Source organism: Pollicipes pollicipes, unplaced genomic scaffold, assembly GCF_011947565.3.
Source record: "Pollicipes pollicipes isolate AB1234 unplaced genomic scaffold, Ppol_2.1 Scaffold_3087;HRSCAF=3621_pilon_pilon_pilon, whole genome shotgun sequence".
NCBI classification, from domain to species: Eukaryota; Metazoa; Arthropoda; class Thecostraca; order Pollicipedomorpha; family Pollicipedidae; genus Pollicipes; species Pollicipes pollicipes.
In genome coordinates, this window is record NW_023596225.1 from 8,053,155 (window position 1) to 8,125,243 (window position 72,089).

The 72,089-nt window shown below is 49.2% G+C and overlaps 1 long non-coding RNA gene across 1 annotated transcript; it reads right to left on the minus strand.

Moving 5' to 3' along the window:
- Window positions 1-18,101: 18,101 nt before the first annotated feature.
- Window positions 18,102-42,127, minus strand: LOC119114771 (uncharacterized). The gene is made up of 3 exons (XR_005096069.1): window positions 42,089-42,127; window positions 40,547-40,693; window positions 18,102-18,135 (listed from the first exon to the last, which is right to left on the minus strand). It is a non-coding gene; the product is annotated as an uncharacterized LOC119114771 (long non-coding RNA).
- Window positions 42,128-72,089: the final 29,962 nt, after the last annotated feature.

Sequence of the window (72,089 nt, forward strand, 5' to 3'; positions counted from 1 at the left end):
CGGCTCAAACCTCAACCAGTGTCCTTCTCGGTAACAGGATCTCGCCGTCTGCTGGGCCAATCGCGAACTTTTTTATTCGCACCATCAGAGGTGCCACGGCAATTGTCATGACGACGGCGGTCGTGACTGCAAAGAAGAGGCGTAATGCTGTTACAAAACATTAACGGGGTAATTTGGACTAAAAAAGTTAAAACTGATATACTTATCATGGATTGATGGTGCTTTACTGGCACTACCCAGTGGTATTAATAGACGTAACTGATCCTGTGTTTCACTGGAGTATGTTTTTGAATTGTCACAAATATGGAACACACCCTTTAAAGGGCTGCACCAAAAATGACATTTGACACGGGTAACATCTAACCCCTAACGATGCATGAGTGTGTTGACCACTTGCGACAGCATGGCTCTTAGAGATCACATAATGTTCTTTTACTGGTACTACCTTCTTATGACGTGTGTTTATGACTTGCATCTGAAAACAAGACTTAACGCGCAAAATACGCCCAGTAATTGCCGAGATACGGGAGGCGCTGAAATGACAAGGAAATTAAAAAAGAGTCGCCCCTCTTGGGATCAGACTAAATTTGTACAAATGTGCCTTTGGAGTATATTTCAAAACATTAGTATGTTGCAGACAACAAATCAGTTTGGCATACAATTTGAAAATGATAACTGGAGTCGTTTCCTGCTGGCTGTACGACAGTGTGTGTGTGGCGTGTGCGTACGGGTCGGATGAGGGAGGGATGGGGGCCGTGCGGCGACCGTCCGCGTTGGGCCGGCGCAATCGTGGGCGCCCGGCGCCGGCGCGTAATGACACGACTGCTGTCCGATCCATCATACCTGTCCCGGTCATCAGTGCTCGTAACGCGCGTGGCACGGTCACACGTAAATCGCCAAATCACAGGCTGCCTGGCCGGAAGGTCGCCGGTGCCGGGCGGCGGCCGGGCGCCGCCGAGAGCGGGTCATCGCTCATGGCCCGGCCGGAGCGGCCGGCACGCGTGGGCCTGCTGACGGAAGCCGCGCAGCCGGCGGCGGCCACCGCAGGGACCATCAGCGGCCGCTAAAATAAGGCCGAACGGTTCGCTGGGAGTGGCCCCGCCATTTTTGGAGTCCGAGGCACGCAGAGGCCATTGCTGGAGCATTTGCGACGCGCTATTTTCGGACTGATGGCTTTTGTGATGTGGCTTTGAACGGCAACCTTTATCGTTCGAGACATGGCACACACCATTGTAGTTACAGGGCCCACAAACGGTCAGATCAGTGATCGTGAAATATGGTATGAGTGTGTGCTATTGCGAAGTCAGCTTACTCGTGCTTCATGTTAGAGCATCATCGGCAGTGTCCCTTCCTTAAAAACGCGGGCGTTACGCCGTTCCTGTCTTGCCAGTTCCGGCCTGAGGTGGGTCATCATCCCACCGAATTGGGTCATCATCCCACGGAGTTGAGTTATCTTCCCATCGGCTTTGGTTGTCCTCCCATCTTCCCATGTATTGCTTTCCCATCCGCGTTCCCAAGTAATGCTCAGACGCCTGTGTGACGTCGTTATTGCGGGGTGGCGTGGCGGTTGGCGTCAGCTCGCAAGGCAACCGGAATTGTCAGCAATACCGATAACCTGCGCTTGAACTCCACTGCGACGAGATGAACAAACCTGGACAATCGACCATTCGTACGCTCACCGGGGTATGGATTGGCAGCTCGAGCTCTTCTTGAAGATCAGCGGATGCGCTTTGACAGGGGTGTAGTTTCCTATTCAGTTGGGGAGGGAGGCGGAGGGGCTTCAGCCCTCCAACTTTAAGATGAGAGCAGGCCAGATTCATAACCCCATTGTTTGGCAAAGCAGATCAGGTCAAGGCAGATACAGGACAAACAGAAGCAAAGCCACCCCCGCCGAAGATGGTTCGATGTTTTTTGATAGAATAAGTATGCTAGTGTCCAAATCACAGGTATTTGTCCGCGGAAAGGTAGAAAATGTTTCCCAGATACAGCCTGCAAAGCTTCAAGAAGTTCCGAGATGTGCACGCAATGTGAACGTACTGATACCAAGACTGTTAAACGAGCCCGAACGGGACTGAACTGTCACTGACTGGTTTTGGGTTACATGAAGTATTGACTACGTCAACCTGGCAGAGGCGAGCGGAAAGTGTTACATGCCAGCACTTTATAGTCATGAAGCTGTAAAACGGCTGTGGAAGGATTTGAGCCGGGCATATTTTACGGTGGGAGGTGTCATGTTAACCATTTTGTGAAACAATATTTGAGGGGTCGCTGTTTTATCATCCACATTCACTGTTGATCCAGAGGTAAGTTGTGTCTGCAGTGCAGATTGACAGTCACCAATCGCGTTGATAGGCAACCGTGATAAAACACATAAATTTCGCATCAGACTCGGACGAAACCGGGCGAACACACGCCCAATTCGTGTGACTTGCTTCTGTCCGCTATTTGCATGATGGACAAGTGACAACCTTGCTCGTGCCAATTCTTCTTGTAAGCTAATCCAACATCCTGTCATCATCATCATCAAGTCTAAAGCTCCTAACTGTCTTTATCTCCCTCTCACCAACACCAACTCCCCACCACAACATACGCACGTGCAACCAGTAACCCCAGCAACAGCTATCAAATATTCCAAGTCCTATAAGTCTCGTGAATGTTCTGAGTATAATGGAGCTACCAGGCAGCAGACCAGTCGCTTTATATCCCGACATAATACGGGAATGACGGAGACCACGTGATACGGGAATCATGCGGCCTTTAACCAATGAAAAATGTACACGACATCGTACGAGGGGCGAGATTATTGGGCTAAACCAATCGAACGGAACGGGTCCCCTTTGCCATCTCCGGAACTGAGTGATGTGAATACTGCTTCGATGGGCGATGAGAGTAACTTCTAAGGGCCGCATCGAATCACGCCGATCGACCTGCGTCCTACGGGAGTTTTTTCATCTTCACCCTGCAGGGTGTTGGGTTCCCCTCCCCCCCCCCCCCCACCACACTAGCATTTCCAGTGCTAAAACAAGCTAAAGCCACGCCGTAAACGAAATCAAAAAGTTTGTTTTCAAACTGTGTGGAATGGAAATGGGCGAGGAAATGGCGAATGTGACCTTTTTGACCAGACATGTCTGGTCATTGGGGTCAAACTAGGCTCCTACAAATCGTCCTCTGTATTTCAAGGGATATGCATGCTACAATACTACAGCCTAAAGGTAGGACCCCATATGTTTCTGTTTGGCCATTGGCGTTTTTTGGTGTGATTTGATTAATCTTCTCAAGCTGAATCCGGTTATTCAAACCATTTCTTGAAATTTTCACAAACTTTTAGCCAAAGAAAGGCCTAATAACTTGTGCCAATTTCAAGAAATGGTTTAGATAACTGAATTCAGCTTGAAAAGAAGAATCAGGTGACATCAAAAACGCAAAATGGCCAAACATGAGCACATCGGGTTTTGCCTTGGGACGGCAGAACAGTGTGGTAAACGAAATCAAAACTCTCTTGGGAAAGCCATCGCAGACTGGCACCAGTGAAAAAGTGACAGATTTGACCGTGGTATGTACATTTAGGTCAAAGGGGATGATGCCATTGTTAAATGACCCCATCCGTTTATATCATAACATAACAAACATTATTAATTAGGTAAGCAGCGTTAGACAAAGCTTTTAAACCTCTCGTGACATACACAACTTCACCAATTGTGACCTTGACCCAATTGTGTGATTTAATGGTATTGCAAACACTGCGCTACCATCGAATATTCTGCGTAGTTTTAAGAGAAGTAACGTTCAGAATAATATAGCTGATGTAAGCATCACATCATCCCATATAACATTGTACCGCACTCATTCTCCTTTCAAGTGTAATCGGTGTTTGTTCTTTTGTTCTTCTTTAGAGACACTAAGATGGTGTCAGGGCTCCAATAAGGAAATGTCACGCGTTTTCAACATGTAGCCATCTTTAGAATATCTCACCTTTCACGTTCAGGTTGCTTTCCGTTAACACGCGCCCGGGTGGCCGGCTGAATACCCTTCGCTCGTGTGTGTGTGTGGGGGGGGGGGGGGGATCAATTTAACCTCCTGAGATCTCAGGAACTCAGAAAGCTAGACTCCGTAAGTCCACAGAGTGTATTAACCTATACGTGAAGTCATTTAGGTCAAAGTTTGAGATTTCTGGGTCATGGCCTTCGGGTTAAATAAGGTGAAACAAGGTCAAGTTCCAGGTTGGTCTCCAAAGAATCCCTACGACCTAGAGAACTGTTCTAAGCAAAAATGCACATGCTCATCTAAGGTCATTTAACTTTTTTTGACCTTTTGAAGGTCATGGTGACCAAAATCATACCAGACTGTTTTGAGTCCTGCATTTGGATAAGCGACAAAATTTACGCTAGGCAGTATGTTCCTAAAAGAAAGCAGGGTGTTGATCTGAGTCATTATAGGTCAGTGACCTATTCTGACCTTTAAACAGTTCATGGATGGTGTGTGATGCGGTTCCTGTTATCAATAAATTGTAAATCAGCACCAGAGCACAGCTCATGCAGCAAGCCCTAGAGTAATAAAATAGATTGGTTTTGACCTTGGTCTGACTTTCATATCTGATCTAAGGCCAATGCAATTTGTTCATTCAATTGTTTTGTTGCCTAATAAAGTATCTCAGAGATGTATGGCTTCGTCTAACACTCTGTTGTTGGATCAGATTAAACGATTCCCTAGAAATTGCCTTCGCTGAAACCATGGCCTGAATTTGACCTGCCATAGGCCAGCGAGATTACCAGGTACATATAAACTGGTAACATCAGACGATCTGCTATTCAATTGTCTCCAGCCATGCAAAATTTGGCGCGGCCACGCCACGCCGTTCGCAAACTATTTCTGAAAAAAACATTTGGAGGGGGTCAATTTGAATCCCCACCCGAGCGCGGGTTAACAAGTGAACTGTCTTACTCATGCCATCTAAAAATGTCGCCTTCCGTTTCTTAGAATTGTTACCTCTCCCCATACTATTTTGAGAAGAGGTCAGACGCTACCGGAGGGGTCATAATTGGTACATGATTGGATATACCTGAAGAGATCGTGAGGCCGATCCTCTACGGATGATTGGTCTATGATTATTGATGTAACTGTATCGAAAGTATTGTGTCAATTTATTCTCCTCAAAATTGCAGGGCGTGTTTTAATGTATGAGTTAAAACGCAGTACACTGACCCTTACGCCTTTACAGTAAAACTGCCCTGCACGCAGACGGACCCACGCTTAGTCGACCGACCAGCCGTGGGGTACACTTTTACGAAAACGCTTACAAAACCAGTGATTTAATAACATTTTAACCCAGCTCGAATGGTTTTGAAACTGGTTATCAGAATTTGTGTTATGTTATTCCGCAACAACAAATACATAATTGGCTTGTTGCTTGTCCTGGAAAGCTTGCGCATGCACAACCAAGTATAGGTAGCCAAAACGCGTGTGAGACGTCAAAAGGAATGCTCCTTAGGGACATATTCGAAAAACACTCTGGCGAAACTCAGGACCGTTTAGTTCATAATAATATCAAGTATGCTACTAGTGCACCATCAATATGATGAAGAGAATATTCTGAACTTTTTCGAGTACAAATTACGTCGCCAATGCTTTGTACGACACTACAAACTCTCCCCTCTCTCTCTCTCCCCCTGACCTCTCTCTCTCTCTCTCTCTCTATCTCTCTCTCTCTCTCTTCTCTCTCTCCTCTCTCTCTCTCTCTCTCTCTCTCTCTCTCTCGGTCTCTCTCTCTCTCTCTCTCTCTCCTCTCTCTCTACTCTCTCTCTCTTTTCTCTCTCTCTCTCTTATCCTCTCTATCTCTCTTCCCTCTATCTCTCTCTCTCTCTCTCTCTCCCCTCTCTCTCTCTTTCCTCTCTCTTGTAGCCCCTCGGTAGCTCTCTTGGAAGAGTGTACCTTAGTCCACTACAACTGCAGCTGTCGCCGCTGCCGTCGTCATGACGAAGGCAGAGTCTGTTAAAGACCGTCTTCAACTGTTAGGAGCTAGAGGTGTGTATCACTTTGAGCTGTTTTAACACGCACATTGCGAGCCTGCAGGCTTACAAGTAGCACCCCTACTGGCATAAGTGACATCAGTGCAAATGAACGTTTGTTACTGACACAACAGGCGGCGAAGGACATGTACCGAAAAACAGGATACTCTTTTTCCCAAAGCCAAAGTGCGCTTAAAAAAGGCCACTGGGCGCCACTGGAGTAAGCGTTAAAGATATGCAATCAGTTATTGGCATAGCATCTTGTTGAATTCGTGTCAATATAGCCTCATGCCTGTTTGTCTTCTTCCCAAATGATGTGTTTCAAGGTTACGTAGCATTCGTTACACGAGAGTTATGACGAGTTTATTGCTAAGCTGCAGAACACAAACGTTGGAAAAGGCAATACAAAAGACAAGTAATATTTTCATGCGAGCAAGAAGTTCAATGATATCTCTTTCGCCGAAGCGACTCCTTTAAATCGAAACTCCGAATTGTTCCAGAGAATTAAGGCAAACCTGGTATTACTGGTCAAATCGGACGCATCTGACCTATGAGAGGTGAAAGTACAAACAGGTGACATATTCTATTTAATATATGTGCGACTAAAGTTTTAAGTGAATGACCTGCAAAACGCAAAAGCTGGTCACATATACCGAAGTTTGACATAGCTTAAATTTGGACATCGGACTCTGAAAAAGCAGCCTGCATGAAACCAACACACTTCAGTGTGATGTGTGTAAGTATAACAGTCTATAAAATTTGCTTGAATGGCATGTCCTGCGGGAAATAAGCGTAAATAATCCACGTCATGAATTATTTACTCCTGAGAAAAATGTTGCCGACGTAAATTTGCGAAAGAGGTCATATATCAAGAACCGTTAAGGTCGGAAACTTTGCTTCCTTTAAATATACAGCATGTATAAAGTTGACGTAAACTCAGCTACCCAAAATGCTGCCGATTAACCGAACCGTTCCGAGGCTGTTCTGGATAAGATAGGTGGGCCTCTGACCCTCGTGGGGCGAGGGTTAAAAGTCTATTAGTAAAGGTTGGAGGTCAAACTAAATGGCTCGGCTTGAATAACTGGATCCCAAGAATTATTAGATATTTCGAACGCTATTTTAGTCCGAAAGTATTGCTATGTTTTTACGGCTATATGTGTTAGTATAGTCGAATACTTTCAAAAGCTGTCTGGAGATTGTATTATGATGAAGCGAACTTTTCAACTCTCCACCTATCGTTTTGAGTTCCTAAATGGGCCTGAGTGTGGTCTGACAGGAAATAATTTCAGCCCTCAGATGAATGTTTTGCCAAAAAAGCACCGCCTTTGTTGGGCTTTGTATTTCACCAAAATGTCTGACTGACGTGGATTGGTTTTTCTCTCGTAGTTCGTTTTTAGGCATAAGTTCCGGAGTGATGTCTTTCACGGTGGGAAAAGTCGTCATGCCGGTCCTTTAGAACAGCCCATGGCTGCAAGCAAACCGAGCCGAAACGCTCCAATATTATGAATAGCTGCTAACTTAAAGAGCTTTTAGATACAATGTATATACATGGACACAATTATATGACAGATGCCATAGCTTTACTTGTAGCTCTAGTCCCTTCGTCCCTTCTATGTTACATTTGTGAGAATTCAGCACCAACATTACCATAGTTCCATGAATTAAACCGAAAGCAGCATGGACAAACTCCAGTGAAAATAAGTCATGAAAGTACCAGGTATGTACCTAGCACTGCGGATTGTAAACGCTCCATGCATTAGTAAGCTTTTTAGCAGGAAGTTCATGGCATTTACTAGTTCCAATACGTACAGCATTCGCCATGCTGCACGCAGTCATAATGTATATATTCCTTTTAATCTGGACGCTAAGTTACTCCCAAACATACCCAATAGTCATTACAAGACATTCGAATTAGAGCAGACGCGCTATGGGCTAGGCCGACTGTCACATGTCGCTATCTGTTTCGTCGACATCGGTTTTTAAAACTGTCATGTGTCTGAAAATAAATCGAAAAAGCACTCCAAATCATGAACTGTGTCAACATCTCGATGCTGCGATATAAAGAAGCTGAGTTTTCAACATATTTCCACGGTTTGTGAAAATTCGAGACCGTTCCCTTCACAGCTCACGGTTGATTTCCTCTATTTAAATTTTCGGTTCATTTCGTCGCCAGGCAACCGACTGATGTGCGCTTATCGTAAAATGCATAAATTTAACCTTGTTTACTTGCCTTATTCCATTGCGGCACACTATGCTGCCATTATAAATGTATATATATATATATATATATATATATATATACATATATATATATATAATTACGGCAGCGTACAATTACAACGGCGTGATCAAACAATGTTAATGGCTCCAAGCTGATGTATTTACAAGTAATTGCAAGCCGTTCATGACCCAGTGAAGTGTATCTTAGTCATGCTGTAGCGGCACGAGGCGTACACTGCGACTAGAGGGTCGCCGATAGCTGGCTCCGGCATGCGGGGTTGTGTGTGGTGTATATGTATGGTGTGTGGTTATAGCTATGTGTGTTTAAGGTTTTTTTAATGTGTATATGGTGGATCGTGTTGTCAGCGTCAAAACTATAAATACGCGAGCGTTACCGGTACCACTGCCTGTCCACTGATGGTAGATAAACCAACAGGCCTCAGAATGGCAGGCACCGCTCTCCGCTCATATGTTTGCGGAGAGCTGCCTCGACCACACATTGTCGGCCCACTTGCTGACTACGCCCGATTGGCAAGGCAATTTTTGATAGAAGCGGTTGCTTCTGTTGTGACTTTCTGCCAAGGAGTCCTTTTTCTCATCACCGTTCTCGTTGCTTTTTTGTTCGCACCTATTCCAAAACACACAGCTTTTGCTTAAGTTTAGTTGTTCTCTTCCCGCTGGCTCACTATGGGGAAGCGTGGAAAGCGCAAGAAGGACAACGACACAGGTTCGAACCCGGCCTCCGACATTGATACACCCTTGGACACAGATGACGGAAGTGCTGCCGGCCCCGCTTTGGCCGCAGCATCGCCTGATGACTTGAGCGCCCCAGGCCATGACCGTTGGTACGCACACTTTCACCACGGTGGCTGGACAGCAGACGTCTCCGTCCAACGCCCCCGGTTCTGACCCTCGTTCGTATTTGACCACTCCGGTGCCTGCTCACCCTGATGATGGCCCCCGCTCGACAATAACCAGTATTTGTCTGCCCTCGGAGGCTGTCCATGTCTAAGCACACTGAGCATGTCCGCACCAAATACATGACACGATTTAATTTATTTAGGTGCATCTCGGGATCAATGTACAGTGCTGACCGGCATATGCTACTGTTATTATATCAATCTTTTTTTCTTCCTATTATTCAATATGGATGCGTGGTGTATGCGGGCGGCACGGAGGCAGTCTAAAGTCACTAACTGTTACACAACATATGTTCTTACGGCTGGCAAAAGAAGCACTGCGCACATCCCCAACTGCGGCGCTTGAAGAAACTGCCTTCATTATGCCTCTAGCCCTCCGACGTATTGAGCGCACAAGAGTATGTCGCAAAGATAAGACAAAATCCCAGTCAGCCTACATTTGCGTCCACACATGTATTTCCACGAATTAACCATACACACTTACGACCAGCAGAACGTCGCTCGGGCTTTATGACTGCGTCTCGTGTCACCTTTTTTGTCATAGTTTAAATTACGTCCTTCCGGGAGTCTTCGTGCCACTTGACTTAGTATTGCTGTTCTGGCAACTACGCTTTGAAAACTTTCGTTTCTTTTCACTGACTTTAAACATACTGTCACAACAGCTTATGTACAACGAAAGTTCAACCGCATGATCACAAAATATCCACACTGTCGCTCCATATACAGCGATGGCTCCATGGCTGAAAACCAACCCGGATGCACGATACACCATGATGTCCATTGCCCATAAAAAGGTAGGTTACCCGCTGGAAACACTCGTTTATGTTGCAGAGCTGCTTGCCTTATGTCTTTCTTTGCAGGGTGATCGAACGACGAAATCATAGGACCAAACCCATAGCGGGTTGTTTTGATTCTAGGGCGGACCTCTTGTCACTTATTAACCCTGATTTCGCTCGCCACCGCCTTGTTCGTACTACGCACATATGTCATTCTTTATGCACACAAGATATCGACGTTAATTTTTTGTGGGTGCCAGGCCATCGGGGTATCACAGGAAATGAGCGGGCCGACCAATTGACTAAGGAAGCATTGGCATCCCCTCACATCACACTCATCCCTGTTGACTATGCTACTAAAAAATGACCATCCACAATTTGACAAAACAACTTTGGCAACGACATGGACTCAGAACGCTAGAACTTCTCGAATTGGACATACAAATATCACACTTAGTTAGATACATTTGAAACTTCCGCGTCCCCTATGTCATCAGTGTGATTTTCCCCTTTCAATCAAGCATATTTTGCTGGAATGTGACAAATTTCAACAGAAGTGGAACACCCTGGAAGTATATTGTCGTCACCACAACGTTGGGTTATCGTTGAAAGTCCTCCTATATAATGACCATCCACATCTTCTTGACCTTTTATTTAAGTTCCTAAGACGTACCGAAATGCTTCAATTATTGTGAAGCGGCAAAAATTAAGTAGCGCGATTTCTTTCTTCAAATACGTATTCAAGTTTGAGTTGAAGTAAAGTAAAGTAAAGCCTCGACCGGCATTCATCTGTCCCTGTTATTCTCTTCCTTGCCTCATCCTGCATCCTCACGACACCCCGCTTGCTGGCTGCATGCGTCAGCTAGAGTGGGCAGAGAGTCCCGTGGGAAGGGGGACCCCGACCGGGTACCCAGCGCACATGCGCGGGTTACAGCCCGGCGGTTGTCCCCCCAGGCGCATACAAGTCTGCCCCACCGCTAATCATTTTTCATCCCATGGCCCTGAAATGATCAGTTCTGGTCCAAAGGGCTCTCATAAAAAAACAACCTCGAACAGATATAAGATATACTGTGCGACTGAGAACGACTGAGAACGGAGTGTTCCTCGCTCTTCGTGATCCGTCCCTCTCTGGACGCTCTTCCTTGTCTGCCAGTGCGGGCCGGCATCATCTTGATGCCGGCACCGATGCTTTACGCCGGACCAGCACAACCAACGCGGCAGTGCTAGTCCTGGCCACTCGACCGCAAACAGCCGGTTGGCAGCCCGAGTCCTGAGGTGCAGGTGATAACGCTTGTGTCGCACTGCATGGGGGTTCGAGTTGTCAACTGATGAAAACAACAGGGCAACTATTGGCACCTTTTTCGATCGACACGTGCGATTGTCTCCTGTGCGACAATGTTAACCGACTTTTGTTGCCGTTTGTCAAACGCAAGTCAGCGCTGTTCGTTTCGCCGTCGCAACCTGCCCTGCACGCGATTTTACTGCATGAGGCCTATGCGGACAATGCCCACGATGTGCGACCTGACTCGACATGTCACAGGTCACATCCACTGATGGATTATTTTCGGTGTATGACTGAGTATGCCGGGAAAAATGCAATGCCGCCTCTCGCTGCCATCATATACAATTTTCTGAATAGGGTGAGCCGTGGCTGAACTAACGTTACAACCTTGACCTGGTTTCACCCATCAAAGGCCACTTGCTAAGATCTTCAATGATCTTAGTCCGATGTAGTTCTCAGCGGACTAACTAATCCCGTTTTCAGTTTGGCTCAACCGCACTTGGTTTTCATGAAAGCGGACCATCGTGAGACCTCTCTTTCAGCAAAGTTGGAGGAAACACCAGTCCAGCAAGGTACACAGTCAGTCAGTCAGTCGGCAATCAGGCCACTCAAAGGAAAGAGCTTTGAGAACGCCTTTCTGATCTGCAACTGGCCAGCCATTGTTGATACGTCCCCAATAGTCATCATGCGTGGCTGGTAGTACCCCACAGATCTGGCGGCCAGTTCCCAGGCGATGACGTAACTGTCGTGTCGACAGCCTGCCCCAGCTGCCGTCCGCTGTTGATTCAATGCTCTCCGAATTGATGTGTCAGTTCAGCATTTCAGCGATCAGCTCGGAAGTATCTCAGCTGTACTAATCTTCAATCGTCCAACCCGTATGAGCGGGAAATTTTAAAATCAGGCCGGCTCCGACGTCCTGTTTTTTTTTTGGGGGGGGGGGAGAAGAAGTTCCGATCTAATGCAACCCGGCCTGTGGCGAAATCCGCAACCCGGCATCCGCGGATTGTCCTCTTTCGGACGGCGCGGATTACTTGCGGCATATCCCTGAAGTGCCTCGTTGGATCGGAAATTGCCGGCCGTGGTATGAGCCAGGCTTGGTGAGCACCAGCGGCCAGGTTCAGCGCGATCCGGGACGGTGGCCGGTGTGGTGCCCCCGGCCAGGTCCGCTAGGTACGGTCCCCGGTGGTGATTGGGGCCGGACGCGTCACCAGCCGCGGCCCGCTGGCTGCGGTCCCCTGTACTGATCGGGACCGGACACGTCACCAGCCGGGGCCCGCTGGCTGCGGTCCCCGGTGATGACTGGGACCGGACGTGTCACCAGCCGGGGTCCGCTGGCTGCGGTCCCCGGTGGTGATCGGGACCGGACGCGTCACCAGCCGCGGTCCGCTGCCGACACGCGGGTCTGCACGTCGGGGTGATCGGCCGTGCCCATCACGCTCGGCGGAAGCTGACTGTGCTTTGCCCAGCTGAACTGTACGTGGGAGCAGGGAATGTGCAGTTTGGACCTCAGGGAGTAATGTTATGAGCATGGTTTGAACTAGTCCAGGATTTAAGTTTTAAACATAATAACGTAGTAAAAAAAAAAACACCTGGATGACAACGAAAGTGGCGGATTGGCAAAACTCATACCGAACTATGATCTATTTTAGCTTTTATTCATATTATCATAACCGAGCTATTCATTATAGCGTTCAGCTGTAATAAATCGCCAGTTAAGCAGGTAATGGTCAGATTTCATGACTTGGAAAGATGTTTTGACGCCAACATTGTATCCCCAAGCAGAAAATCGGCTGTGTGAGTGCACCAGTTTGCTTTGGGGACACATTCGATCCTGGTGTTCCTTATGTAATGTCATTGTGCGATAAGAGAGCATGGTTTAACGACGAAACTGACACAGGTTTCCACTCCACGGTGTATGATGAATGGTGGCGGAGAATGCAGGTCACACCTCATATCCGCGATGGACACCCGAAGAAAAGGTACATGAATGTGTGTTGTGTTCTTCCTAGGCTCTGTATGAGCGACATCACGTAGTGCATGTCCACTGTCGTGTGTCAGTTTGTGCATGCTTGCTAAAATCGCTGCAAACAATACGCTAGTAGCCAAAGCTGACTGAATCATGGATGTGCACGGCCAACAAACAGGCTGCGCCAAACTTAGAGTTCCAGCTCCCGAACCTCTATCTTCACGCGCTGGCATTTGCTGCTGCTTGACAACAGTCTGGAATGCCCGAGAGTTTCAGGGGGCCTCCTGGACAAAATACCCCCTCCCCACAGGGGGCCCATTGTATACTCACAGGGGCCCCTTATCAAATTGTTACACATATGATATCCCAGTAAATAAATGTTCACATTCAAAAAGTATAAAATGGCTGCCTTCTAATTACCCAGAAAAAGTATTTTGTAACTAAAACGGGGTGTTCTGTTCCCGAAAAGGCCCTCCCAACGCGTGGAGCAGCCTCCTACGAACAGGGTGCTTACGATTCATAAAGGGGCCTCAGAACCAAGCCAAGGGAGCTCGCCATCCCAAAGCAGGACATTCTGATCCGGAACAGCGGCCATCTGATGCATGAAGGGAGGCACCCGTTCCAAAAATGGGGCCTACTGAGTATAGAGGAAGCCTCCTTAACCAGGGACCTCCTATCTCGTAACGAGGTCCCGCGAACAAACAAAGTGGCCCCTTAGCGCAACATTGGGCCTTCTGAGCTAAAGCACTGGCTACCTTATTCATAAAGGTGACCTCAAGAGCCAGAAAACGTAGCAAATGTTATGTAGTAAAGGGTTTTTGAGGCTGATTAATGACTCTAGCTCGGCTATGTGGGCCACCTTGATCCGAATTTTGGTGCCTTACATGTAGGTAGAATGCCTCTTATGGCGAGGGGTGCACAAACCCGCCTACTTGCTTACAATGTGAGGGACATAACAACATGTGAAATGCTGTCCCTGTAAAACATGATTTTAATTTCTGCTCATCACCTTTAAGACGTATTAGATGGATTGAGAAGAAAAAGTCCCTCACAGCATGTCTTATAACCCGCAATTTATTCTAGCTACGACAACCCATTTCCACTGCTATCAGCTGTCAACTGATTGGTTGTCTCATGGATGTGACTGTCTTTGGGCTTCCTCTGAGCCGCCTACACGCGACAGCCCCTTGGATTTGTATTGGCTTACAAGACAGCGTGAAAGAAGAGATGCAGTGAATTCAGCGGACGTGTTTAAAACGCAGCGCACAAAACGTTTGAAAACCTAACCAACCAGCATGGCGAAACGTTTTGAGGCTTGTCATACCACGAACTTGCCGTGGGGCGTCGGTATCGCAGTGTGGTGTACGGGGTGTCGGTTCAGCTTTGTCGATGGTAAAGCAAGTTTGAAGTCTGAAGCCGTGCGAGAAGGAGAATGGCTGCTCTATCACAGAGGTATGCACAACGTGGCTATGAAGGTTGCATGTTTCAAGGCAAACTTCGGAACTATAAACGGCATCATTTGTATGTTCACAAGGTGGAACCGTGACCCTACGAATGCTGCTTTTGGAGTTGGTGTCGGGCGCTCTTGGATGCGATGAACTGCTGGTAAGCCACGATATTAACCATTTTATGTTCAGTGACATACCAGAAAGCGGCGCTGGTCAGCACGATCTGTTGTGGCTGGGAGGCCTGACTAGACTTTTTGTGGTGCCCTGTTTGTTGTGCACACATGTGCAGATGTTTTACCGCCGAATAACTTGTGCCATCAATAATGTGGTGTATGGTGCTAATCAACATCATTATGTCGTGTATGCTATGCTTGACCGAAGCCAGCTAGCATTACCAACCGCATATGTGATTTAAGTTTAGAAAATGCCTTGGATTTGCAATGTGTCAATTCATTCCGCTGTGTAAGAGCTATTTCGTTATTGAGATAACAGATTGCATTGACAGATGCAATAGTAATGGACGGATGTGCATATAAAACTAGTTATGTCAGTTTTGGTGTCAATGCTTTGAAGAGAGTGTGCCCACTCTACTAAGGTCTTGTATTTGTCTTTTACACTTATATGGTTAGGTCACTAAAATACACAACCACGCTGTTAACTGTTCTTTTTAAAAGTGATGGGAAAAGAGGCATGAGACCACGACAGTAAGTGATTACCGTTCGAATATTACATTAAATGGCACAAACAGTGATGAGCCAGATGGCTATCCGCGAGTATCTTGTGGTAGACGGGTATCTTGTGGTAGAACCCCCAAAACTTTGGGGGCCAACAATGTTCTCTTGCCCCTCCCCTCTGTCTGCCGGCGCAGGGGAAAACAACTCCCCTTCCGGTCCCCCTGCTGCGCCGCTCCTGCTCCAGGTCACCGCGGTCGGTAGTCCGCCAAGGACTCCGGCCGCCGATCACGCTGCCATCTGGTGGGCGGAGCAGCAAGCGGGCTCGGCCCCGGCCGGATGTGATAACATCGGAGCTGAATGGGCGCCGGACGGGCCTAGACCGATTGAGCTGATCGCTCCCCGGGGAAGCTAGCGCCTGGGGTCTCTCAGAGCCTGGGCCGCCGTTTCAGGCAGGCATCATGGATGTTTAATGGCGGCGCAATTCACCTGGCTATCAGCAAATTAATTATCCGCACGACGCCCATTCGGGGAGATACACGAGCGTCGCTGGGCTTCAGATAAGCGGACGCGCCGCCCGCCCCTGGTGACGGTGCCGGGGCCCAGATGCGGCGAGCTCGATAATGCCGTCCGGAAGCTGTCTTGACCGGGGTCATGTTCTATTAACGCGTTGTTTCGTCAGTCTCGATCCGGTGCCGGGGTGAAAGCGTCTCGAAAAGCATTCAAGCTCGTCGCACCTAATTGACACCATCTGAAATGCGCTTACGTGATCTTTATAAGCTTCGGAGCTGAAAGCTTCTCTCTCCTTAGAGCGATTCAACCGGCCCTCCTGGTGAGGGATATCTACTTACGCCACGTCCCTAGCATTACGATTCGACGTATTGAGTGACCCCAAAATTATCGAACTCAGTGCAAGATCAAAGCTACCGTGCGCATTATAGTGGAAACATCGCATGCCGTTGACAGATGCGTTTATTTTTCAAACACTCGCAGAATCGTGGTGGTGACATTGTACGTCACGCTCTGTCAAAAATATCGCCCCGTCGTTTGCTGCGGCAATGTCCGTCACCAGCCTCATGTCGGGCATTGTCGCAGCCGCTCCGACCCCAGCCTGGCGGCCGACAGCGCAACTCCACTGACCTCAGCTCCAACAACACCTGCGCCCCCCCCCCCCCCTCCCGCCCCGCGTCCGAACATGACCCCGGGCGGCAGCGGACGCGGCGGCCGCGTCGCCCGCCCGACCCCGCGACCCGCGGCGGGCTAAACTGCGACGACACCGCGGAGAGGGCTCAGGGGTAGGCTACAGACACGGCTAGTAACTGGACACTGCGGCGGCGCCGCGCTCGACGTGGCTGCACAAGGAAGGTAGTCAGTATTTACCTGTACACACCTGCAAGACGCCCAAACGGACCGTAATCATAGCACGCATCTATCTTTCATTGATACATCAATCACACATCCGGCTGCCGGGGCGGCCGTGATCAATTACTTTATGATGACAGAATGACTGCGGACATTAACAATCTGGCTTAGCGCGCCAGGCCACGCCTAGGACTTGACGCAGAGGATGCCTTCTCGTGCCGTTTAGGTTGGCGTATACCCTGTTAGAGCCGGTGTGAACATGGCGCGCCAGTCTGCTTGCCATGGGAATGTCACGTCGCAGCGTATGCGTCGATAGAGGATGGGCGGTGCGTCGGGCATGTCACTTTTCGTCGGCGTCGAGCAAACAACGCACGCTCCACAGCGGTAGCGTTTGTGTGGTATACTCGCACGTAATGGAACGACGAGAGAGAGGATGGGAGCAGACATTGGGTATATGCAGTGGAATACGACGCCAACACCGAACCTAAAGCACAAGGCTGTCTGTTTTAAGCGAAACGCTGGCCGTTTTCAGTCGCCGCTTTGCAACTTACTTCATGTGACGATGGCCATGCATTTATCAGTCTTCTCCGAAAATGCGATCAGTTACGTACACTATGCCCTTGTTTTCAGATGCTGACAACCCACACACATCCCCACTAGAGGTCTCCATGGACTGAATAAACTCCCGCGTTTAGAACAAGTCTGTATATCAGAATGGGCTGGATCGTAAAGCTGACAGTACCATTGATTAGGGCTGGATTCATTAAAATACCGGCCATCACAATACGACTTGAGCGGACGGAAGTGCCCGACGTCGATTGAAGGAGTCGTAAATGTGCCCATTTACGCTGAATGGAAGATTGCGCGCCGAGCCCGGCGCAACGCATTTTTGTTTTGCTGCGATGGCTTGGACCGAACCGGAGTTCGAATTTGTGATCAATAGAGATCGGTGAACGGGTGAACTGTATAAGTCTGGTACCTTCAGGATCTTATCCATGTAGAGCTCTAACCCAGGGAATAGTTTTGAATGAAATCAATGCATCCAGCACACATAAATAATTATGCAATCGGTAAAACGTAGCGTAATGTCTTGGGAGACTGCCAAAATCACAACTCGAGTCAGCGGATGAACATTTCCTCGTCGCGCCCCCTGTGTGCCTCACAAACGCCGGCGGGCGCCAACGCTGACTCCCTGGACGCTTCACTGATGCGAGTTCGTTGGGCGCGTCCGGCCTCCGGCCATCGCCGCCCACCGTCGGCCACCGGTGCGGCCGGGGCGCGGCCGGTGGCCCGGCCCGGCCCCCGCCGCCGGCCGCTCCGCGACGCCCGGCTCCGGTCGCTCTGCCGATCTGGCCAGGCGCGCCAGGGAGCGTGCGGCGCCAGCGCCACCCAGCCTCGGGACGCTGGCGCCGGGCGCCGCCGAGGCCGTCCATGCGCCGGCCGGCGACGCTCCTCCGGCGCCCCTCAGGTCGGGTCAGGCCATGGCTGCAACAGAACAGACGGTTGGTCAGAAGTTGCCATCGCACGTGACACTCAGCAAGCCGCGGGCGCCGTCGACGTTCGGCTCGCCCCGCTATCGGGGGGGGGGGGGAGACGACGCCCCGCTAGTCCCAGTAGTTGGGGAGGCAGCAGTCGACGATTGGTTCGTCCCACCAGGGGGTGGGGAGGGAAGGGGGAGGCAGCAGTCGACGCCCGGGTCGTCCCGCACGTCAGGGAGGCAGCAGGGCATCGCGCCGCCGGCCCCCGGCCCTCGTCTGTGACGGCGCCCGGAGGTACACCAGCGACCGCCGTGGGGCAGCGATAGGTCAACTGCCTTCCCAGGACCGACAGGTGTAATTAGTATGATCAGGTGCCTTCCGAACAGGTGCATATGTGATCCAGACAAATGATAGTTATGCATGCCTGGCCTTGAAAAATGCAGGCGTAGTCATATCGATACAAGACGAATTCTTCATTGTGTACTATTGGTACTCGGTTCACGCTGTGCAAGCTGATACCTTAATTCCACGCACTGATTGTTTTCACTAAACCAAGCCGATAGTTAAGCACCTTTCTAGGCACAAAAAGACTCAAAATAAACAGACAGGCTTTCAGGCGCCCAGTTTGGGGAGATTACAAGTACATGGCTGTTCACGCCATGCGTATATATCGGTATACACATGTGTGGCATGTGTATGGCGTGGATTGCAAGGCACAACGCCATGCGTACGTATTGGTATGTACACAGTAGTTAGCACTGTCAAGATACCTTTGTAAAGCATGCTATCTGTACAGCGTAGGGCTGTGAGCACCTGTAAGTCAAGTACACTGATTAAGCAAGTCATGTTGTCAACTTAAGATACGTCTTCATGGTGCATTGAACATTTAACTCTAAGCCAACACGGCTTTGAAACATGCACTGCAGATGTAGACATTTGGGCATGTATTACATCCTCAGGTGCCGTGTACAATACGCGTTCACCTGTTCTTTAAAAACATCAAGTTGGAACTCGCATATACATATATATATATATATATATATATATAATATATATATATATATATATATATATACTATATATATATATATATACGCATATATTATATATATATATATATATATATATATATATATATATAATGTATAACATATATGTTATATATATAATATTATATATATATATACATATATATATATATATAACTACATGGTGTATGAACGAAAACGGCCAGCGCTCATTTCCCCATAAGCAGCTCGGAAATGCTTCAACCAGAAAGATAACCAATCATTCCGTGTCGTGCCCTGATGAAATGAATAGCCCCCAACGACCAAAAACGGTAGTTGTGCTTTCAATTCATAGCTTTTGTCTCCGTTTTCGGTGACACGTTCTAGCTACTGCGCTAGAGTTTGATGGCGCATTTGCGACGACCGGCACGGCAATGCCCTGCCAGTCTTCGTTCCGGACTGGCTGTCGCCGAATGAAAGCCGTGTTCGCCGTTGATGGATGGGGCTTCGCGTGCAGCATCAACGCTCAGATCGTGACGCCGACGAGCTTTTCTATCGGTCCACCGCTGGGCAGGCAGAGTCAACCTTGGGCTGTCGGGGCTACCGGGTGGGCTCGGCTGGACTCTCGGGCACTGAATATGGGTTCTTCGGTGCCCATCGACCGTGTGAACGCAGCGCTCACTTGTATAATTCATATAATCCGTTTGTATAATTCACGCTACGCACGCGGTGTGAGCCTGCCACTGTCGGCGAATAAACAGGCGCGTGCTAATAGTCGGGCTCCATTAGCGAGGCTAATAACCCGTATGCGCCGGACGGTAGTCAACAACAGGCCATGGCCCTCACCCCCTTCGCGCAGCGGGCCGCGCCGCAACAAGCGAATGGGGCACGTGGCTGGTGCGCGGGGGAGGGGAGGGGAAGAGGGAGGACGGCGCGGCGCCGACAGCGCTGCCCGGCACCTGGCCGCAGCGACACGCCCTTTACTTACACAGCGCCTGAAGGCGTGTTCACGGACATCGGCACAAAGGCGATGCTGGGCTGGTGTGGGAGTGTGTCAGAGTGGTCCGTAGCTTGTTTGGCCCGCCGTGGTCCGTTTTGTCAATGTATGAATTAGCCTTCCGACGGCATGCGAGTGATGCGAGTCAACAGTCACATTCAGGGTTGTTCAGTCCCAACTATCTAGCCTAGGTTCACGTGAGCTTCCCGTGACTGAAGCGTGCTTAGTTTTGAGTTTTTAGGAGGAGCCGCTGAGACGCCTTCGTAGGGCGAAGCTAGGGAAAAAATAACGCTTGTGGGCCGAGGGTTAAATAATGGTAGGGGAATGAATTGTACTATTAAGTTTTCGTGTGCATGCTTAAGCTATCGTCTAGGCTACCGCGGGATCGTCTAGCTCTGAATTAGTATTGATATTATCAGTAAAAACCCGCGCACTGAGATAACACATACAAATAACTTATCACGCAGATCCTGCTAAGATTGGTGATTCTTCGCTCATGCCGAGAGCAGCAGCGTCAACAGAGCCACCTTCCGGTCCAGGCACCGCTTTAACAACGCAAGCACACCTTCCTGGTAGAGCATCGCGCGCCTGGTAAGCACCGCAAACATAGTGTGCATTATGAACCCCGCACAAACGCTGATACCCGCCTGAGCCGGACCAAGCACACTCATTTCCGGCGGTCTGTTGCCTAAGAGGCACAGCAATCAAGGATGCTAGGTATAATGGAACAAATGCAAAGTGGACCGCATCGCGCTGTGCACTAAGGTTTAAATGCTAAGTAGCATGCAGCTGAGAATAAATTTGTAGTTAATCCCATTAATAACCGACATCACCTAGCAGTTAGCTTTCTACGGTATTATATTTGCATGGCCTGAGGACTTCATGAGGTTTTCTGGAGAGGTGTACTGTCATAATTCACAGCGTGAATTTGTGACCGCTCCAGTGAACGCCAGCAGGTTTGTGATAAATGGGCAGTCATTCCCCGTTAACGGCAGAGTATGCATCACCCCTTGCGGAGTTAGCGATGGAGCCAGCTAGGTCTCAGCAAAGGGCGCTCGAGGCCTCGGTTGCAGTCAATTTCAGGTAAGCGGGGTGTTTCGGCTCCAGCACAAATCTTTCCCTCCGGTTATCGCTCCAGGCCCAGTACGCCCTCCTCGGCCTATGATTAGTTGATTCAAAACTTCCTCCTCGGTTCATGATTGGTTGATTCAACACCTTCTCCTCGGTTCATGATTGACTGATTCATTACTTCCTCCTCGGTTCATGATTGCCTGATTCAGTACTTCCTTCTCGGTTCATAATTAGCTGATTCAGCACTTGCTCCTCGGTTTATGATTGACTGATTCAGTACTTCCTCCTCGGTTCATGATTGCCTGATTCAGTACTTCCTCCTCGGTTCATGATAGGTTGATTCTCAAGTGGGGCCAACGCGGAAAGATATCAACACTGAGCACTAGCTTTCATGTAGGATGACACGAACGAGCTTGTGAAATTGTGACTGATGATCATGTATGGTGATACGGACGCTCTATGATTACTGCAAGATCGTATAAGGCTGAGCCGGGCGGCAGATAGTTCGCAAGAATGAATAGCTTCTAGACGAAATTACGCAAGCCACATATCTGTTGACGGTTATGCCGTTCAGTGCCATGCATATCACTACCGATGCTTATCAAGACAATTTATCTCTTTAATCGCAGTTTAGCCTCAAGCAAACAACTTGTGACATTGCACCACGTGAATATCAGTCATGCTGTCGAGTGGTAAGCCCCAACACAAAGGACTGCTAAGGACCTTTATCCTGGCTGAGTTTCTGGTTACACTAATGATGCTTTATGCACAGCTTTGGGTGCATGCATATATATATATATATATATATATATATATATATATATATATATATGCAGGCTTGTGCTTTAGTCACCCTTATATATATATATATATATATATATATATATATATATAAGGGTGACTAAAGCACAAGCGCCCAGCTGAGCCAGCGTCCAACGCTGTAATCAGCATGGAGACGCCATTCGTCACGAGCACTCGAATTTCCAAGAGAGCTCTCATACATTGCCTCATGCTGCAAAACCACGCTCAACTTGTATGCATGCAAACTTTTTCGTGGCATTTTTCATTAACACCTTATGTATTAAGTGAGTAAAAACAGGAGAAAGCAGCCTCCCTGTGCAAAATAGATAGATCATGGTGCTACTCTCCCGGTCTTTTTATGGCCTCCAGATACACTTGGTCAGAAATATTGCTTACATCGATCACATTCAGTTAAACTTAGAACATGGACATACTCCAAAACAGCGAGCAGCCCACAATACTGTCGAGTTGAGAGATACCAAATCCAGGATCACATACAATATCCTTATCTCGTACTTTTGTCGTTCCGGATGTCAGCAAAAAAGTTTTAGGCACCAGTGAAAATTCTATCACAAGAAAACGAATTATTGAGACATGCGTAATTTATTCAGCGTTTCGGCGTTTAAGAACGCATGCTCGAAACGTTGAGAAACAAGATTTTCCAACGTACAGCGCTTTAAAAAGCAAACAATGCGCATGAAAGTGGAGCATTGCTTCCATCGGTGACAGTTGTTTATCAGCAGCAAAAAGTCTGGAGTTCTGTTCCAAGAGACGAGACGGCGCAGATTTTCCACGATCCTAGACACGCTGTTTGACAGGCACTGTCGGCTCACCTCGTCAGGCGAGAGTTTCTTAGCGAACAGCTTTAATTTGATAAAATAGCGTCCTTTTGCAGAAACTGACTGACACCAAAGATGAGCCAGCGCCTAGATTTGATTGTGTAGACTAAAACCGTCACCTGTTGGACAAACAAGGCCTTTGGCTCATTGCTCCATGCGTGCTGTCAGCAAGAAGGGGCCTTGAGGACATCATTGTATATGCTTGAAACCCAGAAATTTGGAACCTGCGGGACACATGCGCGGCGGCCAAACACACGCTTCGGCGCACCAGAGGTGAGCAGCGGCGCGGGCGGCTACCCAGCGAACACAAGCGGCCTCCCTCTTCACATTCCATCCGGGATGTGGTGGCACGAGCTGCGGATGAACTAGCTTGGGCCCGTTGCGCAATCAAGAACTGCATTTGTGGTACATGGCTGGTTCGTTGTCAGAAGTGAGTACGCAAATGGAATGGATCGTGGTGCAACGCCGTCCAGCGACGGGAATACGCATCGTGCCACTTTGAGGATCGAGATTGCACTATGCTTGTGTACGTGGCTATTGCCGTCGACACTACATCATGCACCAACTAGTGGCAAATGCAAACATCGCTTCGGCAGCTATGCACGACACTGAAAACGGTTATGCTGTTATAAGGCTTCTGTCAAGACTGATGGCTCGACAGGATGTCTCCTCGTGTAGCGTGGGCGTGGGGGTATTCATCCGCGAATAGTGTGGGGTGCACTTGTATAAATAACCGCTACACCTAGGCAGCAGTAACCAGACTGACCGGAGGAGTGGCATATGCATCTTGTCCAATTGCAGTCGAAGCGCGAAGTTTCGTCCCACTGCCTTCATTCGCAGTTCCCTCGGCCGTTTAGCCCAAACCTAGACTTAGCCCACTTCCTGGACTGGATCGATGTCGAGAGATTGCTGCTTCAGCTCTTGCATAGCCACTTCTCCATCCACTGTGCCGGTGGTAGAAGTCATGAAATCCGAACGACGAAAATATCGCAATAAATGCTGACCTCTTCTGACCCAGAAGCGCAGGTTTCATGTCTATCTTGCCTGGTTGGGTGTGTGCTGAATCATGTCCGTTTCAAATCATTCCTCTGCCTTTTATGTTATTTTTTACAGCCTTAAGATACATTAGATCACATTCCTTCGTCGAACAACGTCTGAGCCATACCGTCAAGTCTGGTTCCGAAGCGGTGACGAACATTACGAGCATTTTACACCAGATGTGGTAAACTTAACATTGGGCGTTCAACTGATCTCACCTGTAGCTATGCAAGACAGGTCTAGTGCTGTAAACGATCCTACGTGTTGTCAAGATGATGGCAGCTTATGTTTTTAGAAATGCTAACCGAATGCCGGTGACACGATTGTAAACAATGGTCGAGAAGGTGAACAGATTCCAGAAAAAAATATATCGTCACTATTTTTGAGATTGCGGCATCGCAGAACCCAGCCGATGAGACCTTCAGGACCACGGCGCCAGAACAGGCCTGAAGCTCATAACTCGCCCGGCTGCCGACACCATGGAAACAGGCCAGAGTAGTTGTAACGGTGCTGACGATGCTCCTGTCCATCACCCGAGAGCCCCTCACCCGCTGAGGTATGCCTCCCGGGCAGCCCGCCAATGGCTGCCGAGGAAGCGCAGCCAGACCGATGAATGAAGTCCGCTCTGAGCGGCCGCGCCGTGATGACTCTCCCCAGACGCCAGAGATCGAACGCGATCGCGAGAGATGGCGATCATCGGCCGAGCTTGGCGCGCACGGCGGGAGAGGGGGGGGGGGACGGGTCAGCCGCTTCGGACGGACCGGCCCCGGCCGCGCGGTCCCCAGCGCTGATTGCCTGCCGGACCGATAGGCCGAAGCTGGGTGCGTCGCTCTGAATGAGCGTTGTCACGCCACAGACCGATCGGGGTCCGTGACGGGCCCGACCGGCACGGCCGCGCCGCCGCCGCCGCCGTCCAAAGGTCGACCGACGACGGCCGCCGACCAGCGCCGCCTCCCCGCCGAGATCAGACGACACTGAGTCGGCGATGGCGGAAGCGCCTTAGCGGAAACCAGTCACAGGCGATGACGGTGGCTTACTCTGATGACGTCAGCTTAGGGGAGGTCACGTTCTGTCTGTCCAAAGAAGCGTCCCTAACGTTCCACGATCGACCGAGCTGGACTTGGGCTGAGCGAGCGCGGGACGATATTTAACGTTACCTGCTGTAGCATGACGACCGCAACTCCTTGTCAATTCAAGTGAAGCGCATGACGATGCACGGTGCAAAATTAAGCTCATTTCGTCCACATCGCCCATGAATTATAAATACCATGCGGTTCAGCTCCGCACTTAAAGAGAGTTTTCCTGTTGATCAGGATCATTACACGTTTTATATAATTACCTGGGTTTAACCACAAAAGCAGCGCATCACATATAGCACACGTAATGGAGACATTTCTCGTTCCGATCGCTGTAGGGCTTGAAATTCTTGGCCGGGTGTCAAGCTAGAAGCCCCGGATTTCCGCACATGGATGTAATCGATGCGCTCTTCCAATTGTGCTTTATCATTCCAATATTATGTCTTATTTCAACGGCTCTCCCGGTTGATTTCAGCATCACATTTTAACCGATATTTTCCCACTAGCCAGTGTTTTTCAATCGAATCCAGTCAGATCCGTGCTTGCCGCTGATATGTTCTAATCTAGTCCTGTTGAAAAGAATGTTCAACATTTGAAGATACTGAGGTGAACATCAGATATGATAGGAAAAGCTTATTTGTATTTTTTGGTAGGCTTTCAATGTTCAAAAGCGACCCTAAGTAGCAAAATTTCAATGTTTATTAAAATGCGCCCCATTACGTCATCGTTTGATGGCGTCATGGAATGGTTTTGTGACGACAGCAATACCTGGCAGCATCTGGCAGCCAGACCTAAAGGATGCCTCGGAACGCACGAAAGCTGATGCCAGCCGGCCATTTTCTTCGCGGGTGCTGTGGTGACGGTGGGTTAGTGAATGGTTTGTGTATAGACTTTTTGTCTTGGTGCTGGTTGTAGGAAAACCTTTGGTGGACTGTTTGACATACGCAACGTAGCAATCACTGACTTTTATGGCCGGTTATCAATATTAAAGCGCGATATGCTGTAAAAACTGTCATATAGTGCCCTGAATCTCTTACCAAACCTTGCCAACGACTGCTAATGATGTCAATACTGTGTTGTCGATCTATCGTTGCCTGCAGTGTCATAATCCTGCCATTCATATCTTGTGATGGGCACAGTGGTTACTTCCCCTATTATTTGTAACTGTAAATACAGTCACATGCAAAAATAAATAATGCATCCATAGATAGCGTTGCTTTGGGTTGTTTGCCAACGCGTTGTTATTGCTATGGTAAGGGTGGTAAGGTTGAGGTACCAAAAATGTTTTTCTTGTTTAGAATTATTTATGCAATCACTAGTTAACCCTGATATAATCATTGTGGTGCAACAGCGTTCTTCCTAGCAATAGTTTGGCAGTGTTAAATCAGTAGTCATTCATAACTTATAAACTGTTATCTCATAGGCTTGACAGAGAATAGTCAAGCAATGTGGTACATTGAGCAATGACAGGGGTCAATAGTGTCACTGCGCACTATCTCAGTGCTGTAATGTGGCATGGCATAATGAGCAATAATACAATTTTTGTACTGCAGTCCCTGCTACTTTCATAATAAATTATATTATGAGAAGGTAGGTAAAGCATGCATTCTTGTATCAACTCTGCATCTGACATATGACTGGCCAAAAACACACGATGCAATATACAAATCCTTTTTAGCACAGCACACAACCAATAAGTGACATCACTTAGCCTGTTCTGAGAATCCACAAAGCCTAGGTGACAAGGACGCAAACACGTCTTCTACCTCCAGAGTCATCCAACGTGCTGCAGCCGTCAGGCTTCTTCACTCAAAAATTTTGTTGCACAAGTAATGACAGAAGTATAAAGAGAAAATACTACCTGTTGTGAAATGGCACTGCAAACCTGCTGAACTTGCACAAATCTGGAGACATGGCAAGAGCATGTAGCTATAGTTAGATGGGCGAAATGCAAGGAAACGAAGAAGCCGCCAGAAGGCTCATGATAGAACATTGTTAAGTGCCATCCAAGATACCAACGGCAATACTTTCCCACCTTTCCCAGCAGTCTGCATCTCACACAAGTTCCAGTGACTATGACATTGATCACTTGCAAACAATGCTTGCCTGCATCCAAATTTGTTAAGACAGTAAGATGTGCATCCATCATCATACAGTACCATATTTTCAGAATTATTAAGGGGGAGCCATTGGTGTAAAGCGGTATTATGCGAGCTTTTACCAGGCATGTGCATTAATGAGCCACACGGACCTGCCACTACCGCCAAAATAAATTGCTAACGTAATGGAATGCGGTGAAAGTAAAGAATGCTTACGCTCGACGCACCAATTCAGCTGCTAAATCATGCTAGCAGCCGATCACCTACCGCGCAATGTGTCATATGTGCTGCATCACCGCTTTTGCGAATGCATCAGCAGCCATGCTGTCTTGACCATAAACAGAAAACAACCTGTAATATCACAGCGATCGTATGACGTTTCTATGACGTCGTCAATGCTAAAGTGACTGAAATAGTCTCCCCATAAACATTTTCCCACTTTTGCGTTTATGTAACTCCGGAACCAGAGGGTTTTGGCTCTTAAAAAGGGCATGGTCGTAAACTGCATCAGGAGGTCCTCAAAATGGCTATTACAGTTCAAAACCCCATATAAAGGTGGGACACTCCCTTTCAATACATGAAATAATCCATCATCTGCCAGCTGATCTCATGAGCTCCAGTAACAGCTCTTTCAAAGCGTCTTTAAAGAGCAGAACATGCCACGCACGTCAAGAGAAATCATACCGGGAGAGCACGTATGCGATAAAATATGCCGTTGCCGTGCGTGGCACTCGCACACGACCCCAGGGGCCTGTAAGGCGAGACGTCGTAGTCCACGGGGAGCTTTCCTTTGTGGCCGCACGGTTGCATGCGCGCTACTACTAGACTAATGCTTCCGCGCTGCGATCCGCCACCATGACACGCCATGGGCCTCCTTGAAATCGTGCTCCGGCGCCAGTCGGCAGATATTTCCGTAATTAGTTGAACTTTTCATTAAGTTAGTAGACATGCAGCACACGCGGACCCGTCACGACACGATAGAGAAACGTGCCGCCAACGACCATGAAACGGCTGGCTTTTCGTAATTGATGGGTAGAGCGCATTAGGCTGCAGCCCACATGCTAAGTGCCGCCAGAGCAGTTGACATTTTACAGCACAGATGAAGGTCTAATGAAAACAGGCCCGTTGATGTCGGTCCTCGTTCACAACGCTGATCCGCATCTGAGTGCACGGCTGGCTAAGTCGTGAGCTTGCCTCCATCCTACCAGACGATAATAAATACGCATTTTGGGTTCCGCTGCACTTTTCAGGTTGGCGACAGGTTTTGATTTCCTGCGATGCGCACGGCTCGCCCTCGATTTACACCAACGGGGTCAGGATGCGTTTTGCAGCTCCACTTTCATATAACGCGAAATGAAATTGTTTCCAGTGTCCTCAAACCTGAGCGGACTGGGCGGGATAGACAACAAAGAGGTAAACTTTGACAGTGCCAGGCTCCTTATGAAAAGGCATCGTCAATACAGCGCCTGCTTTTTTGCATCCAGGGTGATAGCGCCGTGCTGCAATAGCGGCTATGTTCCTGGTAGTTCGTTTCATGCATGATCTTGATATCGGCCATAATTTGGGCTCTTCGTCCATAACCACCCGCAGTCCACAGCTTCGTGCTCTTGAAGTAATATTTTGTCTGAATTCCGTTTGAAACCGATCCATAGCCAAAAAGTTTTTGCTCATTCAGTTTGAGGCCGCTACCGCTGCCAAACTGAGCTATAGACACCAGTGGATTCAGTGCGAACGCCGCCAAACCGTCCCTGATTACCGTCGGGTGCTCGGCGTTAAGTGACAGATCGAGCTCAGGTCCAGCCGGTGTAATTCCGCGAATAGACTGATCATTGTGGCTCTTGTTCGCCAGTAGTGAGATACAAATAGCTCAAAACAGGCAGCCAAATAGGCGGCTTTGCCTTATTCATCGGTTGATGTTACAGCTGTCGAACAAAAAGCCATTTAATACCATTCGTGCTTTACGGGTATTCAACCTTCTCAGCCGACTGGCGACCCAGCAGGAGAGGGTGGTACCGATTACCGGTGGGCAGCAAATCATGTCCCAATCCAAAATCTATTGCCGTTTACACGCACCCGGGTGACCGTTCGAATACCCCTTGCTCGAGTGGGGGTCAATATGACAGCACCCTAAGACATTACAAACTAATGTAGGTTAAGACACCAAAATCACAAGGTGGATTGACTTGTGCGTGAAATCAATCGTACCAAAACTTGAAATTGTTATGTCATGACCTTGGGTCAATTAGATCAAACAAGGATAAACTTCAGCTTGGCGTCTTAAGTGCCCAGGGCCTCCTCATGCAACCGATGTGAGGCTAGAACAAAAGGTAAATTCTGAACAAAAGGTCAGTAATGTCAGTGACCTTGTTTGACCTCTATATGGTGACGGTGACCAAATACCTTCGAGATTGCCCCTATTTCACCATTCGAATAAACGTCAGGGATTATGCTTGGCGACATGTTCCTAAAAACAACATGCTGAACTGGTTTAGTTTAGGCCAGTGAACAACTCCGACATTTGAAAAGTCCATGGAGCATGTCTGTTTCGGTCCGTGCTGCTGATGCGTTCAAAACGAGCACCAGAAACTACCTCATAAAACGAAGCTTTCGAGCAAAAAAGCAGGTTAAGTTTGACTTTGATCTGACCTTCATACTTGACCCCAGGACACTTGAGTTCATTGTTAAACTAAATTCAATTGTTAAGTTGCCTACGAAACTATCTCAGATAGATGTGGCTCCGTCTGACACCCCATTGTTGCATCACATAGAACGAATCCCTAGAAATGCCATTCACTGATTGCCACGGTCTAACTTGGCACTGTCATTGGTTAGCGAACTTACAAGAGACATCAATTCTTTACATGAAAAGATCCGCTATTTAATTCTATATAGCTTTGCAAAGTATGGTGCAGCTATGCCGCGCCGTTCGGAGCTCGTTTGGAAAACCCTTCAGGGGCTGGTCAAGTCCATCCCGCTCCACACCCTAGCGCGTGTTAAGTTCAGTGCATTATGAGTGCTGACGCTGAGAACAACGAGAGGGAATGTACCAGGACGCCAAAACCAAACCTCCACTAAACCAAGACATCAAGCAATCATGTTGGCGTGCGTGGCGGTCATGCTTGTCTTCGCGAGCTATGTCCATGTCGGCTATTGAAAGGGGTTGAGGAAACATTACAATGCAGAAAGCTCAGTCGCATGGAGGACAGGAAATGTCCCGAATTTTTGCGCACTCCACCAATTAAAACATTCCAAAATAATCAGTCACCCATAAACCGTCATATCCAGGCACCCAACACAGGGAATATACCAATAAGTCTTCGACAAACAAACGGCTCGTACACATTCTGACCCAACTGTTTCGGCAACAGCAGAGACAATGCCGAAAGGTTTCGGTATCAAGCACAAGGTTGGAAACTAACATACCAAGAGCATCAGCGCAGTCAATCACTTCCACACTATAACTCCTGATGCACGGCACCGTGCTGAGGACTGCCTCAAACGAAGACGGCTGGTGCGGAAGGCTTCATTGGCCCGTGCCGAGAATGAGGTAAACCGTAGCTTGATAAAGGGCATCAGCGCCCAACGCAAGCTCTACTGAACTGTTTTTTAACCTGCTTCACCTGAAAGGCGCCGCTGGAATCATGTAACATTGCGGAAAACGACGAATCTAGGACGACGTCTGTGAATTTATTCTTGAGTGACAATTACAAATCTGCAGCAATTCTCAAAGCTTGGAGTCGATTTTCAACTTGCTTTTCTTAAAAATTGTATTCAGAATAGTGCTTGCTATGCTATTCTGTCCCTTGCTATCCTATTACGCCCCTTGCTATGACACGCTCCAGTTCCGCGTGTCTGCCTCCCACATGTTTCTCCAATGATGTAAACGCTTGCCATAAACGTGAATTCTCCATGTGGCCTTCAAAAAGGGCCCTACGCAGTGTTTCTATGACACAACACGTATGTGAAAAGCGCATGCAATAAATCTATCTCGATAGCTCGTTTCTTATGCATTTCCCCTTCAGCCCATTAACGCAGGCATGCCAAAATCAGCTTCGAGCCGTGCCGTTCTAGTCTGCAGGGTCAGTCGAACTACAGCTTCGAGCCGTGGCGTTCTAGTCGGCAGGGCCAGTCGAACTACAGCTTCGAGCCGTGGCGTTCTAGTCTACAGGTCCAGTCGAACTACAGCTTCGAGCCGTGGCGTTCTAGTCTGCAGGGCCAGTCGAACTATAGTTTCGAGCCGTGACGTTCTAGTCTGCAGGTCCAGTCGAACTACAGCTTCGAGCCGTGACGTTGTAGTCTGCGGGACCAGTCGAACTACAGCATCGAGCCGTGACGTTCTAGTCTGCAGGGCCAGTCAAACTACAGCTTCGAGCCGTGACGTTCTAGTCTGCAGGTCCAGTCGAACTACAGCTTCGAGCCGTGACGTTCTAGTCTGCAGGGCCAGTCGGACTGCAGCTTTGAGTTGTGATGTTCTAGTAGGCAGGGCCAGTCGAACTACAGCTTCGAGCCGTGACGTTCTAGTCTGCAGGGCCAGTTGGACTGCAGCTTTGAGCTGTGACGTTCTAGTCCGCAGGGCCAGTCGAACTACACCTTCGAGCCGTGACGTTCTAGTCTGCGGGGCCAGTCAAACTACAGCTTCGAGCCGTGACGTTCTAGTCTGCAGGGCCAGTCGGACTGCAGCTTCGAGCCGTGACGTTCTAGTCTGCAGGGCCAGTCGAACTACAACTTCGAGCCGTGACGTGCTAGTCTGCTGGGCCAGTCGAACTACAATTATCCTTAACTAGGACCACTACCTCACATTATACTGGAGCTATGCAAACTACCTTACGGTATGACGACAATCACCTGTTTGCGTAACTGCCTACCAATTAACGACAGCTTCACGCAAGCATGCTTTGTTTGCTTCACATTTGTGCGACTTCTTTGGGAAGCTAATTTATAGCTGCATTAAGAACGAGCAGCCTAAGCAGCCTGCATCGCTCGGCGAGTCCGGTTACAGGCTTCCTCGTAAAATAAGGACGTTTTAGGTGCATTACGCTCCCTCGACTGCGGATGCAAAGGAACGTGCGCCGTTTTGCCGCATGAGTGATGCCTTTCCTGTTTTCTTTATCGCCATGGGGTGCGCCAAATCGCAAAACAATATCATAAAACATTGGTTTAGCGCTCAGGCTGTGGTGTAGCACCAGTCACGTGACATAAACAAAATATCGGGCAATGGAGCTGGCAGGTGTTAATGCCGTGCGTACCAGAGTGAAAGACACTACGGTGTTGCTGATTGATTTTTGCGAAGAAACCTAGCGTGAGCTGCATCACTCTCTGCCATCTGCCATCTCTGCCATCTCATCAACTCATGCCAAAAATTCCATGGACATCTCGCACGTCGTAAAGTGTGGGTGTTACGCCATACTTAGCTTAAAAGATGAGTCGAGAGGGCAGTGTAAACATATGTCGTAAAGCGTGGGTGTTACACCATGCTTAGCTTAAAAGATGACTCGAGAAGGCAGTGTAAATATATGTCACAAAGCGTGGGTGTTACACCATACTTGGATTAAAAGATGACTCAAGAGGGTAGTGTAAACATATCAAAATGCTGGGCGATAATCACAGTGCTTACGGATGTCACGCATTTATTTTGTTTAGAGCCATGTTTCCGATGCATACTTGACTGCCATTTACAGCCAGATATTTGGTTAATCAGTAGTTACTAATATGTTGAATGTTCGGTATTCCCACCGTAAGAACTCACAATGCCGACAAGCCACGGGCTGAATATATTTCTTTCTTGTGCCAGGTACAAATACGCTCCCAGTGACCTAACGCAAGAATTAGCCCAACTGAGAGTCATGAAGCACAAATTAAGAAGGGCGGATGACTTGTCCGTTATTATTATCAAATGCACGCAGCGACAGCTTTGTTTGAAGTTAATGTAGTCCATCCCTGTGCGTTCTGATACGAGCTATACGGAGATCTGGAGAAAGGTAAACAATTTGAAAACTTCGTTGCTGCGTGAAGGAACTGAGTACTTAGGTGTGCGCAGATCCTAAGATGTTAATGACGTCAGAGATTGACCGATTGGTCGACGACTCCACAAAATTGCAATCCGTTCCAACTTGTTTGCTTTCATTTTCTGCCGGTGTTGCCCTTAGAGCGCGGATTTACACAGGAGGGTAGGATAGATAAGCTCAGAAGCAAAACCCAACGGTCGGAGCGATCAGCCCAACCAGATACCACAAGCGAGCCGCGTGTATTATTGCCGTTTGATTTACATCAAGGGCGCGTCGTAAGCTTGGGCGATTTGGCATGCATTCTGGTGGAGTAAAGGCAATACCGGCAGCAAGTAGACGCATACCAAAGCATTGAGTGGACAGGTCAGGTTAACCAGTTCTTCAAGATTCGGAAAAGAGTACGCACATCAAACTTCATCGCAGTACGACTGGACGACGATACCTTAAAACTTCTGGAGGAGGACTTTGTTTTCCATTATCAAGGCATATAGTGGGAACTGCCCACGAGGGGAGACAAGTGCGCCAGAAGCGGGTTGGGTATGGGCACAGCGTGCGGCGTGGGCTTATCAGGGGCGCCAAAGAATCTCAGTAAATACTTTCAGCGAGCGTCACACCGCCTCCGCAGAGACGCAGCACACCTTCCACAACACAATGGAGGCATCGCTCGTTGATCCTCTGCATAACAGCTATGTGGAGGCCACCAGCTCAGCCAAATATGAAATTGAAGCAACCCAACACAAAGCTGCTTATGGCATGCAACACTTTATCATCAAACAAAACAAAAATGGTACTATCACCGAGAAAAGATCAACCCCGCACGAACAAACGAACGAAAAGTTGGTCGGTAAGCCATCGATTAAATGCAGTGTTACCGGTATATGTAATGTTTACATATATATATATATATATATATATATATATATATATATATATATGTGTGTGTGTGTGTGTGTGTGTGTATATACGATGTATATATATATGTATATATATACATATATATATATATATATATATATATATATATATATATACATATATATATATATATATATATAACGCATGCTTGATATTTCCACTTAACCAGGACCTTCTGCCGTCCTAATAACAACAACGTAAATGTCAGCCAGGCCAGAGTTTAAGCCCTTGCTTGCTTACTTTAAGATAAAGCTGCTCAACCTGGAAGGCACGTCAAAAATAAAAGGTATCAATTGAGTGTACAATTTTCTAGCTCAGACCAACCTAACATTGCCAACTCAATATGCCTTTGCCGCAAATCAATAATTGAGCTGCTAGATTTTATTCGATACTGAATACATACTATCTGGACAAAAGTTTAATTGTTCAGGTGCAGCATGTTGAGGTTTGTGTCCTTCAGTGGAAACACCTCATTTGTCTTCATATAGACACTGACCCACGCTCAGAAGGAAATCATGACGCGTTTACCGGGGTGCGAAACCCTCACCACCCTTTCTCATTTGCGTAACGAGATGAGTTGTCCGCAAACAATTTTCACGTGTCTTACAGTAAGCGAACGAACAGGAAACACTAGGAATCACCCGTATTACCCAGCAGCTTATTCAATGACATCCTTGCAAGGTATGAATGTCAGTAGAGTTCTTACACTATTCCTCGAGAGTGTTAATACAGTCCTCACACTGTACATCGAGAGTGTTAATACAGTCCTTGCACTATACATCCTTACACTATACATCGATCAATTACGACAAAATAAAAACATAAAGGATCACAACCGCTGTGAAGTACGAAACCTACAACAATGCGCATCCCGTGCATATTTGTTTCTTTACAGCTCTTATATAGAGTGGCACATATGTTGACACGGATTTCTGTTGCAAGCAATAAATAAGTGATTTAAGAAGTCATTATTGATGATTCAAAGAAGTAGGCTCGGCTGGCATGATATCTTGCAGCTGGTGTTAGTTACTGTATGGTAAGGCACATAACTTTGTTTCTCTACACATTCATGTGGATGGACGGCACATGGGAAATCAATTCAAGTAATGCCAGAAGACTTCACATTATTGCTGTGGTATCCAGGGAACAGCAAGCAGCGCTGGACGAATTGGACAGAGCCCTTGCGCTATAAGTCTTCTATTGAGCCTGCGACCAAACGCCGTTTTGAAAAGAGCAAAACTGCTGAACGAGGATTACGGGGGATCTGCAGGCAAATCAAATATCGCTGGATTTATCAAATATTCTTACTTGACCTATATCCAATAGCAGGAAGACAATTACGCGCTAGAAAAGGTGAGAACTCATCCAAGTTGTTGATTCTGTTTAGAACCTGTAGTAATTTAGCGCAAGGTTTTCCAATTTATTAGGGGCCACAGGCACACGGTATCCTAACAGCTTAGCCGATGTGTGGCCACGCCGTTAAGAAATATAATTATCCATATTATCTCAGTTTACAGGTTCTCTGATACCTCCCTGGCAACATATCCTACGTAAATGTCATTCGATTATCGTCCAATTGCCAGACAGCCTAGGCTGCCTGAAGTTTGATGTGCTTACAGCAGCTTTTATACAACACTGTACCTCGGAGACTTTGGGTAGAACCTGAGACAATGTGCAGTCAGACGTGAAGGAGGAAACTATTGGCAAGAGCATGCCTCAATCTCACATAAGTTGTTCACTTTGGCCATTAAGGAGGTTTTCCACAAAACTTGGTTTTATACTTTTAAACCATTTTAAGTGATGCATTTACTTCTATAAGAGCAATGCCCCACACTTAAGCATCGTCGTAAGCTGGGGTTTTTGGCGAGGCCTAGTGGCCGAGTGGTTGGCGCCTTGGGCGCTCCGATGACGGCCCGGGCTCCAATCGCCGCTGGGCCAGACCACTGGGCTCCAATCGCCGCTGGGCCAGACGCCTGGGCTCCAGTATCATGGCGCAACGAATTCGTGCTCATTAGACGCGCGAAATGTGCAGTGTTTCCCTTGTTAAACATCGCTGTTATGTGCCGCTGCGACGTGGAATGTACAGCATAACGCTGTGTCGCATACTAATGCGCTGAGGTCCATCAAGCACTTGACAATGCGGTCCTCTACAACGGAATTGACAGGTCAGAGTATCCCAGCTCAAGCTGTGTCAACTGCATCCAATTGTTTATTGTGAGACTTTTATGTCCACCCTGCTATCTGTCGTGGAAATGGGAGACTCCATACACTAATATGCAGATTAAACACCAACAATTGACTTTAAAACACCACGTGCACCAATTGCAAGCGGGAACTGCGCAATGTAATCACCTTATGACCGCCACATGTCGCCTTTTGGAAAAGGAGAGGAGTATGGTTGGTTAGCTGGGAAAGTTAAGAAATCTGCCGTTCACAAAGAGTTAAATCAAGTAAAGTGAGACATAAGTCAATGTTCAGTGCCGACCGATCGAAACTCCAGAAATGATCACCCACTATTTGATAATGAACGCCCCTAGTGTAAAATACAACGGTTTATCGCAAAACCGGAATGTTCACAGTTACAGAAACATAACCTTGCGAAAAATTACATTTATGCGTCGCACAATGATGGTCTAAAATTGAAGAATATAACATGTCACGGAAGGTTATACACAGTATGTAACATATTCTATGCACACAAAAATCAACCGTAGAACATATTGCGGCAGTCAAACGAACCACTGCTGTTATCCCTCAGAGGGTGCACTTTTCAAGATAGTGCAAAATATCAATAATTTAGAGCACAAATAGCACTGTCTTTCCTACAAAACAGGTAAATCAATCAAAATGACCTGAAAAAATAATCATTATTATTATTCCGTACTACAGACAAGGACAAAGGTCTAGGAGGTTTTACACTTCCTGAATCAAATCAGGCTGGGTGTGGTGTGCATCTCTAAATACTGTTCCGCTGCTGTGCTAGGGCTCTGCGTTTCAAAATCTAAACCGAAAAGCACTTGAGGATTTGCAGTTAAATGAGCTAATTACCGTACAGATCAGAGGGCTAAAAGCTCAGCGGGCTGTTTTGATTTCCGACAACACTTGTCCAGGTTCAATGTTAGTGTGAAGAGAGTTAATGTACACGCGTGTACGCCCGCACGCACGCAGATGTATACATGTATATATATATATATATATATATATATATATATATATATATATATATATATATATATATCTGAATATATATATTTAAAGTCACGTAAAAAATCAGCGACCAAGACAGCTAAAACATATATACGTGTAATCATGTATAGCAAAGGTAAAAAATGACTGGCCAAGACGGCAGCCGCTATCATTTATATTTCAATCGGTCAACGTTTCGATACGCTTGGATATCATAATCGAGACAGTCAATATCCCATCCACTTACCCCCACACCTAAAGTTACCTCTAACCGTTGGGAGAGGTCACTCCTCCCGGGCATCACAGTACCAGGTCTGAACTTTGCGTCACTGTATGAGCACCTTCGGTCGATACTGCTTTGCGTCTTAAATCGAGATTTGGGAGCAGGGACGTAGCCAAGGGAGAGGTTAAGTACCCTGGGTCTTCCTACTGAGGCCCAGATTTTAGCGGGTTTTTTTCTTTGCATCGATAGCTCCCGACAGAAGGTAAACAAATGGCGCGATCCTGGGGTCTAGTTTCCTACTCACTTGGTGGGGAGGGCCCCCCCCCCCCTCCCGTGTAAAGGTCCGTTGGTTGGCATATTTTGGGGGTAGTTTGCATCATTTTTCCACAATATAGCACCCAACACATTTTGCGACAATACGGTCCTGGTGTGGTGCATTTCCAGGCCCTTCCTTATGAATCCCGTGTGCCCCTGTTCGGGCACTCATTATTTAATAATTAAATAAATCCTAGCTATGCCCTGCTTGGGAGGCATGTAATATGATGCACACGAAGGCCAAAAACCATAGAACAGAAGGAACACCTACCACCATCCCTAAAATTATTGACGTGTGCCTTGTTGCGCTCTGTGAAGATTAGTGAAGATCAGCGAGGCTAAATGTCCCCCCCCCCCCCTATCCCGCAGTCGGCTGGCATGCACCAACCTAAATTTCTCTCAAATTCATCCCCTGCAGCCTGGAGGCCATATTTAGTTGCAAAATCAGCGATGCAGGTTTATAAGTCCATCAGTGCCTTAAAGGATCTTTAAAAGCAGAATGCCAGTAAAAAAACAAACAAACACAATGCCAGCATACGCCAAGTACAGGTACTGATCAACTCCGATATTTCCTCTGCTTGGGCACTTTTACACTGAACGACAGTGGCAGGAACGGAGGAACTATCGCGTTATGGGAACAAAAGGGGGACTTAAGGGCTCAAGTCCCCCGAGCCATTTGTACAGGTTTAACTCTAGGCCCCTGCGCTGGTGCATAAAAAGCCAACTTAAAGTGCCACTGAGCCGCCGATCCAGGATAACCTTCCTCCCTCTCGCAAGGGTGAGAATCGCCTGCAGAGAGCTAGCTGATCTGAAAGGCGCGGCCCAACTGGTGTCCTTACACCTAGCTCCAAGACTTCTGTAACAACTCCAATCAGCATAGATAGCCGAATAAGATAGGTAGTCGGTATGTTATAACCGTTTTAGTTTGATGAACGCCACTGCAACGCATAATACAACACAACGCAAGACATAATGCATGCCTAACAACACACTACAACTTAAAGCGTTACCTGCGACGAGTCAACCTGCAGCAGCAAAAGCCCCGGCATGCCTCAGTACTGCTTCACCGCAAGCACAAGAGTTTTCAATGCCATTGCTCACAAACACCGATTTTTATAATAGCAGCAAGTCGGTATTTGTAGGAAATGGCACTTGACATATAATTTACATAATAACAATAACATCAGAATGAGAAATGAGCTAATACTAGAACATAATTTTAAACATATTGTTTATAACACTTCGGCGTTGATTGCCTACAACGCCGAAGTGTCATGTCTCAGCAATGGCATTGGTTTGGGGGGGGGGGGGGGGCGTGATGGGCACCGCCGTAGGACGCCATTGCCGTTGGTTATTGACAAACGTAGGGGCTGCAGGTAAACCATACAGTGGTATATTTCATATTGTGCAATAGTGCATCACATAACACGCCTTCAGTGGGTTGGCAAATCACGCGCGGTGGGTACTGTGCAATGCTTTTCAAACTACAAGTTCATCACTATGCTGTCGTACCTGCATTATAGGAGCTCACCTTACGAATGTGGGTTGCCCGTAACTCGCCCAGTTTAACTCAGTTCATCCAGTTTGGCTACCAGTCTTTCCCACGTTTTCAGCTGATGCTCGTCTTCTGAATCCAACGCGTCTACTAATAATTTAACATTGGTGTTGCCGATCTTATGGTGTTAGATGTCTATGAATATGTCATTCATGGCAAGTAACTTCTTGGTCATGGTTCGCACCATTAAGCACGAGCACGACGCTCATATGTACGCACACAGGTCAGCTTAGAAATGTACCAAATAGCGCGAAGAAATTTATCGGGGACTTCGTATGAGACAAAATATGAGATATGATTGGAGGGATTATGCTAACCCCATGTTATTCAATGGATTTTCATTTGACTGAATATAAAGTGATTTTAGCATCGTAAGATCGACGGAATTTCGGCATGGCACTAAAACAATTCAGTGTTAAAGCGAGTGAATGATTGAACACATAAATTAACGATTTCGGATGGGCGAAGGATCCCGGATATAGACAATTCTACCTGGACGGTCAGACCTTGCCAAGTCTTGCTGCACTCCGCAGCCCAGGCACTCTGCAGAGTTGAATCCACGTACGATGCTCAACACGAGGAGAGAAATTGTCAAAAATGACTGAAAAGACAAATACAAAACTTGCAGTAAGTAGCTGGTTTTTGATCGCATCGACTACTTTCTAGAATAGGGGAATGTAAAATATCCATATCGCTCTTCGTTTCTACTACAATTTTGTATGCGTATAATTTAGACTGCTACCAACTGTTTGACAATTTTCCACGTATGAGATTTTTCACTATATATATATATATATATATATATATATATATATATATATATATATATGTGGGTGTGGGTGTGGGTGTGGGTGTGTGTGTGTGGGTGTGGGTGTGGGTGTGGGTGTGGGTGTGGGTGTGGGTGGGTGTGTGTGTGGGTGTGGGTGTGGGTGTGGGTGGGTGGGTGGGTGGGTGTGGGTGGGTGTACGTGTGTGGACGAGCCTTTAAGTACCTGTCAATACGCATTGTTTTGATGTCCATATTTCGAAATGCACTTATGACAAGATGTTTCATCAATTTTGGGGTTCAGTTATGAATACACAAGCGGATTACATGCACAGGTGGTCGAGCTGACGTTGACAGACACGCTTAGTGCGTAAAGAGACGGAAATTGAGACAGAGTTCAGCGACAGGAGATGCTAAATATGTAAGTGTAATTGGCATTTGCACGAAGGTAACCAACCCCAGCAACATTATCCGTTCTGACAGGGCACATCTCCTTTCACGCCAGCTGTCGATTCGGCACGCTCACCCGATGATGGACACAGCCTTGTCAGTGTGTTGTTGGACGTCGTCTAGGGGCTTCAGCATAGCGAGTGACACTGCGCCGGGTGGAGAAGGCCCTGCATCATGCATCGACGCATGCAGTTGGGGCTCTTCTTCTTGGTGCGGGGGTCCACTGCAGGCGACAAGGCACGGCAAACGGTCAACGATACAGCCGGTACTTAGTAATAGTCCGTAACAACTTGACGCAAGCCAAAGGCTAGCTGCCGCTGGACAGGTGCTATTAATACATATATCGTTTTGCATTGCTATCATTTTCCATCATATCGAAATGAGCCAGAGTTCCTGTCATTACTCCCGAGCGCTCTCACTAGTCTTCAGAGCAAGAGGATGGTGCCTTGGCGGCATACTAGTCAGACGCAAGGATATGTCAAGGCAATCGTAGATGCAAATGTAATTTTAACTCAGCACCGCCAGCGGTATTTCGTCAACCACGATCGTCTTGGGATTCCTCGCGCGCCTGTGATGTCGGGATCCAATTGTCAGATGGGAAATATAAAGGATAATCGACAGCACCGTCGGTTTCTTCGGAACAAAACTATTTGGACGAATATCACCGAAATGATAGCTTTGCAAGTCCCATCAAATACCCCACTCGCCCTCACAAACGTTTAGCGAACTTTGTAAACCCGAGGCGCCTGTAAAAAAGGCTGCATAGCTTAAAATATGATCAGACATCGCAGGCCCATTTTGCGTTACAAACATGACCTGATGCGCATCCATCATCAGTGGGTGCGGTCAGGGCAGGTTCAAGCCCCTTTAAGGCCAGATGAGATAATTTTAGGAAAAAAGTTCTCAAAAGCATATTTCTCAATAGCAATAGCAACAGCAATTAAAACCTGTGGTGACATAGACAAATGGTATTGATTTTGAACTTGTACTAGATTGATGGCCAGTGTATCATAATCGGGCAGTGAGGTAAATATACGAATAACTGGCATTGTGTAAACGTGAAGGGATCCAACTTTGCCTTTGATGAACAGATACGGACGCGATTGCATCAGGGGCTCTACCAGTTACGTAGACAAATGAGTTATTGTGTGACATCAACATAATTCGAAACAAGAAGAGGACAGGCATCGATGAGCATATATGGCCTCGTAAGTCTGTGCTAATGGCATCAGGTATTTACAACATGTAGCATTAAGATAATAATCTTGCTAAGCTTTCAAGTGGATTCCTTCGCAGGTCCTGAAAATATAGGTAAGCTTGAAATGGCTGAAAGCTTTTTTCATCTCGCATCAGTAGTTCCTTTGATATTTGCTCAAGTGAAACTGATGAGAATGCATGGCAACGAAGGTCATCACAATGTTGCACTGCCCATAGCATCGCACATTCTCTGTAGCATGTCCCGAATGGGCATATTCCGGTACTCTCCAGGCCCATTCCAGAAAATCGACGTAAGATCACCGGTACACGCCGCATCGCTTGTAGACATGCTTTTCGCTCTGAAACTGGTTCACAACGCCATCGGCCGCAGCCTGGACCCGAGCCGACCACTGCCACTCACTGAGGACGGCCAGGGCGCCGCGCCGCGGCTCGGGTCGCCGGGCGAGCGGCCGCACGGGCGCCAGCAGCCCGCCCAGCAGCTGCTGTCCGGCGTGCGGCCGCTGCTGCCCCGGCTGACGCAGCAGCTGCTGCTCCGGCTGACGCAGCAGCTGGCGGAGCAGGCAGTCCAGCGTGTCGCCGCAGCCGGCAGCAGACGGGCGCTGCCGGCCGGCAGCTGGTGGCCGCTGTCCCTCACTGTCTGACCTGGGCGGCAGCAGGGGGCCAGTCAGACGCGCCCAACGGCCGCGGCGGGCGCGGTCGAAAGTGCGTCGCATAGACAACAGGTCACGGCGCTGGCGCTTTCAAACGTTAACAACACAGGCGAAGGCGTCTCCTAGTGTCGAGCACGGCACTATCACAGAACAGCTAATGATAGATGATGTTTTGAGAACAGTTATCAAAGTCTACCTTGTTTTACAACGCAGGCAACTTTTGAATCATTAGCGTCGTATTCGCCCACATCCACTACAGTCTCAGGAGATACACGCGCCCAAGCAGAGTGCTCATCGTTTGGCCGAGAGGATGTAAATTCAAAGCTCATTAACGGCTGCTGCAGATAGCTCATTCACTATTTTACGGCAACAAAACAAACGAGCCCTATTGCATCGCGCAAGGGTCAATAAATCAGCGACGCATATCGTGTCACCTACTAATGGCAGCTATTTGGTACACGTGACATGACGTGACGCACAGGGGCGTAGTGTGATGAACGTGACGACGACATTTGCAACACGCATGTTGCCTGAGGACTTCCTCTCTCTTTTGTTGCCAAACTAACACCCGTCGACCACATTTCCAACGATTTTCTTGAACAACTGGAACGGCGACTATACTTCTGCAACGTGCTGCTGTGAGTTGCAAAATTAATGGGTTCTTTACCGCATTTTAGTAGAACCACTTAACGTTATGCGAGTCTGACTTGCGAATACTTTCATTGATATCGCTTGCACTTCCATAAAACCTTTCTTCACGTGATTGCGATCGCCGCGACCCTTCCGCTACGGGTGAGTGACGGGTGAGTGACGGAACGGCAAGTCGTACGAGTCAGGCAGTGACGCTCCACGCCGGCGAGCGACTAGATGAGTGAGACTCCACGCTATTGAGCGAATAGATAAGTGACGCTCCACGCCAGCGAACGATTAGATGAGTGACACTCCACGCCATCGAGGGACTAGATGAATGACCCTCCACCCCGTCAAGTGACTAGATGAGAGACTCGCCACGCCATCGAGTGACTAGATGAGTGAGACTGCGCACCTGCAAGTGACTAGATGAGTGAGACTCCACGCTATTGAGTGACTAGATGAGTGACACCCCACACCTGCGAGTGACTAGATGAGTGACACTCCACACCATCAAGTGACTGGATGAATGACACTCGGCGCCATCCAGTGACTAGATGAGTGACTCTCCACGCCATCGAGTGACTAGATCAGTGACACTCCACGCTGTTGAGTGACTAGATGAGTGACACTCCACACCATTGAGTGAATAGATGAGTGACACTCTACGCCACCTAGTGACTACATGAGCAACAGTTCGAGCGCACAAATGGCGCATTGCCACACAAAGGAGTGTGCGACGCTACGCCTGAGAACGAGCGGCGTCGGGTGACGGTGGCGTGACTTTGCTGCCGTGACGCCGCAGTCCCCGTCACACTGGTGGCGTGACGCCGTTGCCGTGACGCCGCACCGTTACGCCGCGCCGTTACGGCGCCAACAGCGACAAACAAATAACTGTGCCGCGGCGCACACGCAGCGTTCGGACTCCGGCCGGCCGACCTGACCCAAATCAGCCCCCTCTGACTGCGCGCCAGCCGCCCGCAGCAGGTCGTGCCTGGCGTGCTGCTCACGGCTGCTGCCGTCGAGGGGCGTACACTCCGAGCTCAATGTGCATATCATGCGGCTATTTATTATTACTAGGCTATTTCTTAACGACATCACGTCACTGAATCCTGCGGCGCTCAGTCCCAACTGCCGGGAGCATTTGTTAATTAACTGAGAACGACGTCCTACACTTGCATAGTTTTATTCATATGGTCTGCATTTCATCTTTAGCGTAACTGAGTTCAGCAATATGCTGGGGACTAAAATTTTCAAGCAATAGCAAACATGACGCTTACGCCATTCACTGTCTTTGCAGAGCACAACAAATTTGCATAGTTCAATGCACTTCACCGCTGTACAACGAGCTTGCCTGACGTCATCACTAATGTATACTCGTGGCATCCAGTAGTTACACTGGTCACGCAACTAATCACTACGACCAAAATTGTATACTGCCGGAGACAAGCTTTGTTTCCATGGAATGCTGCACGCAGTTGTATTAGCTAGCGCCGCGCATGCGCGCATGACACTATAGTGTGTGTTTCACGTCCATCGAGGCGCATGAAGACTCTCGGCAGCTTCGCAATGGGGAAAAGGATGAGACTGGAGCTGGCCCATGTTCGTCAGCTGGATGTGATAATCGAATGGTTGCTGCAATAACACAAATATATTATCTCTTTAAGATTTGCTTTCCGAGAACTTAGTGATTTTTTATAATTTGGGTCCTTTTAATATTGGACGCTGGGTACTCTCTTGGTTGCTGCGCGCTCTCCAGAGAAAACTGATGACAACAAGGGGACATCGGGAGGCCCAGGCATCGTCGTTCGCCTTCACGCCCAACTAAATGAACGTGGGTTGAAATGAAAAAAGAGGCAATGAATCAAACTATTGAAATATTTGTTCCTTAAGCATTAGTGCTGCTGAAGCTCAAAAATGAAGTTCATGAGTTCTCTATTTCATAATTTTCGCAGGCTGATCGATGTTTTAGTTTGTTCATTGGTCTGGTTCACGCCTTTCTGATCTGCTAACTTGGTGGGCTGACCCCCATTCATCTATGAAAGTTTCTGAGATTGCGCAGCAGGCCTCGAGCTAACGAATGCTGCCGCAGGAGAGTCAAAGCCGGTCCAGCACCTCGAGGCGGACTGGACGAGCTTTTATACTCACTAAAACTTATTGAAGCTAAGCCGTTGACTCGCTCAGTATCTGCTACCTGCGCTTCCTGCCTCGGCTCGCCAGGAAACGCAGCGACAAACGCGACTCGTGCCACCTATGCGCAACAACTAGCATACGTTCTAAAATACGGTGTACACTGTGGGCACCATAAGTAGCACACGCTATCTGCATTGTTTGCTGGGTGGCTCAGCTCATAGATAAGCTCTGCTTGTTAGCCCGTCCTGGTCGATGCGTTGAGTGAAACGCCGTCCATGTTGCAAGCTAGATCATATTGGCACCCATGTCACAACAAGCCAAGAAAATGCAATGTCATTCAAAGAACACCATGCCAATGGTACACATGCGCACACGCACTCGCCCACACACACACACATAAGCATCTCTTACGTCTGCCACGCCACTCTACTCGTTAATTTTGACGACGCACATTCGGTAGTTGGACGGGGAATCATGCAAACGTCTCGTAAATATTTGCGCGGCTGCGTGACTTGCGTGCTGCAAGCATTTCCGGCAGTCTCTGCTAAGCGCTGTCTGCCCGCGAGCCTCGCGCGCTGCCCCCACCCACGGCGTCGCCCCGTGCCGTCCTCTCACCAGGTGGGTACGTCGTCGGCGCCGCTGGGCGGCGGGTAGCCGGACCCCCAGCCGGGCCGAGAGAGACCGGCCGGCCAGCGCGGGCCCCGCCTGCTGCCCACTGCGGCAAACACACACAGTCAGACGATCGACGCCGCTCGCCGCCACGGCCCACGCGGCGGACGGGAGCAGGGGGGGGGGGGGGGGGGGGGTGGAGGGGGAGGGGGAGGCGCTAGTGCCCCTCCAATGCTTTGCTCAGTGGTCTCGATGTCACGTTATGACCAGAGTGCTGCCATATTTCAGGCTGCCTACACCAGGACCGCGGTATTTGGAGGTGTCAGTCGTCTTTGATACGGCCCATATCACAGCCAAAACGTTTCTACGTGTGAAGTGCAAAGGCTTGGGAAGGAGACGACTTAAAGAATATGAATGAGAAGTAGATACAACTTTTCTGGCGCTTTTAACCAAGGACCTATTTGTTTGGAGCGGCCGCCTTCTGTGACTAAATTTCGTGAAACCTCGGTACAAGAAGATATTCTCGATAAGAGAACCTCGGTACAAGAAGATATCCAGTGACATTGCGCCAGATTCCATACCATATTCACATATTGACTAGGAACACTTCTAAGCTAAATCAGCACGCACGAATTGAGGCATATGCTCCAAACCCCATACGCATGCATGACACCGGCCTGAATACACTCCAACATGTTCTGGCATGCTCGAATCTTTTTTCACAGCCGTGTCAATTACAATTTTTGTGCTGGAGTAACATCCACGGACCTGAGAGCGTCAATACTACCGTGCATGGAAATTGGGTATAGCGGCTCGTATGTAAGATGACCATGTAAGATGACGTGTCACCATGATGCAGCGTCACGTCAAGTATCACATTACAATCCCATGCCCAAAAGGCATGACAATCACTTGACATCACCGCACCCTTATCCTGAGACATCTCTCTGCTGTTCGAAGCAGGTATGCGATGCCTGGATCGCAGCCTTCATAAGCTACCCTATGTATCGCTGTACGCCACAGCTGCTCGGCCACCCCACAGAGCAGCGCGGAGGGTCAGGGCGTGTGTGTGAAGTACCTGGACCGGGCGCGGCGCCGCCAATCAGTTGGTCCAGGCCGTCCAGGCCAGCTGTTGGCCGTCCACCCAGCAGCATCGGCTCTGGAACGGACGCGAGACCAGATGGTAGGGCGGCGACGGTATTGGAACGGTACGGTATCCAGCACGACGGTACGGTCGCCGTAGTGCTGGACTGCGACACCGCAGCGACACAGGAATACCCGAGCGATACTGAAACATCACAGACTGGACACCTGGCAGTGACAAGAATGTAGTGTTGTGGAATGGTCGAAATATTATCGTTTAAAAAGTGAGTGATCTCCAATAGTTTCACAATCTTCATATCTCTGCCCCAGATCATATTCTTCCGTAGTTGTCAACGTTCTACTCCAGGCAGCGTAGCAACTTGTTACGAAGCTTCGAAGAGCCCAATGCTACTTGAAACGTGTGGTAACAGAATTCAGTGAGCTTTCAGTCGATGGCTTCCAAGGATGCAGCAGCTCCAGGAACCTTTCAGAAACACCAGATGTAAGATAAAAGCAAACATTCAAAAACAGAGACAACAGTGAGCGCACTATTACACATTGGCTATTTCTCCAGACGCATTGTAGTCTTCTCTAGTCTACACATGTCAGTTTAGTCTCCCATCCTTTATCAATAACACGCACTGCTGAGCATGCTGTCGGTCATCACTGAACGCGCACCACGCTCAGCCTGCGTTATTCTGTCCTCCAGTGCTCTGAACCTCGCATGAATCATTTTTTACCGCAGCTGCCTATAGTGATGAGTATGCAAACACGTGTCATTACGTGCGAGTGTGCTGATTTGCACATCGCAACGCCATATGTCCAGAAAAATAAATTGTTAAGCAATATATCTAGTAAAATATGAGGCAATGCGAGATCGATTCACTTTTTGGCTGCTATAACACGCACAGTTTTTGGGACAATAGGGAAGCAAGAGTATGCTAACTATGCCTCATGACTCCCTTATCTCTCCCTTATCCCACTTCTCCTCTATCAAAGATGGTGTGCACCAACATTTGATGATACTAATTTGAAGCAGATTTTATAAGAGCACCGTTTTCTTTTTCACTCGAGATTTTTGCTTACATAACACGACATGTGTCGGGCCGCGTTCAATCTGTTGTCGGCAAGAATGTCAGCCGGAATTCGTGACGTCATGCGTGCTGGCGGAGTGTTCGATGCTTTTCCTCAGGTCCTTGTCAAAGAACCTCTCTACTCTCTTTTTGCAACCGTCATCCCTCCATCACTGATATCTATTCCTAGAAGAGTTAAGTGAGTGCAGGAGTTCTAAAATAAATAACGTATTATTGCGTTAGTAGCGCAGCTGTTCATATGACCCAAAGCGCATTGCTTTTATACTGTTCCACGATGAAAATATCACGTTAACCAGAGGAACTTGCTATATTGCCCCTCCGCCATTAAACCAGTAAGGTTTAAATCAAAGGACCTCGCTGTATTGACTTTGCATTGTTGACAGCCTCACGCAGACACGCAAACACGCACACACGCAGACACGCAGACACGCAGACACGCCATTCGAATGGTGGGCCGTCCCTCGTGTCTGGCCGGCTGCCTTACCGACACTCCCGCGCCCACCGCTCAAGCCACGGTCGGCGTCGTCCCGCTCGCGCCCACCGCCTCAAGCCACAATCGGCGTCGTCCCGCTCGCGCCCAACGCCTCAAGCCACAGTCGGCGTCGCCCCGCTCGCGCCCACCGCCTCAAGCCACAGTCGGCGTCGTCCCGCTCGCGCCCACCGCCTCAAGCCACAGTCGGCGTCGTCCCGCTCGCGCCCACCGCCTCAAGCCACAGTCGTACCAGGACCCGGTGACGTCACAGGCCGTGATTGATTGACGGCGACCCGGGTGCATCGCAGCGGGCCAGGATCACAACAAATATGATCGATAAATGACGAAAGGCAAGTCAAGTTTAGATACGTACAGGGACTCGCATCGCGTTCGTTGTAAGCTGCGAGGCATATGTGCTGCCCCTACCATAAGATATGACAAAATTCTGTTATCCAAATTTGAAGGGAAATGTACTATTAAACACCAAAGATGTGTTCTGTTCCCGAGGGCGTTGATTCGTTAGTCCAAAATTCACGAGTTTTAACTTCGCTTATGTTTTTTATCTGCGCCGAATCCAGGACGCTGTAGATCCATGCACGCATAGTGCAAAGATAAAATATCAATAGATTACGTGGCTGATCAAATATCATGACGAATTCATATTTTTCAGAAATGTTGATTCACCGGTTTGCTTAAGAGGATCTGCCTCTATTGGTTTCCATTCCTAGCAACACCACAAGTTTGGCATCGACCGATCGGAAGCTGACATCCTCCTGGCGAACAAAAGAATCTTAAAATTCAGTCTTTAACGAGACTCCCTGCAGTCCACAAAAGAGCAAGAGAACTGCATAGAAACGGGTTCTGAGCTTCGGCGGCCGCGCAACCGGGGGCCTTTTGATCAGATCAGTGTTTCCCGGAAATGCAGTCGCGTGTCTTGATCAGAGAGCGCGATGAGGCTTAGCGAGCAAGGCGTCGCCTGCGCGGAATAAAGGCTTTAGCTTACGTTTCGCGCTCATTTATAAAGACCACTTCAAAAATTGGTGCATGAATAGCAATACATCGGCACTTTACAGGTCAGATTATTGCTGCATAAATAAAAACGCATCGGTAGCTTTCAGGTACCATTACTTCCATCCTATCGCGTTTAGCTCACTTGACGCTTTACAGAGCGTTTGACTTAGAAACCAGCGCATGGTGGGTATTTCGGTTCGAATGTGAAAACGAACACCACAGGTAACTCTGGCGATGAATGGAAAGGAAAACTTCGCTGGATACTGTCACCCGTCCATTAGTCAGCGTCGTCGTTACAAGGCAGGGAAAACATTGCTCTGAAAAACCGATAATGAAGCGCACATTAAGCTCAACAACATGTGGAGTACCTGATCATATCTTACACACGGAATCTATGAATTTTTTGTATATTTCTACCCACGTTCCGCCGCAAGGTGTTAAATGCTGCCTGAATGCTCGCCATCATCTTCATACACTGTCTGGCGTCATTAACTAAGTAGCAATTTTTACCTTGACAAGGCATTAAGTCGTTAAAGGCGAACAATTATCAAACGTCATATTCCGACATGCAACTGCAGCAAAAGCCACTTAAAACAAAAGCTAGCCGGCGCCAGCAAGTCGGGCTCCGCTACAAGACGCGTAACTTACCTCCGGTAGAAGACAGGCATATAATGATAAGTGCGGTCACATGAGAAGCCAGCTGGAGCATCTTATGCCAGTGGACCGTGCCACTGAAACAGACAGAAGGACGCAGTTACTTATTGGGAAATGTGGTCGCCAGACGACGTTTACAGTAACCAGTATGTGGCGGGATATCTCATCAAAGCACGGTTGAGTCATTACCAAACCGTCTTCTCAATGCAAACTTGAAGCTTGTTGACATACCCACCATACATGACGGACGCTAAATTGTGACCTTAGCCGTGTTCGCGAAAACAATGCGGTTGCGGCACGCCGCGTTATAAAGCATTCAAAAATGTCTCGGCGTGTGCATGACAAAAACGTGCAGAACTGTTAAAATAACAAATGGTTTCAAATTGTTCTTTACCGTTTCCGGCACCAAGAGACCTTTTGTTGGAGACAATTGTTTTCAACTGCCTGGGGCTCACTATATCACTTCGCAATTTACCGGAGCATCTGATATGTTTTGAAAATTTCACGCCAAACGTCTTCGTAACAAAGGATACCAATGGTATGTGAATGATGATAGTCGATAATGTATGAGACATGATATTTAATATTCTGTGGGGTCTGATGGTCGATATCGTGGGAAGGACATGCGCAATACATGGCAGGTAACTCAGAATATTTGGCGCCCCGGCCTACTGTCGGGCGGCCCGAGCTGGTGTCTGGAGTGGCCTGAGCTGGCTTCCGGAAGTCTGAACGGCTGTCGAGTGGCCTCTTTCTCAGTCCGCCGGCCACAGGCGTCATTGGGAGCCAGCAGCTAAGCCGCTGTCGGGCGGCCTGAGCTGGTGTCCGGCGGTCTGAGGTCCTGTCCGGCGACCAGAGCTATCGTCGAGCGGTCTAACCAGTTGTCCGGCATCATGAGCTGTCGTGAAACAGCCTGGGCTACTGTCCGGGGGAGAGGGGGGGGGGGGGGGGCTGTGACCTAGTAAAGCGGCCTGAGTTGTCGTCAGTCGACCTGATAGGATGGCTGTTAGTCTGAGCTTCTGTTCTGGCCGCTTATATTTTGTAATCAGATATCGCTGCGGATAACGGCCCTTGACCGTAACATCAATCTCCGTGGGTGTCGGTCAGCCGGGAGCCCACGGAGACAGCCGGATCGTCTCGTGGTTATAATGTAGGCCCCGCACGGAGCACCCGGACTCTAGCGCCGGCTGCGCGCGACAATCCGTGGGCGCTAATGTGAATATTTCGGCTGAAGTCACTGGTGCCCTATAAACGACTGTAAAAGACATGAGTCGCGTTCTCCTGAGGGATGCGCGCTGAGCGCACATTGCTCTCGGAGTCGAGCTGGCATTAAATGAACTCCACTGAATGGAGTGATTCTGCTTTCGTGGTTATCCACCTTGTACATTCGTTGATTTGGACTTTGATAGAACCGGTTGATTGTAAATGTTGACTGAGTTGATGTCCTGTCACGCCTCAGAATCCCAATGCGTTCGCGACGTAAGAGTTAATGACCAGCATGTCGGACGTTCAGAGTTATTCAATAGCCTAGGTCTTTCCTTCCCGACTTCCTCTGCATGCTAATGTAATAGGCGTCAATTACACCTGAATACGTCAATTACACCTGACACAACAAAGACAAATGAAGCACCCTGCACGGCGTCGCGCGATGACTGGCCAAAGTAACAAAGCTCGGTGACAACGACGGAGCGTGCACGTCGTGTGCATGCTTGTACATGCGCTGAATCACACGACTTGTTCCATCGACTTGCGATCAGTCACGTGATCAGCGAACACTGTGATTCACCGACTTGCGATCAGGCACGTGACCAGTGAACACTGGTTCATCGATTTGCGATCAATCACGTGATCAGTGAACACTGTGGTTTAGCTGGTGCGACCTCACAATTTTTTTTTTTTAGCAAAGACCCGTGCTGGGCATATAGAGGGACTAAGTACCAGTCTGATAAGTCTTTTTCAGGCCAGTTTGTGCCCAGATTCAACTGAGCCTTTGGGCAAATCCCACGAGACTTATCAAGCATACTTGAAACTAATGCCAGCTGACGGGCCATTCACTTTGACCACGCATGCGAACAATAACCGTTCGTGAAACCTATTTATCTTTCACGTACACACATTGCACCAATCCCATCCATGGCTAAGCACACAAAGAGATGATCTTCGTAATAATACAGCTCTGAAACTGTGTGGCGGCCATCATATCCCAGTCACGTTTTTCGTGGACACAATCACTGCTTTAAATTGGCAGCCAGACCGCATCTTATTAGCTTTTTTATTCGCCCTTGACCTTATCCATCTCTGATCTCGCGGAACGCTCGGTAATTTTGTCAGATTGTGTTTTCTTCAGTTTCGCATGCGCAGTCATCCCTGCCTCTCACTACGCGACCATTTCGGGAATCGCTCAATTAGCTTCGACCTATGACTAGGTCAACCTACGATGAGCCGCTTTCTGTCGCGGCGTGTGATGTCTTCGGAGTTCGCCGCCAAGGTGGGTGTTTGGGACCAGACACGGCCGCCCCGCACGCTGCCTGCGCCGGGTCCCCAGGGAAGGGGGGTGGGATGGGGTTTAGCAGCTCTTCAGCCAGCCCCGCTGTTGTCACAGCACACAGCAGGGCTGTCGATGTGTGCGCATCTCTTCCATGGCCACACAAGTACGCGGCGGAGAATGAACAGGGACAGGGGCACAGCTGTGGCTCAAACCTTCCTGCGGAACTGTTAGTCTGGTTTTGACGCATAGATCACTTCTCTGACTTTGAAGTCGGAGAAAAAGTCTATTTTTAGGCAGATAATAACTTGACGGCAACAGGCTTTCGACATCTAAAACGATTCAGTGATACATTTGACATGTTTTAAGTTTATCTTTTGCTTATCGCAGCTTTGGGGAATTTATCGAAAAATTGTCTGATAAAATAAAGGCAATTTTGTTACCGTCTCGTTCTACAATATGTGCAATACCAATCGGCGCTGTAGGTAGCACACAGCTCCCAGCAGTTTTGTCGCGCGTGATGGACGTTCCTTTCGCGCAAATGCTTGTGAGCGTGTTCGTGTTGCAGGCACTGATAGCATTTTGATAGTTATGAGGCTAATAAAAGCGCTCCTGCACCGCGATTATGATTTGTTGTAGTGACAGCCAATGGGCAATAGAGGGTGCGGGCGAGACGACAGCATGAAAACATGTGGGTTTCGCGACAGGTAACTAAAAGCTGCAGATGTCTCAAGGCCATTTACGTTCAATTGCCGAGGCGTATGGAAACAATGTTCGTGGATAAACCCAGGACAGGGGATCATTTGTTAACAGTGTTGACACGTCAAAGATAAATGGCAAATGTATTATCTTATCAACCCTCCCGTCCCAGCAAGGGAGGAACGGGGGTGGCGGTTGGGAAGGGGGGGGGGAGGATAACCAGATGGCGAGGCCCCCAAATCTCACTCAGTGTTCACTTATACCAGACATGATTTGACAGAACCGGATGCGATAAAGCGGGTGTCGTGAGGCGTCCCATTAAGCGTGCATTCAAGGAGCAGAACGCCCATTCTACATCACAGGACACATGAAGACCGTTAGACGCGGTTGTCTTGTGAAACGCAGGCTATGGTCTGAAAAGGGAGCAATTTGTCCGTCATTTTGCGAAATATCAGGGTTTTAATCAAAGTCATGTGATTCAGCGCTAAGCTGCATCCTTCTCCGTGTTTTGGAAGACCGCATCAGCAATAAACATTCGGGTGTGCGCAAAAAGCATGACAAACGTTTGCAAAAGTAGGTGATGTTTTTCATAATTACAGTACTACGAAAATGTCCATGATGTTACTACACTAGTTATCACAAAGCTGTTTTCTAAGGCGTAGGAGCTCTATTAATGCAAACATCGAAATCATGTGCACCATGCGCTTCTTTGGGTAAATTTAGTCAACCGACCTGCGCAGCCCGAATTTTCCCAATTCATCTGCTTCTAACCTGTATTTTCTGACCGTTGTCATCGCAGTGAACATAAAGCTTTGGGGCATCCGCATACCAGTCGCCCTGTCATTGATCCTGGCCCCATTCGAAATGCACACAAAGAATAAAGCGCTACATGGCCTCATCCCTGACCACGGACGGTCCCGTGATTGTGACGCACCAGCGACGGCTGGGCCTTCATTTCCAGCTGCCGGCAGCCCGCGCGCCTGCACACACTGTTCCGCCTCGTTGTTGTGTTCACCGGTACAGTCTGCCGGGGCAGGCGCTACGGGGTACAGGGCACGGGTGTGAATGTGAGCTACCGTACCCAAGGTGACGAACATCCAACAAAGAAGAATGCTGGAGCAGGATGAATGTTTTGCAATGGCTGCTCTCCTTTTTGATCAATGTGAGGGTCATATACACTTCCCTTGCCTCACTTGATTGTTCCCGCCGTGGTGTACTAACGACCTTGTTCACTGACTTGTTCATGGTCTGTTTTGTGAGCATACTAACGCGTTTCACCTTTCCAAGTGGTCTTCGTGCAACCCCGTCAAAAGTACGACATCGTGCGCTTAACATCTGATTGTGTTGGCCTTGCTTGAGGAAAGCTGGGGAGGCAGCTCCTAAGTTGACTAAATACAGTATCAGCTCTAGGCGGCCATAACCCCGTACACTCCACAGTCAACTACACACTGCATAATTTAACTGTTCACTGTACTGTACAATTCCGTACACTGTACTGTGCACTGAAACTGCACGCTGCACCTTGCTGCAAGCTGTACACTGTAACTATACGCTATACTGTGCACCATAATGCACACTGGACACTTTAATTGTGCACTATATTGTTCGCTGTAGCTGCACACTGCACATTGCGCCATACTGCACACCGTACACAGTACCGTTCACTTAACACTGCACTGTGCACTGTTCACTGTTCTGTACACTGTACATTGTACATGCCAATGGTCAAGCTAGCCCAAAATCTAGCCTCAAAATCTGTACACTGTACGTACTTGCCAATGGTCAAGCTAGCCCAAAACCTAGCCTCAAATTCATCCGGACATACCACTTCAAAGTTATTCTGTACAATGAAGACCGAAGCATGCGAGTCCAACTGGCGGCCAGATGGATGAGAATGCCGCCGTCGGCGCTGGGACCCGCCCGCCACCCAGTGCGGCCGGTGGGCCCGCCGCGTAACGGCTCCGGCAGGTGCTGCGCCCCGTGACGGCCCCGGCAGGTGCTGCGCCCCGTGACGGCTCCGGCAGGTGCTGAGCCCCGTGACGGCTCCGGCAGGTGCTGCACCCCGTGACGGCTCCGGCAGGTGCTGCACCGCGTGACGGCTCCGGCAGGTGCTGCACCGCGTGACGGCTCCGGCAGGTGCTGCACCCCGTGACGGCTCCGGCAGGTGCTGCACCCCGTGACGGCTCCGGCAGGTGCTGCACCGCGTAACGGCTCCGGCAGGCGCTGCACCGCGTGACGGCTCCGGCAGGTGCTGCACCCCGTGACGGCTCCGGCAGGTGCTGCACCCCTTGACGGCTCCGGAAGGTGCTGCACCCCGTGACGGCTCCGGCAGGTGCTGCACCGCGTGACGGCTCCGGCAGGTGCTGAGCCCCGTGACGGCTCCGGCAGGTGCTACGCCCCGTGACGGCTCCGGCAGGTGCTGCGTCGCGTGACGGCTCCGGCAGGTGCTGCACCCCGTGACGCCACCGGCCGCACGTGACCGCGCTGAGTCGCCGGACCGGCTAATCCCGGCCGAGCGCGCTCGTTACGACCGACGGCACACGCGCGGCTGTAATTGGGCGGTGCCCCTGGGAGTCCCGTGGACAGCACGCCAGCATAACCCGGCACATACGACTCTTGTCCACCACTGCCACACTGCAGAGGGCCGGCGCGTGTCAACGGTAGAGCACGGGGCGAGGTTACGGCCGCGACGGGCCACACAGTTCATTGTGCGCAGCTGGAGCCGCGCCTGTAGTGGTAAGACGGTCAGGATACAGCGGAGCAGTTCAAATGTGGTGTTATCAGCAATACACCAAGGCAGTTCAAAGGCACACCCAACACACCCGACAGAGGAAGAGGGAGTCGTTTGCGCTACAAAACATTTTCGAAATCTCCGCAGCTCCAAAATCGCCTTTGATGAGCCGTATGAGTCTCCAGCCTGCTGGCTGCAAGACCCGAGTAGTACAGCACCAACCAGTGGTGATGGATGCACTTTACTTTAACATAATTGTGTTTGGGTTACGGGCTTCAAAGCTGCAAGGAGGACTTGGGCCAGTCTCTTAGAAGCAAGAGATGTTTTGACACGCTGTGATCTCTTCGTATCTGCGTATGTGATCTCTGCGTATCTACGCATGTGATCTCTGCATATCTGCGCATGTGATTCCCACGTCTCCATTTGCATCGGCGATACATGCCGAAAAGACCTGAGTGCCATTGCCGATGACCCAGAGATGCTGCTTCCGATGAGCTCAAGAGACAGCGACTAATCAATTTCATGTTGTTGTGTTGTGTCTATCATGTTCTTGGGAGCATTTAAATCCCAATATTCGACGTCACTTTTAGAGTTAGGAATGCATGTGCACCGACGGCACCCAGTCTTGTGATCAATACTATAGCTCGAGAGCACGCCAAGAATCGGTGAAGAAATACTCTTCCGAGTTTCAGTGTGATGCGCTCAGACCAGATTTCCACTGGGAGAGTTGAGAGGGTTCTCTTTGCATATACGATGGTCCTTTATTGGCCCCCAGGGTCTATTCGAGACCTTAATGTGACCAGTTTGCGTCGCTGGAAAGGGCACAATACAAATTGTATACCGCCGCTTTCGCCTTGAGAATGTTTGCTTGCAGCTGAACTTTGGACATTTTTAATCGAGCGAGGAAAATAAACGTAAGGTAACGTGGTTTTACTGTCACTTGACGCTAGACATTTTACACAAAGCGCGCATAGAATTGCACATATCATTGCATGTCTTATGGAAGGAGGGCTTATCGACCATGGAAGGAACTTGCTTCATAATGCCTGTCTACAATATATACATATAATGCGGTATTATGACCATAATGACAACACATATGGCTTATTCTGAGGCGCTTCGGCTTTTAGAGCTAATTGAGCTGGCGTCTTCCTCGTGTCCACCAGAAACGTGGTCTGTCAGGCTCCCTCCTAACTCAAAAACTTTACGTGCTAGCGTCGGACAGGGAGCCGCACCCGATACATCTACATAATCGTACTGCCATGGAACGCCAGCCAAACCTTTTATATATTCAGCCGGGTTGACGACTGAAGGTCGTGGACTTAATTCTCTGTTTTGCCTCCGGAACAGCGTCATTTGACAGCGGGGAAGTAGTATTGGGCAAATATCATCTTTTGGGTAAGCGAAACACAGACCAATGTCACACCATCCATTGGTATGATCTGTGTCACGTCAGATCAAATCATATGGCAAGCCGTTGTGTGCAGAGGCCTCGCCATGCTATATTAATGATGAAAAATGTCATGTCATCGACCAAGACACCCGATAGCACTCGTCAACTTTCATGAAATTTGTTTGATGCTATGATGTGTATATATATATATATATATATATATATATATATATATATATATTTACATCCATATTTATGCCAACAACGTCTCTCCTCTTGACACATTCGAACTATTTTACCTTGGACGAACAAATCTTGAAGCATTTTGCAAAACTGTATCATCGTTCTGTGTTGTAAAGCGCAGAAAATCAATGGAGGAAAAGCCTTCAGCCTACGATTTGCTACATATATAGGATATCAAACGTCTGTATGCAAAATGTGACTGATATGACCTTGACAGAGGTATTTGCTCGTGCCTGTCAAAGCTAAGACATTGGCATTTACACAGGGGTATAAGGGGTGTAAAAAATATTGAACTCTATGGTGCGAACATTTTTAACATAGCAGATTGTGTAGTTTGCAAGCTATTTTAGACAAATGTAAGGGGGGTCTTTTGGACACTTCTGTCAGGCCGGAGCCAATGGAAGCCATATCACGGAAGAACCGGCATTCAATGTGCCAGGGACTAGCGTAGGAAGGACTGTTCCACATTTTAACATATTCAGGCAAGCGGCAGATAGGATGGACAAAGCTCGCTTGAAACTAATAGTATACTTTTAAAAGTAAAAGGCTATTCGAAATAGCAATATCACACTTTACTTGTATATGCTTTATATTGCTTTATACGCTTGTATACTTGTATATTGTCTTTACTTGTGTACGCCTTTGCGGTTCCGGTATTTTTGTTTAAACCTATTCAATGTTCAGCCTCATGTCCGTTACATCTAATAGTTGACCAAATAGCTGTGCTATTTATGGAAAAATGCGTTTCGTGATGGAGCCATGCAGTCAGCGGCGCAGCATGACTGCTACCCATATGTCTTCCATCCTTGAGACATTTGGTGCTGCATGACCACAGACACGAACGCTGGGCGCGTTAAACGTACCAGGCCATATTGCTGATGACCATGAGCTCCAGTGAGGTGGGTATTTGCGTGACGTCTCTATAACGTCGTACGTATCTGGGTGACTTCCAAATAGGCGGCGCGTGTATCAAGCTCAGAAACAAGAGAGTCTCAAGTCTTAAAAAAGCATAACTGTGAATTGCGGGTGGTGACTATGTACATAACTACCTCAGTTGAAAACCTCATACAAATGCGGAACATTCTCCTTAACACGAGCATGTCGTGAAATAAGGGAATAACATGCACAATACTCTGTTTTTATACCAGTGCACATTACCACCGGAGCGAGTAGAGGCGACATGAACTCCTGGTGGACCTCGTTGAATGCATCGTGCATTTTTATGATATATCCAAATGCTTTGTTTATATCTCCGTTTGACCATCACAACTGAAATGTTATAAGCCTGTTATTTTTGGCATGAGAGCCCCTGATGACAAAAAAAACCCAAATCTTTATGTCTTGTTTCATTATATCAGAGTCAAAATATAGTAAGCGGCTCAATCTGAGCACCACTTTTCTATAAACCAGGCAGCTGCTCGGCCACTGTGTCACTGTGTCTCTATGTCACTGTGTCCTATGACTCCAGCCTATATGCAAAAACAGGTGTGCAAACCGCACCGTACGATCCGTTCCATGCGTCACGTATCATTGACCGTTCGGTGCTGCAGTCGGCCGGCGCATGGCTCGGCGCACGGTGTGGGCCGTCGGTGACGTGCTATGGGCTGGGGACCGCGTCCGGTGACGGCCGCGGCGGCGTCCAGACACTGATCCGGCTGAGCCGGCCCGACGTCCGGCTGTCACCCGGCTGACGGTGGGGCCGCGGCTCTGCCGCCCCCGCCGACGGGCCGCAGCCGCCACCGCCGCCGCCGTCGCCGCCCCGGCTGGCTCCCACCCACGCCCTGCCAGGCCGCTGACGTCCGGCCGGCCTCCTGCGCCGCCGCCGCCGCCTGCTGCGCGTCACCCCCGTCAGGCTCGGAGGCACTCTGTTCCGCGCCGCAGTGCCCGTCACCAGACAACGTGGGCACCAAGCCGATCGTTCACCATGCTCTGGCGTTACTGCGACCAAGGGCACGCCAACAAACGTTAGGCAACGTCCTGGCGGACGCAGCCCAGATCGTGAAACCATCTGAATGACCTGAATGACCTGAAACCAGATCGTGAAACCATCTGAATAACCTGAATGACCTGAAACCAGATCGCGAAACCGTACAGAACAAACCATGGTAGTTTTCAAATACAGCAGCATTCACAACATCGGTGGTCTATTCTTAGAACTATCCCTACCATGCATATTTCACTACTTATTTGATCATCCGACATATTCAACCTTTCTCTCGTCACAGACCTGGCAAAACATTCTAAAGTAAAACAGTTTGCCGTTTTCCAGATCAACTCCGAGCTTCGTTGGAGGTCCGACTCATGCACGCATATACGCCTTGTGAAAGATCTAATTATACGCATTAATTATCCCGCCCATGTCCGTACAGACAGCGGGCAGCGCGTCGCGCCGGACACCAATGGCCGTTTGGTGTAACGGAGCCCCGCTGCGCTGCCTCATTAGCCAACAGCGTGTGCCTGGCGGCTGAGGTCGAATCCGGCGGCTCATTACTCATCAGCTCAGGGACTCACCGCGGCATACGGCCGTCACGGGTTGGCGCAGCCTGCATGGGCGGCATGGTGTGCACTGAATGACGCTGCCGCAGCTGCTGCTGCCGTTTGGCGTCGGCGGCCCGGCCAAACGGATTGCAACTGCATTGAAACCGAGTATTCCCAAGGCGGCTGCCATCTGTCTGAAGGGGATGTTAGTGCCGCGGGGCTTATCAAGTTGAGGTGATGTTCAGTGCTGCTTAATACCCGTGCGCTGAGGCGGTGCTCCTTGCCCTCTGCTCCCCGCCCGTTGTCCTGCGGGCTACGAACTTCACTGCAACTGGACTAACTTTGGATCGCAATTGGAGCTTGACAAGTCTCAACAGCGCCCGAGATTTAATACCTTTTACGATCAAATGAATCATGATTATGGGAAAATATCAGCTGAGTCTACATTAGTGAGAGATTTCCAGCTAAGCATTCGGAACATTCGGCAACCCAATTTCAACAATCAACATTCGATGGGCACTTGTTGGCCAGTCAGCTGCAATTAACATATACCAGAGCGTAATACACAAAACTGTCAAAATTTGTGCTTTTAGTCATTCTGATGCTTTCAAGTCATTCACCTGTAAGCGAAAATATTTGTTTTTCGCACAAGTTGTGCCACAGCAGCTGGACTGGCAACATTCAGGTCGAGCAATACCATAAGATAAAGGTCTTGTAAGGTAATTATTGGTCATCGTCAGGGCCTAGGCTAACTCGGAACGTTCATCCATACCCTTACTGTTGATTAAACACAAGCACAGTAGTGGAATCAATCTGGCCGTGGTCACCAGTACGGCCAAAGTTAATATTTGCAGGCGCCAGTACCAGGAAACATTTTTCACAAAAACATTGAAAGGGATGGGGCACTTAAAAAAATATTCGTGCGTCGTCGCACCCAAGCATGGTACCTGTTGCACCTTTCTTCTCGTCAGCGGTCTTGTTCTTTGCACTATCATGTTTCTGGCAGATGTCGTCTATGAAAAGTGCCCCAATGGAGGTCAGTACGTCAGTGACACCGACCAGTACCACGTCTCAGTGGCTCCAGCGCGCTGTACGGCCACGAAACTCCAGCCAATAACTCAACATTGGATTTTTTTCTCTTCTGCTTTTACTTCTAAGTCGCAATTTGCGATACATTTTCAATTCACAGTGAATCTTCGTTAGAGTCGTCACGCCTGAGCCGACAGGCCGTGAGGCGCGGGCTTGAAAAGTACGCAGGGCACTGAGCAGGCACCGCTGATTGCATTGTGCCTTTGGGTTGGAGGGGGGGGGGGGGGTTACGTTGTGGCACCCTATATGAAAATTCAACAACTTAGTTTTCTGGAACGCTGATGTACGTACAGTTGTTTGGCAATCATTGGTAGCAAATGCTAGTGGAAAGCTAAATTGCTGCACAAAAATGGTGATATAAGTATATGGCATACGAATTCAAAGCTTTCTAGTTACACAATGCATGTCATTTTACCTACACACAGTCTATTATGTATGCTGACTGTAGCTTCCAGAGAGAATTGTGATGGCTTACTTGCAATACCATGTACAAGCGAGCTTAGCAATACCTTCTGAGAGGATGAAATACCCGCACGGGTTTCAAGATATGGGTGCGGAGTGGGCGCAATTTTCTAAATCTTAAAAAGTGGCAGCTCTAAACTACGTTCCCAGACGGGGGCAGGTAAGAGCAACCAAAATAATTTACCGCATCCCATTTATTGCGCTGGTTATTGTTGTTTCAGGAGCACAATCTGCTTCTTAAAAGATAAAGCATGCAGTTGTAAACTTGTTTCCCTTCGCCCAGTCCCCTTCAGCTTAAGGGCGATTCCTCTAACAAGTTCGAGAGACAGCTGTTTGCTTTCGAGATAGATCTCCCAATCTCACAGCAAGGGCTCAACAAAAAGCCATCAGATTATGAATGAATGTAACGGTTACAGCCTGTAGTCTGACGTACTGAAAGTGCGCTCCCAGACTGTCGGGGGACATTCACCGCATTGACAGCTAGCGGCTCACAAGGCCTAACAACGCCTAGCAAATGCCAAAATATGACATGACTTCCCGTTCCTGTAGGCCTGTTCGCAGATGCTGGTGTTAATCGCAATGCGGCGCCATGGCTCCAGTCACAAGGTGGACAGTTTTCCATGGTTAGTGCATCTGGGGACCACCTCATCCCCGCCACTTGCCCGTGCGCCAGCCTGTGCGGTATAAGATGGCATTGGTAATGTCGACAATTGCCAGGCAGGGATTTTATTGACGTCCAGCAGGCACTAACAACCGGGATGAAGTGTTGACTCTTGTGTTAGCTTGCCCTTTAAACACGTGATGGAAACTGAGGCAGGTATTTCAAGGGCTAGGATCACATAAATCTCAACAAAGCTGAGCAACGCCACTGGCCTGCACCATTTGCTGGCGGTATAAGGGCGCGGACATGCCGGCAGCTCTGCTCCGGGCTGTGGTGATGTCCACACACGTATGTCTAGACATAGGCCTGTCAGCGCGTTTTGGGCGCACCGGTCATGAAGCACTGCGATTTGTCGATCCAATTCGTCTATCGATGACTTGGGAACAAAGGCATGAGGTCGTGGGCATCCGAACCGGTGAATTTGCCCGTGAAACGCTGCAGGCATCACAAGTGTACCCATCCTCCGGCGCAGCAACTACAAGACTGCATTATTAATGGCCCCGTTTAATGTCGTCATCGTTACCCTCTTGGCTCAAGTTACAGCACTGTGTCATTAATGACGCTGTTTCAAGTATAGCGTCCTGTTACATCAGACAGAGCGTGTGGATGGTAGGCAGCATCAGAGCAGGCAGCATCAGACGTTGATGATCGGCTTCGGCTGCCGTCGTGCGGCACAGCATGACGTCGGCGGCAGGCGGCCACGGCCGGCGACGGAGACGGCTGCCGACCAACCAATCAAACGGCCCCTCATGTGAACACCCGGAAACTACGTCACGCCTGGGGTGGGATAGCGGGTGTGCGCCCCCAGACATGGAAACATAGCTACAGGCGGTGCATGGAAAGAACATATTCCAACTGTCGCGAGTCTGCGGTGCCAGAAATGTGCCTGGTTCCCAAGATGCATTCCAGAGAACGGGTTCCTGAATCTGGAACCAGGAAAACCCAGGAATGAGTCTGGTATCAAACTGAGGGATTCAGCGGGAACCCAGACTCAGCCCCACATTAGGCCGAGACATCCAGCAAAAGCCAGGATTCAGGCTCATATAAAGTCGGAAGATCGAGCAACAACCAAGATCCAGCTCAACAATGAGCCGAAAGATCCAGCAAGAACCAAGATCCAGTCTGAAGCATGTAGAGATCTAGCAAGAGCAGCATATAGCTTAGGATTAGACTGAGATCCCGCAGGAACCAATCCCTAGTCTGGAGTGATGCCAAAAGAGCCAGCAAGAACCAGAATATTACCCAAGACTACCGCCGGCTGCGATTTTGGAGTTCAGCAGGGTGTTAGTTAGGGGCAAAATCTCTTAAAATAGTTTAGGTCCTCGGTAGGGAAAATGGCTCCACATGTGCCTACTTTTTTCTTGGAGTTGGGAGGGCTGAGGCGGCCCAGCAATGTGACACTACACTCTTGGTGCTCCTCACACTTGACAAGAGTTAATGGAGACAAAGCACATTAACCAGCTCAGAAGGCTGTTCAAATTTAATTGTTTGATGAAAACCTGCCGCAATGAGACCTTACAAACACCTGTCACACTGCAGGATGGAACATGGAAACTGCAGTCATGTGAATTCAACCATTTCATTTTTCTGCATGCTTGCAATCTTGTATATATGGCTCAAAATCCACTTTTGGCAGTTGCAACATAAGCTTTCGTCCAAAGGCTGGTCAGTGGAATGCCTACAGACATGGACAAAGGATGCTTCGCCGCAATGGCCCGAGATGCACCGAAATCATTGGTTCTTTGCTTCACGTTGCGTCTGCCACCAAGTCCTTTTTTACACGTCATTGTCACGGCAGCTCTTTTCCAACCCAATAAACCCTCAGCACTAACAAGCACAGGTGACTGTACGCTTTCATGACAGCATCTTAGCAACAAGACCAGAGAGCACATGCCATAAATAAGCAAAATGCGGCGGCATCCGACCCGACTTTCTGATCTATTCCGCCATCCATTTGGTTTGTTTCCACTTGACAAAGGTGCTAAAACTGGATAGCGCCGCACCGAGCCGTACATACAGACCCCGCTGGATGGCCTAGGTCAACCGGCGCTTTTCTAACAATCAGTTTGGAATCACCTAGTGCATATAAAATTACATCAGAAAAAGTGTTATTACCCGAATTCATCAGCATGGAAACAGGCAGGGTGACCTGCAATGGAGCCATAAGCCTCCGGTGCAAACCAAGCTCCAGTGCTTTGGTTTATCGAAAGATACAGCAGGAACCAGGAATGAGGGCGTCGTTTCGTCGGAAGAATCGTTGGGAACCACCATCCAGGGTTTTGTTTCATTGAAGAAACCAGTGGAAACCGGGAATCAAATCTGAGAATCAGGCACATGCTTGGCCTGCACTGCCGAACGAGTTACTCTGGCTAAGGGTGTCCCTTACACACATGCGTGCTGTGCTTCTCGTGCTGTATTCGCTACTCGCAGCCAAAACAGGTGGAATTTAGCGTTCTTGTGCCGCGGAAGACACGCTCAGAATGTGAATGGGTGACGTGGTGTCAGTGACCCATCCAGCCTCCTTGTCGTGCTCTGCAGAACCTCGTCGACGCAAATATTTCAACGGGTTAGTGTTTTGGACTGAAAATATATCATCGTTCGCGTATATAAGAGTTTAAGCATGACGGATGGGACATATGGGAGGTCGTTTGTTTAGATTCGAAATAATGTAGGGACAAGAGGCTCTGCCTCATGGGCCCCCTACAATTCCCTCGTGATCCCATGCCATAGGACCCTAGACCAATCTATCAGATAAAGAGGGCCGAAAGGACTTCGGCCTGATCAGGCCATTGCTCTCAAGGCTGAAGCCCAAGGCTCAGGGCCACGCGGGCTTCGTCCCACCGTCCGCTTGCTGGCGTTGTACATTGTGATCCATGAATACGGGCACGTGAGGTGTCAATGACCAGGCGTGGTTACTCACGAGCTGGCCTATCCATACCGGCAGGAACAGCAGGTCAGGACGCTTCAGAGCAGACCAGCCTGTACCGGCAGGAATGGGACGTCAGGACGCTTGAGAGCAGACCAGCCTGTACCGGCAGGAATGGGACGTTAGGACGCTGCAGAGCAGACCAGCCTGTACCGGCAGGAATGGGACGTCAGGACGCTTCAGAGCAGACCAGCCTGTACCGGCAGGAATGGGACGTCAGGACGCTTCAGAGCAGACCAGCCTGTACCGGCAGGAATGGGACGTTAGGACGCTCCACAGCAGACCAGCCTGTACCGGCAGGAATGGGACGTTAGGACGCTCCACAGCAGACCAGCCTGTACCGGCAGGAATGGGACGTTAGGACGCCTGAGAGCAGGCGCAGGTGTCTGTATTGGCAGGAGCAGCGGAGTTATCCGTGAATAGTGACGCGTGCCTCTCCTCCAGTCAAACGCCATGTTTCAGCATGAATGCGATCTGCTACCTGGATGCGGCTTGAGACAAGCTTTGCACAAAACTCGACTAGAGTGGTTTGTCGTCGGTTCTAATTCTAATGATGTGCCCAGTCCCGGTTGTACGGCCGATCTGCCTACAAACATGTGTCATGCAAAAAACCGTTCGCATGTTTGACCACGTGTATAGGTCGTCGGGATCCCATCAACGACCCAGTGTCCAAAGGTGCGAAGATCCGCTGTCCGCAGATACACAAACAATTGCTGTAGCACTTTTAAGAAAGTGATCACCGACCGCCGTGCTCTCTGCTGATTCTTACGTGCGCGTAACGCAATGTGACAACACCAAAGATAAGTACTTCGATATTTGAACGAGGTGTGGTTGAAAAGGCGCAGACACGTAACACTCTTGCTCGGCTAAAAGGAGGAATTCGACAGAAAAATAACGAACTGTCACGATGACGACTACCTGAGTGTGAAAAGGTTGACACCAACCAACACTCACGTATTTCTGTTGCCGCCACCAAAATCCGGCCGGGTGCAAATCCAAGCCGTTTCCTTGATGCAGGCGCTGTGCGGTTTTACCGCGAATCCAAATGGCACGAGACGAGTGCCCTCGAGCCGTGGGACGGCTGCCGCACGTTGAGGCAGGCCGACGAGTGGCGTCGGTGCCGCCAAGAGGCCCGAGTCCGTGCGGTCCGATGCGGAGCGGCGCGGAGTCCAGCAGACGCGCCACACGGATCAGTGTCCCACGTCACGCGACGGTCGGCTGTGACTACGGGCGCCGCTCGGTCGGCCGGCCCTGATATAGGCCCTGGTCAGTCGGCCGCGGCCGTGCGGACCCATCGACGCGCACACGTCACGGGGGCCCGTCCCGGCCGCCGGCGAACCAGCGATAGGCGACGGCCTGACGCCCCGGGCCCAGCCCGCCGTCGGCAGATGGTGCTGCTGGCGCCCCCTCCCCTCCCCTCCGCCCCACGGCAGCTCGTGATTTTAATAACCGCCGAGCACACAGCGCGTCGACGAGGATAGGCCGCGGTGGGCGGGTGACGAAATGCGCGCAGTCCCGGTGTCACCCCGTGTGCGCGAGTCTGGCGCAACGTCCGGTGGAGCGCGCCGTCAGAACCAGACGCGCCGGCGGCCGTACCCGCCACGGACCGGCCCCGTGCCCGCGCTCCCAGCAGCGGACCGAGGCACGGGCCACGGAAACGCAATCAAGGCTGCTGTCCAATCAGCCGCTCAGATGTCCGTCTGTGTTTTCTCGGCACGCCACAGCACAATGCCCCGGTGGGGATGCCAGATGACACGCACGTACGAGCGTGGACGGCAGGGCGATGATGCTGGTCTAAAAATGACGTGGACTTGATCATATATAACTGGTTATTGCGCACAGTTTTCGTAAAGAACAGGCAGTGGTCTAACCCAAAAGGCTCGGCTTGAACAGAAGGCTGCAGTAGAGCCCGATACTGATCGAATGTTGCCACATTCAAGTAAAACATCTAAAAGGGCACCTGTGAAGTCATCCCCTAGATAAGTGCACACCGACACAAAGACACGGGAAGTGATCCTCATCGGCGCAAGAAACCGATGCAGCTGACGCGTCCACAAAGCTCAATAACCCTCTGGAATCTTTCCTCGTCGCTTAGAGCGTGAATAATCAGAAACCGTAATGTATACATATGCAGCAATATATATATATATATATATATATATATATATATATATATATATATATATATATATATATATATATATATATATCGCATACATACCGGTATATACATATGTACACATATCAAACACACACACAGACATACATATATATATGTGTGGTGTATATATATATATATATATATATATATATATTCATATACATATATATATAGATATGTATACATATATGTGTATATATAAATATATATATATATATGTATATATATACATATATACAGAACGAAAGTATCACTAGGTGCTTAAACGAAAGCATTGCAAGTTTATCTAAAACTGAACCAGTTGTATTTGCAAGGTACGAACTGCCTTATTCCCAGCCACATTCTTGTCTTCAGCGTGGTGACCCCGAATGCGCACGTAGATCGACTGACAGACTGAAGCTGCCGTGACACACAGCGGCCGCAGCTGCTGTGTGTCACCAAGGCATCCGTCAGTCATCAGCATAAGTCATCGGCGCTTTTGCAGGTGTGGGCAGAGCGGCGTCGCCCCGGAGGGAGGGCCGTCCCCGCCGGCGGGAGGGCCGTCCCCGTCGAAGGGAGGGCCGTCGCCGCCGGAGGGAGGGCCGTTGCCGCCGGAGGGAGGGCCGTCGCCGCGGAGGGAGGATCGTCTCCGCCGGTGGGAGGGCCGTCGCCGCCGGAGGGAGGACCGTCCCGCCGGAGGGAGGATCGTCGCCGCCGGAGGGAGGGCCGTCGCCGCCGGAGGGAGGGCCGTCGCCGCCGGAGGGAGGATCGTCTCCGCCGGTGGGAGGGCCGTCGCGCGAAGGAGGCCGTCCCCGCGAGGGAGGGCCGCTCGCCGCCCGAAGGGAGGGCTGTCGACCGCCGGAGGGAGGGCCGTCGCCGCCGAAGGGAGGGCATCGACCGCCGAAGGGAGGGCCCGCTACGCCGCCGGAGGAGGCCGTCCCGCCGGAGGGAGGGCTCGTCGCGCAGGGGGGAGGGCCGTTCGCCGCACGGAGGAAGGGGCCGTCCCCGACTATGAAGGGAGGGACGTAGCAGCCGGAGTGGATAGATCGTACCCGCCGGAGGGAGGACGTCGCCACCGGGGGAGGCCGTCTCGCCGGAAGGGTATGGCCGTCCCCGCCGGAGTGAGGGCGTCCCACGCCAGAGGGAGGGCCGTCCCCGCCGGAGGGAGGGCTTCCGTCTCCGCCCGGAGGGCTGGGCCCGTCCGCCGGCGGTCATCCCGGAGCCGTTCCGCTGTCAGGGCGGCCGGCCATCGACGCGTGAGAACACGGCCGCGCCGGGGGTGCCGACTCCGGGTGTCGGCCGACGCCCGGTCACGGTCCCCGCATACAATGTCTGACTTGATATTTGAACTTGTCAGCAGCCGGTGCCCGGCGACGCGTCTGTCTCGCTCGGCCTCCGAACATGATGGAAAGTTCAGAGCGCCAGACGAGACTTTTGTTGCTTCTTCAAACTACCTAGAATCTTCACAAATGCATAGCTTCTAAACATTCGAATGCAGTTGTTACAAAGGGTACAAGGTGCGTGTTTCACGACGGATTTAGTCTGAAACATGCTTAATATACATTCCCATTGACCCATGTTTGCTTCACCACTTGCAAGCGGTGGCTTAACACAAGCTTCCAAAGACCTCTTGGGTTTTCATGGACAGCTTGTGCCGAGCAATAAAGTGTCATGTAGCACAGGATGATGACAAAATCGAGGACAGGAAGCGTGTTGGCTGATTCCCATGCTGGTGCGCGATCTCCTAGAATATTCGGACTCCCTGGAAAACCGGGGAGGGTAAGCCATAGCTGCGACTCTTCTGTTACGCTCGATCGCGAGGGAGGGTAACCCCCAGTTGCAGCTCCTCATACGCCCGACCGCCGAGGTGAGGGTAAGCTACAGTTGCATCCCGTCACCATGCTCAGCCACTGGTGATAGTGTAGGCCGCAGCTGATGCCTGTCACTAGACAGCGTACATGAACTCCACCGCTAACACCCCTCCAGTGCGGCCTGATGCTGCCGCTACTGAATGCCATTGACCCGGTGAAGTCTATCGCTATCCTTTGATGGCGATTGGGGATTCACGACACATCGAACTGGGGAGCACAAATCTTTCGTCCACAAGCACCTTGCAGTTAAAAATAATTCGACAGCGAAACGGGGCATGAGAAACGCTTAACATTTCTTGGTGCTGTGACATGGAAAGCACCTTGGAATCAGATGAGAGGTCGCGCCTATGAAACACTATGAGTGAGTGTAGCTTGCGACATGAGTTATGATTATAGCATCATAGGTTATTGCATTTATTTACTGTATACATGAAGGGAAGCATGTGCCAAGCCTCCGTATGACCATCTGCGCTTTCCAGGCCGTTAGGTGGGTACTGGGGAGGACACGTGGAGTGACGAACCGTGGTAGTAACACGGCTGAACAGTGCACCGGCTGAACAAGGTGACTCCCGCGCTTGTTGACACATCGACTCCTTACACTGCCTCCCACATCTTTTGATCTACGTCCAACCCCCAAGAGTGCTCAAGCTGGCGTTTCATCAGCGAAACAACAGCACTGACTTCAGCTTATACGAACAAGACAACAGGAGAGTTGCCTGCTGGTAGCTTTTGAAAACACTTGGCAACTTAAACCTTATTGATTTCGTTCACTCAAGCTGCAAATGATTCACGTCCGCCTCTTTGCAAACGAACCAGTGTGGCGCCATGTTCCGGCCCTTTTATTGACCCACCTGTCAGCGGCGTCTTCCCGAGAGACCGGAAAGACCCGTATCCGGTTCTTCCCGCGCAAACAACAAACACCTGCGTCCATCGCACGCGGCCGCTGTCGCCACGTCACTAGAGCCACTGCACACACCGCTGTCGCATCGGCACGGCATCCAGGAGGTCTTACTTAGCTCGCTTTCATCTTTGCTAATTACCCAAACAGCTCGGCAGAAGTTCGCCAAGTGGCACTCGAAGGCAGTCTGTTTTTCTTGAGCAGAAAATCTGGTGGGTCGTTTCCTCGAGTGACGTTTAAACCGACCACAGACCTCGCAAGATCCAGCTGTTTGCACAGAAACTGAAACCGACACCAGAGTAGCCCGAATGATGCCTTCAACATCCACAGCCTTTTAGTCAGCAGCGCTGAACTATTTTGGGAGGCCCTGGCACGATTTTTATATTGGGACTCGAACCCAAGCAGAATTCCTCCTGCGAGTCCAGAATCCTATCCGGCTCATGAGCACGCGACGGACATTGATACGCTGTGGATAAGCGCATGGTCTGGCGGAGGCAGTTGCCCGCTTATCCTGAGCAGCACTGGGCAGTGTGTACAGCGTGGCGGACACCGCTCCACGCACGTGCGTCGGCGGTGGACACCACTCCACGCACGAACGTCGGCGAACGCACCCATTCTGGCGTTAATTAACGACTCCCGAGAGCTTTCTCGTTAGCAAACTCTCCACGAAACTGACAGCCAACTAACGGACGGCGATTGTTTCAGCAATCGGAAGCCATTGGAAAAAATAAGTTGAACCAGGTAATTCGATAGCAGGATTCGGCCGGCTGTGCCCGTCTTTAGACGAAGAATGCACTGGGTCAAACGGCTTAAGCTCGGATGCATTGCTGTTCAGTCACACTAATCAGTTAAAGCCTGCACTTAATGTTTTTAAACGCAAATCTGTTAGCGAGGCTCGTAGGCATTCTTGCAAAGGAACCTTTTTGAGGAAAACAATCGTGTCAAAAGAATGAAGGCAATGTTCTTTTCAAAGAAAAAGAAAATCAGTCGCAAGGTTATTCAGATTCAAGGCACACAAAGTTTACAATGCACCCAGTTCCAGGCTGTCCACTCACCCAGCCGATCAGCCCAGACGACAGATATGACTTTAACTGGCCTTTAAAATTTGACCCAGGTTGATGCAATTTCAAACAGATCCCTGTAGTGTCTTACTATCTTAGGGTTTCGCGACTCTACCCTATAGGGCTCCGAGATAGTTGATGTCAAACGCGCCAGCATAGCGTGCTGTAGCTCTCATTTCCTAATTTCGCCCCATGTGGCAATTTATACGCATGGAGCTTGGTCGGTCCCAAAACATGTCTTCTTCATCTCAGAAATCAGGGTTGACGCTTTTGCAGTAAGTTTGACCCGTTCAACGTCAAAGTCGGCATAGCACTTGCACTGAGCTTACGAGCCGAATAGAGGGATGCACTGAGCTTACGAGCCGAATAGAGGGATGAGCTGAGCTCACGAGCTGGATAGAGGCATAAACTGAGCTCACGAGCCGAGTAGAGGGATGAGCTGAGCTTACCAGCCGAACAGAGGGATGAGCTGAGCTCACGAGCTGGACAGAGGCATAAACTGAGCTCACGAGCCGGGTAGAGGGATGAGCTGAGCTTACCAGCCGGATAGCGCTACTAGCCCCGAGGCAATTCGAGTCATTACACCTTTTGGGCTCGCATCCATATCTGCTTGAAGCTTAATACATTTTGGTGCCGAGCTTGCAGCCTGTGGTTTCAGTTCCGCACATCACACACATTGATGTTCGCAACAGTCCGAGTGCGGTCACAAGCACACATGTCGTGATACATGGTAATGTTGGCTTCCATGCCCGCATTGATGTACCGTGGTAATGCACAGACACTCAATCCGATCATGTTATCGCTCGAATATACTGCGTCCTATTCAGCTCGCTGAAAAATGTTAAGCCACGACGTATGACCGAACCGAACTAACCTACGATGGATACAAGCTCGGTCTTAAGATTACGGTGGCTACGCACTCGAAAATTAT